The 63,938-nt window shown below is 44.1% G+C and overlaps 2 protein-coding genes and 1 long non-coding RNA gene across 7 annotated transcripts; 1 reads left to right on the top strand and 2 right to left on the bottom strand.

Annotated features, from left to right (window-relative positions):
* Positions 1 to 6,149: 6,149 nt before the first annotated feature.
* Positions 6,150 to 14,409, bottom strand: LOC134143904 (uncharacterized). Of its 3 annotated transcripts, XR_009959228.1 has the most exons (5): positions 14,163 to 14,409; positions 10,161 to 10,213; positions 9,288 to 9,438; positions 6,344 to 7,838; positions 6,150 to 6,254 (listed from the first exon to the last, which is right to left on the bottom strand). It is a non-coding gene; the product is annotated as an uncharacterized LOC134143904 (long non-coding RNA). The 3 variants fall into 3 exon arrangements; XR_009959227.1 differs by lacking the exon at positions 6,344 to 7,838 and having other exon boundaries at positions 14,163 to 14,406; XR_009959226.1 differs by lacking the exons at positions 6,150 to 6,254; positions 6,344 to 7,838 and having other exon boundaries at positions 9,226 to 9,438; positions 14,163 to 14,406.
* A 47-nt stretch (positions 14,410 to 14,456) lies between these two features.
* PLAAT1 (phospholipase A and acyltransferase 1) lies at positions 14,457 to 18,399 on the top strand. 3 transcript variants are annotated; one of them, XM_062582479.1, is made up of 5 exons: positions 14,465 to 14,548; positions 15,122 to 15,200; positions 15,342 to 15,587; positions 16,110 to 16,378; positions 16,783 to 18,399. In XM_062582479.1, exons 3-5 carry the CDS (start codon positions 15,449 to 15,451, stop codon positions 16,882 to 16,884), a joined length of 510 nt encoding a protein of 169 aa, XP_062438463.1. In that variant the 5' UTR covers positions 14,465 to 14,548; positions 15,122 to 15,200; positions 15,342 to 15,448; the 3' UTR covers positions 16,885 to 18,399. The 3 variants fall into 3 exon arrangements, with proteins under 3 accessions (XP_062438462.1, XP_062438463.1, XP_062438464.1); XM_062582478.1 differs by lacking the exon at positions 15,122 to 15,200 and having other exon boundaries at positions 14,457 to 14,548; XM_062582480.1 differs by lacking the exon at positions 15,122 to 15,200 and having other exon boundaries at positions 14,466 to 14,548; positions 15,339 to 15,587.
* A 1,305-nt stretch (positions 18,400 to 19,704) lies between these two features.
* LOC134144263 (probable cation-transporting ATPase 13A5) lies at positions 19,705 to 55,048 on the bottom strand. Its single transcript, XM_062583048.1, has 30 exons — positions 54,986 to 55,048; positions 50,145 to 50,318; positions 48,840 to 48,986; positions 48,546 to 48,616; positions 48,390 to 48,470; positions 47,760 to 47,829; positions 44,406 to 44,540; positions 41,958 to 42,030; positions 41,078 to 41,209; positions 40,322 to 40,492; positions 39,947 to 40,104; positions 39,513 to 39,701; positions 39,215 to 39,276; positions 36,357 to 36,507; positions 34,460 to 34,543; positions 33,287 to 33,443; positions 31,791 to 31,908; positions 31,258 to 31,382; positions 30,958 to 31,121; positions 30,055 to 30,177; positions 29,453 to 29,532; positions 28,391 to 28,433; positions 27,412 to 27,521; positions 26,473 to 26,569; positions 25,450 to 25,522; positions 24,654 to 24,828; positions 23,407 to 23,597; positions 21,789 to 21,877; positions 20,754 to 20,834; positions 19,705 to 19,920 (listed from the first exon to the last, which is right to left on the bottom strand). Exons 1-30 carry the CDS (start codon positions 55,046 to 55,048, stop codon positions 19,705 to 19,707), a joined length of 3,603 nt encoding a protein of 1,200 aa, XP_062439032.1.
* Between the last annotated feature and the right edge of the window lie 8,890 nt (positions 55,049 to 63,938).

Here is a 63,938-nt window from a genome sequence, read left to right on the forward strand (position 1 = left end):
TCCAAATGTATTTAATAACACTGGTTTTATTTTCTTCACACACACAGCATTGCCCTGTTCATCCCACAGCCATTACACAGACTGCACTTCCCCATGCCCATCAACATGCAACAACATTTTTGCCTCTTCCCTTTGTGAGAAGACAGAAGAGTGCACAGAGGGCTGTGAATGTGATGATAATTATGTGCTCAGTAATGGCAAATGTGTACCTCTGAGCAATTGTGGCTGCAGGGATGATGACAACAATTACTACAGTGTAAGTAATTTTTCTGTGGAACGAATCTCTGGCTGCAAAATTTGTGGGAATTTGGCTTCTTGATCATCTAAATGAGAGAGAAAAATCTTCAGGTAATTTTCATCTGGTTAGAAAAAGCTGCAGGCCGTTATTAGCATCTTCAAAAGCTTGGTGCTTTGCATATGAGGCCAAAATTGAGACATACTGGAAACCAGTAATTTGATCAGTGTTATTCAGGTAGTCTCACTATTCTCAAGATAGTCAATAAGACAAATAAATAAACTGAGATTCCCTACCTCACAGGCTCTTGGTGAGACTGTGCTTGGATAAGGCAGTTGTGGAACAGGCAGCAGGACAGGTTGCACCTAGCCAGCCCTCATACCCTTCACTATAGGTCTCCTATTGCACTGTAAAGCTGAGCACCTTGATAACATATCATTAACACAACTTGTGTCCAGGCTGGGGAGACCTGGATAACTCCATACTGTGCCAGAAGATGCCAGTGTGAGAAGAATGGTGTCATCAGATGTCAGAACTATGGCTGTGACTCTCAAGAAACCTGTGTGATCAAAAATGGAAAACACAAGTGCAATCCAACAGGTATGTGCAAGTGGGTCTTCATTTGGTGTTTCCTGAAGGCTGGAGAAGTAAGAAGGATGTGGGTGTTCAGTCTTTCTTCCATGGTGCTTCCAGTCTTTTTCACAGGGGAAGGCAGGCAGATCTGCCAGTGCTTTTGATGGAACATTACTGAACACAAATAGTTCTCAGTTTTCACGGCAGAAAGTTCCAGTACAAGGCACACAGTCTGTAGAGGGAAGTGGAACAATAGTTTGAAAATATATTTACCTCTAGAAAATTGGCAGTTTAGTCTGATTGGTTTGCAAAGAAAAAAGATTTGTACTGTATCCACCACAAATAAAGCTCAGATAAATCTGTGAATCCTCAGTCAATGAACCTTTTCTTTCCATTGTGTGTTGATACGAGAACAGAAAAAAATGAAGACCTAACAGGGCAGAGCAGATCTGAACAGATATTAACTAAATATACCAGACAAAGAACTTTGGTGCTTTTCATCTGATAGCTGCTTTGGCTAAACTGCTATTTTGGGGGGTCTACTATGCTGTGCTATATTTAATCCCATATTCTCCAGATAAATTGGAATATTCAGGAGGTAACTTGTTGCCAGGCGACTCTACAGCTAGATTTTGAAGAACAGTATGACAAAGGTCCTGCTGTACTGGTGACCAGTACAAGGACATAATGCAAATGAAGTTTTGCCCTGCTCCACTTGGGCAAAATATCACAGCAGAGACACGACAGCAGAGAGAGGCTAGTTCCTGGGAAAATGATTGGCTCTGCACTTAATGGTAAAGCAGAATACTTATACAATAGTCACTATATCTGATTGTTAGTTGTGGTGAACTCAATGATAAATTTAGTAACTTGAGAAGCAATCAGTGTGACATCAGTGACCCAGCCAAAATTAGATACTGCTTTCCAAATTCCAATAATTTTGTAGCGATACATTGCTGTGGAATGTGAAACTCACACCTCTGAGAGCCCATTGCAAGTCATGCTGTGTGGTAGAGTGTGCACAGCTTAGTGTCTATAAAGCCAATAAACCCTAATGCCATCTTTCTGTTTGGCTGACTTGCAAAGGAATGAGTTGTTATCAGCAAAGCAATGTGTTTCTCTGGCTCTCCACTCAGAGGTCCATCACTAGGGTGATGCCTGAGGACCCATCTTTTCTTCCAGAAACTTGCATGCTAGCAGCAAACTTTGTTATCCAACATTTATTAAAGTGGTCCATGCATGAGATCTGGCACAAGTGCATTGAGACTGGAGGATAATGACACTCTTCTCCTTTAGGTTTCGGGAAGTGCCGGGTCATGGGAGATCCACACTATATCACCTTTGATGGCCTGGTACACCACTTCCAAGGGAAATACACGTATATTCTGGCTCAGACCATCCCTAACCTACCTGATACTCTGACACAGTTTAGCATCGAGGGCATAAACTATCCTCTTCCTTTAAGTCGACACATTACTTACCTCAAAGAGATTCTCATCAATGTTTACAATCACACGGTGCGATTCAGGCAGAGGAAGCAGCTTCTGGTAAGTCTCTCACTGCAGCACACAGACCAAATGCTCCTCCCTGTCCCCTAGAATAAAACAAGTTTGAATAATATAAGTCTATTTTGAAGCATTTGACTATTAAAACTAACTACGTAATTACAACAGTGCTATGTGGCAACCAAAAATGTGATCTCAATTGTGTTGAGTCCCTCATAAATAGCATGGGTGACTCCTGTCTTGAGATTACCATCTTAATAATCAGAGTGGGAAATGGGGAATAACATGTAAACCTGGGAAAGAAAAAGGAAGGGAATAATGTGAGGACAGGAAAAAATGTAAGAGGGATTTATTGTAAGATGAACTGACTGTGAAGTTTAGAGCTTCTTGTAGCAAAATTCCTGAGACTGTGCCAGAGAAGCCCTCAAAAAAAAATGCAGTTTGGTAACAGAACTTGGATCATCATCTGAAGGGAATCTGGCTTTGAATGAAAGAATGCAGATGCTAGCCTGTATTTTAGCAGGCATTTCTTGGAGCAGGCAGAGCTGTACTTGAGCTCCATATGTGTAAGAAGGGGTGCACACTAACCTTATCATCTTATTTTATGTACTTTAGACAAGTTGCTCTCCTCAGTGCCTTGAAAAGTAGGGAAATAGGGATCAGAAAACCCATTTTACAGGTGTGAAGAACAGATTGCAGAAAACCCAAGGAATTGCAAGAAAAAATAACAGTACCTGGAGTACTAATCTCAAGCATAGTGAGATAGAGATTGATTGATTAAAAATTGGGAACATTTTAAAAAGAATGATGTGAGGTATTTTTAATTTTTGTATTCTCTCAGATTTAGGCACCTATTAAAAATTTATTTGATTTTTTCCTCTATAACAATAAGCAATATATTCTACTTAAAACAAATTAAAAAATTGAGATTTAGTAAGAAAACACCAAATATCTCAAGACTTACAATAAATCCAAATAATTTTTATCAGTGGTAGGGAAAAGGAAAAATAAGAAATATGTTAGGAAAACTGTTTCCATATTCTTCATTAGTACATAATTTTATACATTAACTCGTATACACATTTTATAGCTCAATAATAAGAATCTGCTAAGATGATATGAAAATACTGTGTCCAGATCACTTTCTTTCATACATGACTTTATTACTTCAAGAAAGTGAATACTGAGTTTTTTACCTGGTTAAGTTATCTAATGTGTTAGCATGAAACCAGAGAAGAGGCGTGTTCATTTGTAGCATTGACCTGTACTGAAACCACATTTGAATTTGGCAAATTTTAACTTATTCTCTCCCTATTAGTTGGATGGTGTGAGGGTAATACCCCCTGCTCGTCCTCATGAAGGTATTCGCATATATCAGAGAGCAACAAGAATTTATCTGGAGACAGATTTTGGCTTATACCTGGGCTTTGATGGCAATCAAAATGCAGGTAAGTGATGCTAAGACAATCTGCAGGGATATTTATATACTATCTAAAAAATGTTCTCCTTCCAAAAGGTTTCAACCCAAGAAAAAATTAGGAATCTATCCTGTGAGCCTGTGACTGTTTGTGATATGAAGTTACAAAAAAATGAAACAAAAGGTGTTTCCCAGGGACCAGAGAACTTATAATATTGGCATTTCTTTATCTGAGTCCGCTTGAACTTAGGAGAAATGTGATGTGGATCCAGACTGTTCTAGGGCTGTTCACGTAAAGTAAAGCTTGAATGATAAAAGCGAAAGCAGATCACTTAAAATTGCTGATTAGGATGATGGGGTGAAGTCCAGATCTGCCTGTTTGCCAGCTTAACCTATTTCACAGGGATGAGATCCTGAAGATGTACAACTGTGAGTGCATGCTTCTGTATGCTTCCTCCCACAGAATTGCTTACATTCTCTGTTTCAGATGGTTCCATTCCTTAATGTTTCTCAGCAGGACTCTTGTGTCATGTATATACAACTCATTCCAGGTTACCTCTTCTGATTAGAGCAGAGCTATTCCTGATTTACAACAGAATATAGCCATGATATTTCTGAAAGTATGATGAAAGTGCAGGCCATTTATATACATGACCACATTTCCGAAACCTAAAATTCCACCTGCAGGAAAGAAAGGTCTGTTTTATAAGAACTCTGTTTCTCAGTGAGCAAGTAGATTGTAGCTGAAGGGCAAAAAGTGGGTATATCCACTTGTGATGCATCCAGTTTGCTGCCGGGTACTAAGCTGTAAGCACAGAGAGAGCTCATGAGGAGATGTTCTGTTATATAAATACCCTGCTGGGAGCAATAAACAACTTTTTTCATGATCCATATTGCAGTAGAACACAGAAACAGCCCTGTGAATACATGTATGGACAGTTTTCAGTGTTGTGTTCACCTCTGATGTACAGGGTCCACACCACTTTACCAGCTTTTGTTCTAGATCATGGAAGAGGCTACATGGCACATTTTTCCATCTCTTTTATACACTCATCAGCAAAGATTTCTGTGTAATGGCTTTTTTTCCTTCTGACCTCCCTAGAAATAAAGCTGGCCAACACCTACAAGAACAGAGTGGAAGGCTTGTGTGGCAACTTTGATGGGAGATACAGAAATGACTTCACTACGCCAGATGGTGTTTGGGTGAGGAACGTGAATGTATTCGGTGACAGCTGGAAAGTTCCTCTCAAAAGAACAATCTCTCGTCTCAGGTACTTTATTTTCTATTTAATTTCTATTGTAAGCACAGTCACTGGAAGTCAATGAATTAAGCCATATTTAATAGCCAGGAGTAACTACACTGCCCTCTTTCTGATCTTTTTTCTTGCCTTGATCTGTGTGGAGGAACTTTTCCTGCTCATCTCTAAGGTGAACTATCAGTACTCTTCTGTCTAACCAAGAGAGGCCTGAGCCATCAGTTCACTGTCTCTCTTTGGAGTTACAGCTATTGCAACTACTGTGGCACAGGGGTGGCTTCGGTCTGTGCTAGGCTTATGGATTCTGACAAAGTTAAAGTAAATCATATTGTGCTGAATGGATTTGAGGGAGGGCAAGTTCTGGTTCAGTGTCATCACTTCCTCTGGAAAATGAAAGCACTTTGGAAATCCATCAAGATGAATTCACATTTCCTCCTAGAAGTTGCTTAAGAGTGATTTCCTTACTTTCCTGGCTATATTCTCTTTCCTGCCAGTACAAAGAAAGTCAGGACAATCTTCTCAGCATAAATGAGTGTGGTATTTGTGGTCAGGCCAATTCTGCACTAATTAGTCCATATGGAAATTGAAACAGGTAGGAAACTAAGTTTTCTTCCCTCCTTCTGCCTTCTCAATTTGTTTTGAAAGGCCTTTGGAGGTTGCTTACCCACTCAAATACAACATTTTTGATAAGTAAATGGAATTGTATTAGCTGACAGGACATCATTTCACTGCAAAAACTTGTATAGCAGAACAGTAGAAAGCAGAAACAAGCTCTGGAGACTATGCCCAGAGGAGAATTCTGGCCTTCAGGCATGCAGCCAATTGTTCAGTGAAAATGAGCATACCTCTGAGAAATGGCTGGCCTACTCCAGCTGCATCATTTTGGCTAAGGCTCAAGATTTATTGAAAGGGCTTGATAGAGGAGACATTAGATGAAAGCTGTGTCATACAGAATGTGCGAAGAGATAATTACAACTATCCCTTTTGATTTAAAAACCCCTAAATTTCTGAGATGATTATAGTACTTCATTGATTTGCTTTATCTGTCCCCTTCCATTCATGATAAGCCACGACAAAGAAATAAGCTAACACTTCTACCATAACACAGAAATACTCCTGTGGTCTTATTTAGGGAGTAATACTGTGGATGCTGTTCAGAGAACTGATGGTTTCACAATGACTTTATTTGCAGGCGAGATGTCACTTCTGAAGATGACTCTGAAGAGGAACCAGATCCAGGGCTCTTCCAAGGCTGCGATAAAAATAGGCTGGAACAACAAAACAGCACTTCTAAATGTCAAATTCTGACTGATTCAAATGGTCCTTTTGTAAACTGCCATTCTACCATTTCACCAACTTTCTATTTCACGTAAGTCTCCACTGCAGACAACTGTTCTCCCCATTTCCAAAATCAGCTTGATGCTTTTTTCTGAGAAGAGCTGTGCATCTTCAGTTTCAAGGATATTAAACAGGAATCAAGGATAATAAGTTGGACCCCATTATGTCATTATTGATACTACTCTTATTTGTTTTTTAAAAATTGTGATGATCCATCTTTCCATCTAGTTAGGATTTTAGTTTTCTATTAACTCTGGAAAGTAGCTTTCCCATTTGCTACACAGATAAAGAAACCATCAGTGTTAAACATTATACCTGTAATTTGCAATTTCCAGTGTGCTTAAAGTTCTTATCCATGTTCATTAAGAATTTGGTGCCTTGCACCGTTAAGTTCCTTTTGGCAATTCTAGCATCATAAAATGTAGCCTTTATGCTATAACCACAAAGGCTAAAGCTGTCAGACACTTCTTATATCTTGCATGGAGAAGTGCTAAAAATGGGTTAGTGAAGAGTAAGTGTGTTGGTGTCCACAAGAAAGTTCCCTCTGCTGGGTTTCCGGGCTCCCCTGGCCTTCTGCATACCTAATTCCTGCATACCCCCTTTTGAACCAGATGAAATGTGTTGAGTCACTATCACTTTAAGCCTTCATCAGTCACAAATTTGCCAAGTAGTTCTGAGTTTTCTGTAGTTGAAACTAGTGTTTAAAGATAGCTAATGCCCACTTCCAAGTCTCTCTTAGCTTCAAGAGGAATATGAAGGTATCTTAGGCCAAATTAACTGGACTACTGGTTATGGTATTTATATATCAATTCTTTATGTATACCAACCTTTCTCCTCTCTCTAGAATTTGGTTGGTTAGCCTGTTTTAACTTTCTAATAACTACACAATCCTTCTGCAGTATTGCATACTTGCAGATCCTATTGACCTTGGTTATCAATGTCTCTGAAAATCAGGCTGTTAATATTCAGATGATGAGCAAAGTTAAGAATGTAGCACTAGCAAATGAATGCTGGTCAAACCAGAATTCTGTGCCAATATGCAGGCTATATGGTCTTGGGGAGGGTGCTCAAATACTGAGAAAAGTCTGTAGTCCAGATAGAAGGCTTAGTACTAAGAAGTGCTTTCTAAGCAAGATGTAGCCATGCAGCTTGAAACAAAGAAGAATAACTTACTGTGACAAACAGTCAGGTTCTTGTCTACTGCTCATGTATATAGGAAAATGAAACATGTTAACAGTAGCTGCACAACAAACGACCAGATTTGCCAAGGATTTGAGATTTTTTTTCTTCTTTCTTCTGTCAGCAAGTACAGGAAAATGGAACTAACTCAGAGTAAGGTGAAAAGCAGCTAAAAATAAACTATAACAAATGTATTAGGAATAAATGCTTTCTCATGTTGCACATAGGAGCTGCCTCTTTGATATGTGTATGGAAGAAGATGACAATGCTACATTATGTCGCAGTCTGGAGCAGTATGTGCTGGCTTGTCAGGAGCAAGGAGTCAATATGGAAGGCTGGAGGAAACAGACAATTTGTGGTAAGAAGGAAGAAACAGGAAGAACTAGAATGCATAGTTTCTACCTAGGAAGAGCTCTCAAAATCCAAGTTCTGAGGCTTTCCGCAGAACCACTATATATCAAAGCTTCTCAGGGTTTGAAACCATATTGAATTGCACTTCAGTCACGCTCACGGTTTAGGATGCACATTTGCTCTTCTGGCCCCTCTTCTGAATCTTATGCTGACTTTTTGCATTTAGGCCCCAGCTTAGAAAGTTCCTTAGGAAAGCAGAGCAGTCAGAGGTTCTGTGAGAGATAAAAAAAACTCTTCTCACTTCTAATGGGGCAAAAAAGTTAAAATGTTGGTGCTCTCACAAGTGGCAAATATGAAGGAAAATGTTTAAAACATTTCTTTTCAGTCTCTTTTTAAATCTGCAAAATTTACTATTTTTTAATAAAATTTCAGAATAAAAAAGATTCAGTGCAATTCCCCAAATCTTGTAGGCTTAAAAAATGTAGAAATAAATCTCACCGATAACATCAAACCCTTTTTTCCTAACTATTTTCTCAAGCTGAGATATTCACCAAACTGTACTTGTCACTTATGGTTCGATGACTTTGGATTCCTGGTGAAATGCACTTTCCAGATCCATGAAACAGCTCTGGTGTTTATGGGAACAGCTACCCTGAATATGTGAGAAATTGTCTGAGCTCAGTGAACACCAGGATTGTGAACATAGTACATGCCTAACTTTTGACAGTGCGTTTCCTCACTTTGCAGTGCTTGACTTACAACTTTAGTATTACTGTACATGTGTGCACATCTCCCTGTATTTGCATTCATTATTTTATCTCCTACAGAATACTAATAGCCTTTGGCACTGAAAAGGCAATGTGTAAGTAACACACGGCAGCCTGTTATAACTAAACCTTCCTGGTTCTTACAGCAATACAGTGTCCTGCCAACAGCAACTACAGCTCATGCATGTCTGCATGCCCAGCATCCTGCGCTGACCTGACCAGCCCCTCTGAGTGCGACTCACCCTGTGTTGAAGGCTGTGAATGTCTCCCTGGCCATGTTCTTAGTGGTTTTGACTGCGTGCCTTACAAACAATGTGGCTGCATATACCTTGGCAAATATTATGAGGTACAGTGCCTGAGTGGGCCAGATAGCTTCCATAGTGCCAAACAATATTTTCTCCTGCTAATTATTTTGACAATCTCTCCATTCTCCTCAGTGTGCAACTTTGCATTAGAAACAAAGAGCAATTTGTTTAATGATACTCTTGTCTCTAGAGAAAGGGGAGAGATAGTGGAGCCCTTGGTGTGCCTCTGAATCTTTGCCTGCCAGGGAATTCAAGGCAGGCACTTGGGGGAAGCACATGATTATACTGTGACCTCCATGTTAATTCTTCACCTTTGTTACTCTAAATAACTGCCTAATAGGCTCTTAAATTTACAACAAACCAGTTACAGATAAATTCCATCAGTCACTGTGGTCCATCTTCTCAGTGAATAGTGGTAGGGACAGGGCTGAGTGTCTTCAAAGCTGGCTGTAGCGTGAAGAGAGCTTTAAGAAGGCTGGCCTCTGAGGGACACAAAGTCTCTTCTATTTTAGCTGCAGGATAAAGCAGATTAAATAACTTCATAATCTCACAGATTTCTGTTTGTTTGAACAATAAAGATTTGAGGCAGACAAGGCTTAAGTCAGTTAAAATCATATTGTGGAGAGAGATAGATACTTAATGTGAACAGCTGGGATCTGCCAGAGAAATGGCTCAGGGCATCTTTCCACATTGTCTTGGAGGCAGAATGGGATTCCTCTGCTACCGTCTCTTATCTCAGCAACAATTGGACGTTGTTGGTTGCACATGTGCCTTAAATGACAGTAGTATCTCAACCCCCAAAGTCTTTCTCTTGCCTTCTTTCTTGGGCTTTCCTCAAATTTCAAAATTTCAAAGAGCTGGGTTAGTAGGCTGCTTGCCTTTTTTTCTTTTTTCTTTTTTCTTTTTTTTTTTTTTTTTTTTTGGTACAAGCTATTAAAAGAATGCTTCAGAGGGAATAGCAAGGGGCCTCAGTGCTCCATTCATGTATTTATGGCTGATTTTATTTGATGTTTTTTAACATTTAACTGCTGTCTTCCAGATTGGAGAAACATTTACCACTGATGACTGCTCTCAGACATGCCAGTGCACAGAAAGCTCCACTGTCTCCTGCTCTAACATAGTGTGTGCATCTGATGATATCTGTGGCATTTCAGAGTATACTCGTGGATGCTACAGAAGTGAGTCAACTACTAACCCTATCACTTAGTTTTGGCACTAAGAAGTCTTGACTTACTGCTTTTAGGGCAGCAGAATTCATCACCGTGCCTGGGATAGTCGCGGCAGAATCTAAACAGAAAAAAAAAAAGAACTTCATAAATATACTGAGGATCTAGCTATGATATTTCATCTTAGAAACAGTATTTCTTTGCTCCACTCTTATTGTCAAGTATGAGAAAGAATGGGCCTTACAATATGGAGTGTATCTAGCATAGGTTAGAGTCAGTGTAAGCTAACTAAGAGCAGTTCTCTCAGTGTTGGATTTTCTGAGATTCTGAAGTGTTTGTTCTTCCTTTTTGATAGGTGGACCATGTATGCCAAGTCCTTGTCAGAATGATGGAGTTTGCTCTGAGATTACCAATGATACTTCTCTCAGGTTTTTCTGCGAATGTCCAGAATTATACACAGGACCTAACTGTGAGGTTGAACGGATAGGTAACAAAATTATTTTGGATTTCCCTGGCAACATTATACATACAAAGAGAGGCAGGTGTTAGATCAGATAGGGATGTCATCATATCTTTCAATGGGCACTTTGTGATTTAATCGAAGGCAGGGTGGAGGCAGACCACAGAAACCTTTCCACTGCATGTACTCCCAGACAAGTCCTTGACGCTTTGCCTGAGAGTAAAGATTGCCCCCCTGGTACCATAGACTAAGTGGGCATGTCTGTACTGTTACATCAGTCTGTTCTGGCCAGACCTACCTCAGAAGCCCGTAGTGCCTGCACTTCACTTTGACTGCCTGTCAGCTCATGGTCTGGCTCCAGTCTAAAACAAGCCTCAGGCATGAAACTTTGACAGAGGTTGGGGTCCACTTCAAAAAAAAAAAAAAAAAAAAACCTCTGGAATGCTACATGGATATCCCTGGCTTGAACCATGTGTTTGATTAATTTTTGCCTATCTGCTGCATGATTAGTACAGACAGTAGTGACAAGAACTGGATGCAATGTTTACATTAACAGAAGCAAAAGGATTTAAAGATTGGTTTTGAGAGCTAAAACAACATAATAAACAGCTCCACTGGGACAGGTGTCACAAAGAAGGGCCTGTACTTTTTCTGCATGGTAAGCCATCCCATAGCTACAGGTTGCTCGGAGTCTGCATTCAGCTAGCAAGTAATATGTTTATGCAGTTCTGTCTGCTTATGGTGGGTGAGAGCCTATGACTATATAAGCAGAAGGAAGTGGTCAGAGGTCAGATACTCTAGCTTAGAAAGCCATCTCACCAGAAAAGACAGTATAAACCAAGCAGACAAGCATATCTGCTTGCTGCACAGATTGCAGTTTGACACTTCAAAAAGCTTCTGTTTGCAGTAGTTAGCTTTTATGGACAAGGCTCCTATTTCTTCTTCAGATCAAACACCTTCCGAAGAGAAACAGGACCATACAGTTGCCATTGCTGTGGGAGTTGTGGCAGGTGTTGTTGTTGTGCTCATTCTCATCTCCTCTGCAGTATACATGTGCAGGTAAGGCCTTTGCCAGCTCTGCTACATTCCACAGAGACAAAACATACATACTTTCTGGCACCTCTATACCCCAGGACTCCCACTAGTCACGTTATGTCAGGACCAGAAAGGAATCAGAGAATCAACATAGGCTATTTCTATTGCATAAAGCCTATGCATCACTATCACAAAACTTAGGAATCTCCAGAATTTGACTTCACTCATGCTCACATGGTTTGCTTTTATTTTATTTTTTTGGGGACAGAAGGAAGAGGAAGAACAAGCATTCATTGGAAAGAAGTGACAAAAGAGGGGATTCATCTTTTAACCGGTCCAGAGATGCACTGGATGTCGGCGTATATGAGCAAGATTATGGCTCCATAGCGAACATTGCATTTGATCAAAATGAACCCCAAAATACACGCTTCTAGTTAGCAATTATTTTTTCACATTTATTTGTATTACTTTTTTCTCTTGTATTTTAATAGTATTTCTAATACTTTGAGAAGAAATAATACCAAATAAACCATTGCATTTTCTGAAGACCTTTGAAATCACTCTTCTAACATATCTAGGACCTCATGTTGTAGACCCATCTTGAAGTGAAGGACTGCTAACTTACATTAGAGACTATGTTGTTCTTGCTTCTCTTCCAGGAAGGGATGTCCAGGTGGGGAGAGAAATATACATGAAGACACCTAGCTTCTCTGGTGACTGGCATACTAAAAGGGGTGACATCTATTCTCTTTGGAGTGCTGGGTTGAAAGAGATGACTGTTTGAATGGCAGCTGCCTCCTTGTGATCAGGGAGAACAAAGAGCATCATCCCTGTGCCTGTGGGTGCTAAGCAAAGCATAACATAACAGATAGATACCCCCGAAGAACAAGGTCCTGTTAGCTGATTTCTCATTGATGGGTTAGTTCTCATTGAGGAGGTTAGGTGACTTCCTTGGGGAATCCTGGCAAATTCTGAAGCTGCCATGGTGTCATGAGCACGGTTAGAGATCTGTATCAGCTCAGTCCTAAACCCATGCTAAGGACCCCTAAAAGCAGAATATTAAAAGCTGCTTGTGGCAAGGCCAAATAACATGTAATGTGTGAGACACCCACCCCATGACAGATAATTCTAATGTAGCTTGGGGGAAAGAGAGAGCGCCTAGGCCTTGTGCCAGCCCTAAAGAAATTTCCAGTGCCATGAGCGAAGCCTCTGAGGGATAACAGAAGTTTCGTTATTGTGTGTCTGTTTTCCAGTTCTCTGCAGGTTCCCTTTTGATTATGCCAGAGGTGAGGAACAGTGTGGGTTTCCCATTGTTTCTTCCATAATGCTAGTTATTATTTAGTTGCCCCTTTTCCCTGCTCGTTCCCTTGTACCCATAAACTCATGCATGGTATTAGCCAGAAAAGTATTTGTAACCTCCATGAATGGTTAGCTGGATAAAAGGAATTTTATTCTGGGCCATTCAAGAACATATCAGCTGACCATATATGAACAACACACAGCTATTGAGGAGTAGATGTGAATGAAAAGGGGCTTTCAGCCTCAATTTATAATGAAAATTAATCAATCTGTGAGAGACCTATTCGTGCACAAATGAACTGAAAACCTTATGCTGGAATTTCACAGTATTTATAAAAGTATCTTTCCTGCCTAGTCAGCAGCAGCTTCCTATTGCCCTCATGCACTTGCTAACAGTGCAATTCTGTGAATGTTGTGTGGTGCTGACCATGCTCCCCTTCTGTTGTAGTTAGTGGGAGCAAAGGCCAGTATGTATCCTACAAGTTCACAGCCAAAGCACTTTCATGCAACAGGGCCTGTATGTACCCATGAAAAGCGGATTCCTAGGTTTCCATGGATACACTTTGCTATTTCAGTACCACAAGAATTCCCTTGGTTTTCCATTGTAAAGCCTTGTAAATACTTCAGATCTGAAACAGGAGTTACTACACAAAGCAGAACTGCAATTCAGCGCTTCACTGGATTAACTATTGCATGTCAATAGAAGACAGAAAGAGAACAAATTCATGAAGTGTTAGTGTTGTCTGCCTCCAGCAGTGCCAGGTCAGACAGTGAGGCTACCAAGAGGTGCCACATGTTCTGTACCTTCTTCTGCTGCTCTGATCTTTTCATCTTCCTATAATATATCTGCTCTTTCACTTGACTTTCAAAATGCTGAGCTTAATATACTGCTTAGTTCAACTCACCCAGAGGACAGTTTCACTGACAGTGGCCACCCGCCCACCCTTTTTGGCATGCTGTGCTGGCAATAGCAAAGCAAACAGCCATCTCTGTTCAGGACATCTGTGCACTCCTGCCCCTCTGTTCACAGGGCTCACACTGGGTACAATCAGCTGAGACCACGAGACCCTTTCAGTGTCCTGAAGGAAATCTCTGGCCACCACATGAAAGATATGAAAAATCATCTGAGAAATCTCTTTGCCCTAAAATGGCAATTTGAATTTACACTGAGCTCCACCTCCTTTACATCCCCTTGGCAGCAGAGATGTGAAACAGCAGCTCTGCATTGCCTCTCCCTCTAAAAAGACACCATTTCCAGTAAGAGAGACTCACTTACCATTTGGCCCTGTAGGACAGCTGCCCCTGCTCTGCATATCAGAGCCCACATCTGAAGCTGGCAGGGTGAGGGAAGTGTGCACTAGCTCCTGGCGAGGAGGTGATTGTCCATGTTCTCCGGGGACAGAAGGAGTTTTTCTACTACAGCCATTTTTAGAAACACCCTCCAGAAGGTGAGTCTCCCCCAGCCTTGGAGACCAGCTGCTTTGCTGGCAGGCAGCTCCCAAGGGACAGTGCAAGCACCACCCACCCCAGAGCCTGCCTGGCTCCTCGCTATTTATAGCGGCCAGGAGGAGCCAGGAGCTGGGCCAGCTTCCGCTGCTGGCCTCGCTTGGGGCTGCCCGGGGCAGCAGCCCGGGCACGGCCACAGCAGGACAGGCACTAGGGGTGAGCAGGGCCCTAGGGAGGGATGCAGGGGAGCTGCGGGAGGTCCGGGGTGGGAGGTGGGAGGGTGGGAGCAGGCAGCTGCCAGCAGGATGGAGCCCCATTCGTGGTGCTGGGAGTGTGCTGCAGGGGTGTTGGTGACAGGCTCAGGTTTGCCGACCTCCCAGGGGTGTCCCATTGCCTTGGGACACCAGCCCTACCTGCATGAGAACGAGCGTGGCACCCAGGGCCCTGGCATCCATGATGGAGACTCCCGAGTGCCCCTCTCTCCCCAGCCCTGCATCCCTGGAGCCCTTCCAGTGCTGTGACCCTCCGCTAGAGCTGGCTCAGTGCCAGCACGAGCCGTGGTGTTTTGAGCAGGGCCTCAAAAGGAGCAGAAGCAGGGGTGGGTATAGAGGGGCAAATCAGAGTCTTGCAGGGAGGAGGCAGTAAGAATAACTCAGGCTGCTTGTGCGCTTTGCCGTGGGAGGGAGAGACTGTGCTGTGCTGGAGGAACAGGCAGTGAGAGACAGACACCGGCCTGCAGTGGCAGGAGGTGCTAGTGCACAGAAACACAGCTTCACCCTTTCCCTGCAGAGCTTCGCGGAAGGGGTGGTGACTGCGTTTCCAGAGATATGTCAGCGTGCTGCCAGCAGGCAGGACCAGGAGCGCTGAGGTAGGGGGCCTGCAGCAGCGCAGCAGTTGGCAGCATCCATCGGATAGTGCCTGCTGGCCACGGGACAAGATGTGTCACAGGGTGGGTTGCAGATGGCCAGTGCTGCACCTAATGATCTCTTTTCCTGCGATTTCTAAGCAGATGGCCTCTGCGCACGCCAGACCTCCCCACGGCTCTGTGCCTTGTGCTGAGCCTGCCCAGTGAAAGGGGCATGTCCTGAGCCGTCACCAGCTCCCCCTCCCTCTGAGATGGCAGCTACAGAGAGCTTCAGCGTGACGCACCCTGGGAATCCCCAGCCTGGGGACCTGATCGAGATTTTCCGGCCAGCTTATCAGCACTGGGCCCTCTACCTGGGCGATGGATACATCATCAATGTGACACCTGTAGGTAAGGCTTACAGGAAGGTGGCAGAGTGCCTTGGGGTCATGTAGGAGCCTGTCCTTGCTCCAAGGGCAGATGTTTGAGCAGCTTTGAGTTTCTTGGCAGCATCATATGAGGTCAAAAGCAAGGAAGGAGCAGTGATTGCCTGCTGTGTGACCTTGTGCCCATCCTTAGCCTTGACTGATTCAAAAGCCTGTTCACAGTGGAGCAGAGATGCTCGGTATCTCAAGACCTGTATGAGGAGCTGGGTAGGCTCCAGAGGGTTTTGCAAAGGAGGCACATCCTTTTTCTGGGGAAAGCTTGTGGCTAGGGGAAGATTGCTGCCCTCGGTGCTTTGTGGGTCGTATACAGGTTCCTTTCAGGTTGCCACTGTGCCCTTCACTGCTCCTGGAGACACCAATGTGCACGGGGGAGGGGGGGTGGGCTCCAGGCACTTATCACACGTAGGACTTCCAGGAGACAGGCAGAAACTCCTCTCTGGTGTCTTAGAGGGGCAGGCCTGGCTCATACCAACTCTACCTTCCGCAGATGAAGGGCCTGCGGCTTCATTCGCCAGTGCCAAGTCAGTCTTCAGCAGAAAGGCCCGGGTGAGGATGCAGCTCCTGAAGGATGTGGTGGGAAATGACACCTACCAAATCAACAACAAGTACGACGACACCTACCCTCCTCTTCCTGTGGAGGAGATCATCCGACGTGCCGAGTACCTCATTGACCAGGAAGTGTCCTACGACCTGCTTGGCAACAACTGTGAGCACTTTGTGACGCTGCTCCGCTATGGTGAGGGGATCTCTGAGCAGGTAAGTAATATTGGGTAATTGTATGCATGCTTCTTACAGCTCTTCCTTGCAAAGCATGCACTTAAATTCTCTTTATGAATCCTTGGACTGGGTCACACCCAACAAACCCCTTGGGGACAGCAAAGTCTCAGATACTGAGCCCTAACTGTCATTCCCCCTACCTAGCTGAGACATTGGAACACAGGGTTTGCTATAGTCTGAGCTCCAGTAGTGCCCCTCTTGCTGAATCACCGACAGGAGAGTAAGGGTCTGGGCCTTAGGTCTGTCCCGTTCTGCTTATTGGGTGTGTGTGTCTCTCATATTCGATGCATTGTCCAGCTTATGACTGTCTGGTGATCATTAGCGTGCCTGGAAAAAAAAAACAGCTCAGTGTTTCCAGTCTCTGTTTTGCTCTTCCTTTGCAGGCCAACCGAGCCGTCAGTGCCATTGGGTTTGTAACAGCTGCTGCTGGCGCTGTCACCTTGCTAGGCTTTTTACGAAGCAGATCCAGAGAAAGACAGTATTGACGGACTCCCAGCGGTCAGTGCAAGGTGGCTGGATCCCTGGCTGGGATGGAACCAGGACAGTTCGTGGCTGTAGCTGCAGACAAGACTTACTAACAAATGTGTCACTCTTGATGAGACCAGCACTAGCCTATTTGCCACAGCTGCTTACATTACATTGCCTGTGATGATTTCCACACTAGTCTTGCAGAGATAGCAAGCAAATTCCTCATCCTTAGCCTCTCTCACACACACATGCATACCCCTCTACTGCTTTGCCAAGGACTGGTCCTGTGAGCCTGCGAACAGTCTTTGTATACATGCTGTTTTTATAGACTGCTTCCTGTGAGCTCTTCTTGTTAATAACTTTTTAAAACAAATTTGAAGAAACATTTTTATTCCTTTTGAATACAAAAGTAGCATAAAAATATTGCTAAGGGTTATTATGCGTCCTCCAACCGATGGCCTGTACAAGTGGAAAATCCCAGCTGCCTAGACTTGCATGAGACTGCCTGTGAAATGGTAGACAAGAACTATATTATGTCCTGGCCCTTGCACTTGGGATTCCTAAACTCTCAGCTGCTCTTGAGAGAGAGGGAGGCAGGAAGGAAGGGCAGGTCATAAGAGTTGTCTCTCTCAGTGGTTTAAATTGCTGTTTTGTTTTTGGCGTGATGGTGTCTTGCTCAGTTTTATTCCACCTGCAAAATGTCCCTTTCCCTGGTTCCTGACTCCTTTTGGAAGCAGTAGGTCCACCTGTTGATTGCTCTGAGAAGTTACACACACACACACACACACACACACACACACACACACACACACACACACACACACACAAAAAAAAAAAAAAAAAAAAAAAAAAAAAAAAAAAACAGCTAGCTTTTTATCTGGCAGCTGTTTTGTTTGTTCCAGGTTGGGACCATGGTGCAGCTGAAATTTCCCTCTTCAGACATTAAATGCAGTAAGTAACTTTTGGTATTGGACCTGACCAAGCTTATTCCTTGGTCTCACAAAGTAATGAGGCTTAACATAAGGCTGTAGTGAGTTGCAAGGTCAGCCAGGAGCCTTTGATCCATGTCTGGAGCAGGGGTCATTTTTCTCTGCAGTGTCCAAAATTAAGTTTAAGCAACTTGTTGCTCTAGCACAATTAAGGTCTTCCTCAGACCAGCAGTAAGGTGAGCCCAGTTTCCCTGCAGGGTCGTAGGTGAAGCACCTGTGCAGCATCTATGTGATGTCTCACAAAATCTAGAGAGCCCAACTATTTCTCAGTCACAAAGCTGATGTGTGACTTCTTCTTATAAGAAAACTAGTTAGAAAAGTTGTGGTTTATTATTGTCTGAAGGGAGTATTTGGTTTGCATGTTTGGAACCATGTTATTTGCAGACAGTATATAAGAAATTAAATCCTGTGTTGCTTTTGCCCTATGCCACTGCCTGGACTATAAGAAGAGAGGAGTGTAAAAGAGCTGTTGTAAAAGGTTTGCTATTTTTGTCTGCTTTTAACATGTACATAGCTGGATTAGAAGCTTTTTTTTAAACATCAGTCATTCCAAAGTTTGAAATAACAAGGCAAAGAATTCTGGTCATATTTGGTAGTACCCTCAATTATTGCATTTAAATAGGAGTCTTCTTTTTTAATATGGGGAAACACATTATAACAAATCTGAATATGAAAGGCTTTTTTCAGTTGCTGCAAATGGAATCAAAAATTCTTTCATGGATGGCTAATTAGGTCACTGAAAAATTAAAAATGAAAAAGCTAATCTAGAGGGGCTCAGCTTATTGTACCTGTATAGCAGTTGAGCTCTAGAGCACATTAAAACGCTTGCTTCTTAGCATGACCTATTTAAAGCAAAAAGTTAAGGCTCAGTGCTGCTTTCCACTGAGCGAGTCTTTGAAAGCAGTAGTGCTACGTGATGTCAAACCGAGGGCAGCGTTTAGTTCTCAGGGGTGTCATGCTCAAAGTGTATGAGCCTGAGTCAGCAAAAGTGGCAATATCAGTAGCCAAGATCGGACAGAACTGGTCCCTCCGTAGGCCGGCCTGAAGCGTGCAGGCATGATGGAGAAGCTCATGGCTTATCTGACCGACCCTCCCCTGGCTGGGTCTGTGGCAGAGCGTGAATGGGAGGGCTGTGCATGGTGGGATGGGGGCAGCTCTTCTGACTGGGGAGTTTACAAGCTTGAGTGGGACATATCCTTATGGTAAATACTTTGCTGGCCTTCCCAGACTCCCCTAAGCACCTTTTCTGTATTCAGTGAGTTATATTTGTATAGAAACTGTCAAGACGGGGGGGGGGGGGGAGGGGGGCAGGTAGTACATGTGTGTGCCTGCTCACATCTGTAATTCACTACAGGATGTAAGAAAGCTAGAATTACGTGATACAGCCCTTCAGAGCTGCAGGGTCTCATTTAATGTTGGATTTTGAAATTGTATATTTGCTCTTCCATGGAGTGAAGATTAGGTCACAGATTTTTAACTGCTTTCCATCAGGTTCAGTGGATACATTGACAGAATTCGGTGGAGTGGTGGCCAAAACCTGGAGTGAGATCGTGATGTGACACAGTGGAAACCATCACTTCACTTCAGTCAGTGTTTCTTGGGACTTCATAGGGGATGTTGGCAAGGCCTTAGATCTGCCATGGCCACAGAGTGGAACCACAGTTATTTTACCAGCAACTGAGAGAATGCTGCTCGCCTATGCTCTAGGGCACAACCACAGCAGGCCCAGTTTGCCTTTGAAATGCTTTGTTTGTTCATGCATTTCCAAAATCTGAATCCTGTGCATATCAAGTCATGAAAGTATGAACTGTTCAATACAAGCCAGCCACTGTGCAGTCCCATTTCCAGCTATAGGTTCTCACCCCAATCCCCTTCATTGTGTTCATATATTGGGTTAATGTGAACCTCATTTGTATTTTTTGTTGCAAAGTCTTTTGCATTTAAAGGAGGCCAGTTTGGATCCTTTTGCAACTTCCTCTGCCATTTCCGGTACTGGCTCTTTGACTGGAATCCAAACAAGGTTCTGAGCAGCAGCCAGAGGTGTTTGTTTTGTAAGATAACATCCTGTGGAGTGACACAAAGCAGAGTCAGTGCTGTTGCTCTTCCCAAAGAGGGAGAAGTGTTCGGCAGATGAAAGCTGTCCCCTGTTACATGTGCAAAAATCCCCTGAGCTTCTGCTCTTAAAGGCAATGGGGAGCATAGCATGGGGAGTCTGCATGCTCTCCCATTGAGTAAAATAGTTGTCGAATGTTACGTGGACATCACACTTCCTAGTTCATAGGAAGACTCTGTGTCTCTGCAGCACTAACTTCTCTTTAGCTGAAGGGGAGAACCAGGGACAAGATTTTCCTCCTGGAGCTGTAGGATGACTGTACACTCTTGTTTCCTTGCAAGAAACAAAACCCAGTTTTGGCAGCTGCATGACCTCATCTGGGAGACACAGCCATCCCTGACCCACAAAACATTACTTGTGAGCCTGGTTTTTGTTTTTTGTTTTTTTAATGACTGAAATATTCAACTGCACTAGCCAATGCAGTCTTTAGCCCGGACAATTTTAGGTCAACAGGGAAGGGGCTTTCAAGTTCCTATCAGACATCTGCACATGCAGCTGTCTACTCCACTCTCCCCAGAGCCAGTCCTGCTCTCAGCAACTAAGGAGAGTGGGCTTCCTTACTGGCAATGCTCAGTTTATTTCTCTCCCTGGAGGCTTAAGAGACTTGGTCTAAAGCCTTTGGTGCTGTGTAAAATGGATTTGATTGACACAAAGGGAGTGAAAAATAAAATAAAAGACCTGCGGGTTTATACTTCTGCAGGAGAAGAGTGAGACTGCCAATAAGGGAAGAAAGAAACTGCTCCTGTTTACCCTCAGGGAAAAGAAGGTAAATAAATGTACTCACCTCTGTAAAAAAAGATACACAAAAGGTGACCAAGAGCATCAATAAGACATAAACTCTCCAGATCACAGGAGTGCAAAGAAACTGTTGGAAAAGACATGAACCGCAACTAGGTTTAAATGCCTTGCCAAGATTTGTGTCTGTTCCCAGTGATTCAAGAGGCTGACTAACATTTTTCCAATGGCCAGCATAGAGGAGGCAGTAAGAAGTAACAGAAATTGCAACAGTAATATCTCTTGTTATAGAGATATTGAAAAGTTTGAGGCCAGCTTCTCCATTGCACATAGGTGCTTAACTCACCCTAGCTACTAAAAATACTATTGAAACCAGTGATCAGGTGCCTGGATCAGTGCCTGAATACTTCTGGGGAGCTACAGTTCATGTGCAAAGTGTATCTTGTCCTCTGTGTGCTAACCCTTAACGCCCAGCCTCCACACTAACAAAACCTTGTGTAGGAGCCTGCCTGGGGACAGTCGAGAATAAGCTGCTCAGGCTGTAGTGAGGACCAGCCCTTGCCCTGAGCCCTCTGCAGGTCATTCCCCATGTTTGGGCTGTGCTGGCAGAAGCTGCCGTCTGTGCTCTGCCCCTTACTGAGCTCACAGGAGAGCTTTGGCTTTGGTGCCCCTCCACTAGATCAGGGTGCCAGGAAGGCAGCAGCCCTGCAGCACTGCATGGGCTCACTGTGCTCCAGGAGAGGGGGGCAGCAGCAGCAGGACTCCCTGCGCACTTGATTCTCTAGCCAGCAAGCCTCCCCCGGCATGCCAAAACACAATCGACACTATTGTGCTTTTCTGTTAGAAAGAAAAGGCAGCAAGCTATGAGCGCTTTTCTTCTCCCTTTACAGAAGATGAATACCTCATTGATCAAATCCTTGTCGGATGGATATTAGAGAAGTTGCAAAGGGCTGCTCAGTCAGCACCAAACCAGCAGATTCATCTCAAAGATGACCATAGCTGTAGCTTGTGCTCTGCATGCTCAGGTAAAGGGTCAATGAAACAGGCAGCATGAGAAGGACATGCATGTTTTATTTAAACTTACCTGCATGCCACTATACACAGCATCAATGTCAGCGAAGAAGAGGAAGAGGCAGATTCCAAGCTGGAGGGCCAATAAGACTGAAAACACATCTAGGGAAACAAGAACACTTGTGGCTCTGAGGAGAGGGGTTAGTGACCACAATAGTTCTAACTCTGCATGCATGTTGACAGGAGCTGCAAATGCTCATGTAAAATTGCCAGTCTAAAATCCTACTTTTGCCAAAAAGGACAGTTGAAACCCAGAAAAGCTACTCTCCACCAGCCTGCTGCAAAACTCTCTACTTGCACTAATTTTACTGCGCAAGTTTTTTGACATATTCTCATTCTTATATGACCAAAAGAAACTGCCTCAAAAAGGCATTGCTATAAGTCATAAGTCTTCATTAGAAAAGCACAGTGCAGCATCAGCATCCCTGCCTCTGTGCTGTCTCCATGTGCTCAGCTGTCCACCCAGACCTCTGGCAGCAGAGGCAGCCATACGTGCTGGCTCTTGTTCCTGTAGGCTGCTCCCTCTAAGGCAGGGCCAGGTGCTCCAGGGATTTATGTCAATGAGACAAAGGTGGGCTATGCAAATGCCTTCCATAAGGAGAGTTTAGCCAGCTGATGTCTGTCTTTGCACCCTTCTCCAGAGAAGCTGGAGGCCACAGAGCCCTCACAAGTGGCTCAGAGGTTTGGAGATGCCAAACTCCAGGCAGGTACTGGGCACTGGGCACCTAAAGCTAGTCGGCAGATTGGGTCAGTAGCTCCCAGATTTGGCAGTCTTGTTCACTAGAGGGTAGAAAGGGGACAGGATGGAATGGGTTGCAAAAACAAGCAAATTTGCCTTTGTTTCCTGCTAGTAATTTTCCCCAAGAAGGGATATAACAGAGATGCATGTGCACATTAGTCAGCTAAAAGTGTCCTCTCTCCTGACTCGGCTTGACTGCTTTCAAGGCATTTTATTTCTAGTTGTTGTCCATCTTCTGCAGGTGATCAATGCTTTGTGAAACACATTTGAGACTTGCCTTTTCCCAAAATACCAAATGAAATCAACACTGCTAAGGTTAAGCAAAACCCTGCCCTCTCATCATGAGTAAAAAGCTGCAATTGCAAAGGAGCCATCAGTAACTGAAGGCAAGTAGGGCTAAATCATCTCTGCAAAACAGAAGAAGGAGGATTATCGTGAGAGGATTTGAACAGTAATTTCATCATAGCCTTTTCTCTCTCATCTCTAGGAATGGAGGTCAGGCAAGGCAAGATTGTAACTCTGTGGATTTCCAAGCAAATACATCTCATCTTTGTTTGGTCTCTGTGTTCATGAGAATAGATAGATCTGGCATCAAGTCCAGCACATCAGCATCTGGAAAGCATGTTATTTTCCAAACAAAGTTGCAGTCTCCTTTTTCAGCTGTGCTGCTTATTGTCTCAAGGAAGAAGCTAATGTAAGACATGGTAGCTGAGTTTGTTTTAGAGACAGTGAAATAGGAGCTAACATCTATCAACAAATTTTTTACATGCCAGTCAATGTTGTGGGTACAGATAAAATCATAGCATCACTCTCCTGGCAGCCTCTCTTGCCAGTTTTATTTTGCAGCAGGAATGAAAGTCTACAGAGCATATGTTAATCTAGCTCTACTTACAGTTGGTATAGATGGGCTTCCGGAAGGGCTTTCCTTTGGAAAAGACAAAGGCCACCATGATGCAATTGATGGAAGATAGTGGCCACAGCGTAGTATCTTCGTAACTGAGGACACTGCTGTAGACGCTGCTGGTGGTACTGTTTCCTCCTGGGCTGATGGATGTCAGAGTCTGATTTCCCACAGAGCAATGTCTGTAAGGAAATACCTGGCATTTTCTTCCTGCTCTCTTCAGGAAGAATGAGTTGCAAGCAGTCATTCCCTCTTCTTTCTTACCCAACCTCCTATAATAACCTAATATCATCCACAAAAATCAAAATCTGTATTTAAGTTTGTTTCAAGAAAAGAAAACCATCAGTTAATTTCCTTGTCTATGTTGAAGTCTCTGCTCTCAGGTGAGCAAAAGCAGTCTACAAGAGAGACAGCCTTTGAACATGTGTGCACATGCCCAAGCTGCCTGCACAGCATTTAGGAAGCATATGTCCAATGATACATCAGTGCGGTGGCAGTGCAGTGGCTTTGGCTGGCCCTGAGTACCCATGGGCATTCCCATTGAACTATCTTGCTGAGTTTCCTACCCTGCAAATTCATTCCTGCATGACAACATAAGGTAACCAGTTCCTGTGCATGGCCAGAGATGTTTACATTACAGAGACACAGAAAACAAGACTGCTTCCAAACCTGGAACCATTTTCTAAGCCAAAATAGATTCAAGAAAAATTTGAGGGACTGTTTGTTTTCCCAGAAGAGCTTTATGGTCTGACCCCAAGAGAGGGCAGTGAAGGGAAGCAGAGAGAAAGAAATGTCGTGGCTGATGACACCCCTCTGGTGTCTCTCTGCATCTTGCAGCCCCTCGCCCCGGGAGAGGGCACAAGGCGCTGTAAGCCGGGCAGCATCAGGAGCCCTGCACAGCACCGCCCTAGGGGTGCCAGTGCAGGTGTGCTGCTATGCCACGCATCCCCGGACAGGCAGAGCCCTGCGTGCTTTGGAGGAAAAAGACACCGTTGAGGAACAGAGGCGTTTTAGCTTTTAGATTTCTATCCTGGCATCTGCAGCAACTTATTACTGTCATGGCAACGCTCTGCTGAGTATGTGCTCCACGGGGAAAAGGTAACTGTTGTGTGCTGGTGAGGCAGTGCACACCGCTGCAGGCAGCGGGAAGGGTTGGGGTGCTGCCAATGCACAGCTACAGCGCACAGCTGGCAGTCTGATCTGCAAGCTGGGGATCAGAGACAAGAAGAGGGACTTACCTCTGGCTAGCCAGCTCTGCATACCAGGGCTGTTGCTTCACCAGAAGAAAGCCGCAGGCTTGCATGACTACAGTAAAGCACACGTTGAGGACAACGGAGAGTAGTAAGGGAGGAGAGATGAGCTGGCCAGGAGGGCGATAGGGTGCCAGTTTTGGATAGGCTTCGGTCAAGCTCACTGGAAAGAAACCATAGACATTTCTCATCTGCTAATATCCCTCTGTGTTAGCTAGAGCAGAGCTGCATATAGGTCACCCACATGCTCATTGCAGGTGAGAGCTGCAAAGTCTGGCCCTAATAAATAAGCAAGGAATGGCTTTGATCACCACTATTTTCCATCTGGATTTTCTCCAAATGCCCACATCCCCACAGGAAAATGCATGGAGAAATAGGGAATATCATTGCCACCTGCAGATGGGGATCTCCATGGGAGTCCAAGACCATATTGCCTCTCACATCAAGAACATGCAGGCAAGCCAAGAGACACAGTTGCACTCTCCAAGCCCCACTACCATAGTCTAACTATGGGAGCTAACATAACAGCAAATGCTCCTTTTCCAACAAAGTCGCACACCCAAACACTCTGCTCTGTACGGATTTCCTGTAGCTGTGCCTGCAAAGAATTATGAGCCAAATCCTGCTCTCTGGGCCCTAGGGATTGCTCTAACATCAGTGGTTTTGATGTTACTGACAGCAGAACTTGGTTCCTCATTTCAAATTTTATTGGAAAAATGAAGCTGACTGTTTACACTCTGACTCTTAAACACACACACACAGTTGGTTTCCCCGAGCTACTTACTTGTTAGGCAAACCAGAAGGGTAATGACAACATCTTGTATCAAATACTGGTAATTTCCAAAGATTTGCAGTTGCTGGAAGAAAAACAAAGCATCACATCACAAGAGGTATCAACTTTGATGATACAACCTGTAGCACTAACTGCTATTTCAAAGCATCATCAAGGCCCTGATGGACCACTCAGACCAGGGCAAGTGCTCCTAGCACACAGTAACAGCAACAAGAACCAGAGTCTTGAAATGTCTTTGGGTAACGGGTGCACTGTCAAAGGTGGTAGACTCAGGCTAGTGGCTGGGTAAGCAGGTTGATTTCATATATATATTTTAACAATTCTGATATTACCTGAAATAGTTTAACTATTTTATTGATAAGGAGTCCTGAAAATTTGATTCCCTAATGAGCTGTTTTCAGAAGGAAGCCACCATGTGCTGTCAGTGTGCAGTGACCCACACTTTCCCACCAAGGCTGGGCCATACTTTGACAAGTCACAGCAGCTCAATTTGCCTGATGCCCCTCACCCTCTGAGGGACTGTACACAGAAGATACCCATGGATGTGGTTAGGAGAAGTGGCCCTGAGTAAAAGCCATTTCTTTCACTATTTTTATTTTTGAAGATTTTTCAGAAGACTCCTTATACAGCAGTGACAAATAAAGGTCAACTTTATTCATCTTTATGAGATACTTTTTTCAATTTTTTTTCCCAGCAAGGGAGAAAGCTGCCCCTCCAAAGCATCCATTTTATAGCAAGTTCTGCTCCTGGGCCACCACTACCCAGGGAGTATTGACCCCCCTTTATAATTTCCCTTTCTTCTTTTAGAATAGATGGAGTTGTATCATCAAGCTTTTTTACCGATTCTGGGACTCTCTATAACCAATCTACCTTGTGTTGCTGACTATCCATCTTTTCACATCTGTGTTATTCTTTGAAGCCCTGTATTACACAGCTCCAGCTGTGTTATACTGCTAAAGACAAAATCCAAGAAAAGCACAGTTCACTGACAGGGGATTGGTATTATACACTTACCCAAAACAGCAGAGCAGTACCAAAGAATTGAATCAAGCCATAAAGGGTCAAGTATTTAACCACAGCAAAGGAAGCAACCAAAGCAGCTCGACCTTCCCTGCTCAGAAAGAAAACAAAAACAAAACCAGCTCGCCCTTACAGCTGCAGACTAAGCTCTGCAGTCTTGGTGCTAGAGACGGGATCAGCTCGAAAGAGCAGCAACTTTTGTGTGGGGTCTTTGGAATTCAGTCTCTTTCACGTTGTTCTTACAGACAAACATTTTGCCCTTAAGATACTGTAGAGCTGCTACCTACTCCTTCATCTGCAGTGTTTTGTTTCTTTGCTTTTATGCTGCAGCTACATTTTTAATATCTGGCTTAAGTTGCTGCTATTTTTTTTTTTTTTTTTACCTGGGAACAAGGGACATTTCTATACAAAAATATAAGTCCCTTTTCTATACAAAAATATAAGTCTGTGCATGTATTTAGATTCAATAGACTGCTCCGTGACTGGGTACAGCATGTGGATGTCAACATTTTAAAGAAGTGACAAGTAAATCTATTCTGTGGTCACTGCTACATCTGCCCTTTCATGTGACTCTATTCTTGTGCCTATTCTAAAAAAAATCAGCAACCACGGGCAAAGCTCTCCTAAAAACCACAAAAACACTCACAGCACTTCAATTTAAAGATTCAAAACACCCACCACTAACACCAGCAAAAAAAATTCTGCTTTGTTTTGCATGTTTACTGGGAAATCGGTTTCTCAGCATCCTGGAGGTGAACACGTGCGTGTGATCTCTCCCCCTCTCTCTTTGTGTGTGTATTTACACAGATAACCATGCAAATATAAAAAGGTAAATACAAATTATTTTCGTTGTCACCACGCTGCCTCAGGATCCTGCTCACTCCTGTGCTCTCCCACTAGCAGCCCGGCGCACGGTGCGCCGAGCAAACCGACCTGATCAGCTCCGGCACACACTGTACATTGGGAATTTGTGACGTGAAGGGGGAAGCCACAGACGCCTCCTGCTCTGACAGTGATATTCCTGCATGGGCCATTTTCAAAGCCTGAAATCCACAGGAAAAGGCAGATGGAGAGACATCCTTCCACCCCTCGCACCCTGCGCCCTGCCTTTACCGGTGCTTCTCAAGCTTCGCCTCAGATGTTCTTTGTGGTTGATCTTCCTCTATTCTATAGCCTAACTGATCTCATTTTCCAGATCGTATTCCTCCCCCACGGCTTAAGTATCTCTTTTGTTCATTTAATCCCATTATATCTATTTACAGTCTTTTGAACAGTGCTGTAGGCTGTCCCCCACACTGGAATTTGTGTATACCTCTTCTGTTAAATAAATATTCTGTTGAAATACTTATATTAACATTTCCTCTTTCTTCTTTCTATTCCTGTCAATGCTCTCTTCATACTTCTTCTATTGCTTTCTTATGAGCTCCCAGTAACCCGAGCTCAGAACCTCTTCTTTAGTACTCAGCAGTGAGCTGTGGGCAACTTTTGCAAAACCATTATTATAGCAATATATTATTACATTATTCATATAATAACAGTTAATATAATAGATGATATAATTATTTTTCTAACTAAAGCCATTAGTTTTATATTCTAGTCCCAGATTATGAATCGGAATAACTGTAAATATGAACAAATGTGTAAAAAGAAATATTCCTGCCCCTAATTTCTGGGAAAAAATAAAAGAAAAAACACCCCCAAAGTAATGCTCCTCTATTTTTTTTTTTTTATGGCATTATGAAAAAAAAAACACGTGGATTGTATTTTACCATGACATACCAACTGAACGTACCCACAGGCTGACTCGGAAAATGCTGCTGAAATGTTTTGTTGCACAGTCCCTTGCAACAGTACTGGCTAGACTGAATGAGCTGAACCTTCAAACAGAAGTGGGACATTAACTTGTACATACCCCACAGTCATTAGCTCCATCGCCACACATACCCACGCAGTAACTGACGGGGGAAAAAAGACAGACAAACGCGTAAGCTTTGCATGCAACTACTTGATCACACAGCAGGCTGCTCACTGGCAGAGGACTGGCAGCTACGTTAGATCAGGACTCACGTTACCCATCTACGGGAGATGGATGCGGTGGGAATAAGGAGACTCACACATGGGGAGGGGTTGAGGCAGAGTGCAGAGAGCAAAATTAGGATTAAATTTAGAAAAAGATTATAACAGGAAAGGAAAGGAAACAATGTCATTTTATTCCAGACAGTGTTTTCGCTCTGGTACGAGGTGATACGGGAAGGCAGCAGGGGTGCACGTTTGTTCCTGGGGCTGCAGCTTGACTTCTGGTGGCATTTTGTCCCTAACGTACCTGAAGGCCCAACAAGGCAGGAACTACTAGAATAACAGTGCCGCTCCCAAACCGCCACAAGAGGTCCCTCCGAGAGCCCTGGGGACTTCCTCCCCGGAGGAAGCACCTCACGACCGATCACTTTGCAGTCTGCTTTCGGGAAAGGCGTCACATCTTGTTTGTCCTCAGCCAGTGACACGTGCGGTTAGTGCGATTTATGGTGGGGAAGGAATCGTTCATTCGGAAGGTATCGCACAGAGCATCTTTTGAGTCAAACTCCTTCCTGCTTCAGGCTCTCTTCAGCTTTACTAAAGCTGCAGCCACGGCAGTACCAGCAAGCGTGCAGGAGCTGCTGGTGGGTGGCGGGGGGTATTTGCATGGGCTAGAGCCTGGATCTGTATTTTTGTCTCATCCCTGGATAATGCTGCTTACTGTACAGCAGCAGAGAGAAGCAGTGGCTAAAACTGGTCAACAGGTAAAGCTACTCCTGACGGGCAGGATTCTTGCAGGCAGACTGGGAGGAAGGTGGCCACAAAGGACATGAACGGGGACCGTGCACAGAGGGAGGGAGCTTCAGAGAGCTGGGTTTGGAGCAGTGCTGGCTGATATAATTATACTTCAAACAAAGCATTTTACTGTTTTTCTTAAAAAAAAAAAAAAAAAAAATCTTACTTCAGTTTTTGAAACTCTTCCACAAGGCTGGACTTCTGGGCGGGAGACATCCTGGCAAAGACAGTCCCATTCACTAGTATCTGCAAGAAAGAGTAGCAGCGTGTCTTTTACTAAGCCTAATTTTTTTCCTACCTGAAAATCTGTCCAAACAGCGTGTGTCTCAGTTCCAGCTATTTTATGGACTGAGTGACAAGAGTTGAAGATTTCTGCTCCTAGGTGGGGGTATTTTATGTTTCTGATGCCACTGCTGAGCAGAAGCCACTGCCAGCTATGGTAGCGGTACATGAGGAGGCAGGCTGTTTTTTTTTTTTTTTTTTTTTTTTTTTTTTTAATTAAACTCAAACTGAGAAGGTGACCATGGAGCAGTGCAGCTGCTCACAGCACCACAACTAACCTTGCCATTTGAAATCTCAAAAGAACAGATGCTGCAAGTAAGCTGTTCAGGTTAAATGTGAGATACGTTGGGAAGCAGCCCGAGTTGTCACCATGTGAAGTAACAGTGTTATAGGTACTGATGGTTCAGGCAGGAATGGCCTGAATACAGCTCCCTTTTAAATAAAACAAGGAGAGGAAAGCTGGTGTTTTGTTCCCCCTCAACTTACTTTTGGCAGCAAGCTGTAGAAGTGTTTTATAATGATTTCATAGGTCTTTCCATCCATCGCAAAATGGTAGTTGCAGGTTTCTCCTTCCAAGATCACCTTTTCCTCAGTATGAACACATATCTCCTAGAAATAAGACAGCATTTTTTTCTCAGACTGAAGTCATAACATCTTGAAGCCCTGGTGCCTGGGGTGGTCCTGGGACAGCTCTGTCTCCGGAGTTATCTCCCCTTCCGAGATGATAATCAGCCCTGGCTGGGAACACTCAGAGCTCACGGTGGCAAAGGAACAGCCCAGCCCTGCAGCAAGCCCCCTCGCCCGTCGCTGCTGTACACCCAGATCTGCTGCCTGACCCATGCCGCAGGGCTCGGAAACGCTCGTTTCAACACTTGCAGCCTCCCACTAAGCTACTGGGGAGATTAGCCTGGTGCAACACGCTGGGCCAGTCTCCATGAGCCTGGCAACACCTGATTTTCTAGCTGCATTTCCATGTGTAATTAATACTTGTCAGCCACAACACGTAGTCCTGCTAGTTTAGATACTGAAGTTTGGTCCAGCAAATAGCCAAACAGGCAAGAATTTGTGCTACTTCTGAGCACCCAAAGTGTGAGTGGAGCAGCCACTGCAGCCGAAGAGCACAGGCAGCTATTTGCACTGCTGTTTTACATGTTATCTGGAGCAAAGAGCCACTGTATTAGCTGTTTCTCCTTGGCAGGCAAACGGGTCAAATCACACCACTGTGCACCTTGGAGCAGACATAACCGAGTCCCAGGGTTTTCCCCTGCTCCTCGTAGTTGCTGCAAAATGCCTGGCAAGGAGTCTGAGCAAAGCAGCTGATTTTTACACTTTTAAAACTTTGTTAATTCCAGCTGGCGCTCAAATGCAACTGTCCCTGGCTGTGCTTACGCTGAGCCCAGCTGTGTTTGCCTTGCTGTCGTCTGCGAGCTGCCAGGAAAGGGAAGCTGGAGAGGAGCCCTCCGGCTCGCTCGCCTCGACGAGGATCACTCGGCTGGCCCTGCGAATGAGCCCCGCGCTCCTGGCTACCGTCACAGCCGTCTGAAGGTTGTCCCCTGCAAATGACACCGGCCAGGCAGATCGCTAACATCTGCCGCTGCATCGCAACTGTCCAGGCCGCCGAGGTGGAGGCCACGGAGATGCTGCAAGACTTTTCCCGGGCTGCAGGTGCAGGGCCAGCTGGGGGTTTACCCGTGACCATGACGCTCCGGATGCGGGCAGCAGTGAGCTCTCTCAGCACAGGCTCCGTCTCCTGCTTCAGGCGGTTCTCCATGACCAGGAGGCCCAGGAACGCCAGGTCAGACTCTGCCACCTCTCTTGGAGCAAGGACAGAAGCAGACGTGCTGTTTGCTGGGGACAGATGCTTGCAGGAACAGCCTGGCAGAAGCCCCCAGATTGCGGCACATGCAGAGTTACTTCCTATTGCCGTCCCAGCTCATTGCCTTATTGCAAGGCAATAACCAGCTCTCATTACTGTCTGGCAGCAGCCTCTGAAACTCGCCTCAGTGAGCCTTACACCAGCACTAGTTTATTGGGTAATTAACAGTGTAATCACCATCTGCCAGGAAGAAGGTGTCATGTGGAGCAGCTATTGCCATCGCACCTCCTCTGTAGCGAAAGGAGGGGCAGGATGGGGAAAGGGCTGGGCAGGACGGGCCCTTCGGGGGCTGGCCACGTGGGAAGAAACGGGGCAGGGATGCTAGCAGCTCAGGGACAAGCCTTACCTCTTCAGGTTGCCCACGTCTGCATCCTCTCCCAGGCTCAGCGCTTTATGGGCCAGGGCAATGACTCTGAACCCTTGGCTCGTGTGCATCTCGAGCTCCTTTAAGAAATCAGCCGGGACTGTTTATGAGGAAGAACATTTCATGGTTAAAATACCTCATCCTTGCAGATTTCTTTTTCTAGGGGTAAGTGCCTGTCCGTTAGGACATATTGTAGCCTTACTTGGAAGCACTGTGCCCTCTCATAACACAAGTCAACTGGTTTGTACCAAGGCTCTATGACTGACTGTTCAAGTGATTTATCCATGTATTTCATGCTTTTAAACACATGTTGAGGTGCAGGTAAGTAAGATAAATTACTAGGCAGAGGACTGACCCAATTTCACCATTCTAGTCTGAGTTTTGCTACCTACAAGCCGAGGTTTACTTTTAAGTTCGTGCCTTAATAGGCAAATTCTCCCAAATACTAAATTTTCGATTCCCTGATCATTCCAGTGACTCTAAAAGCAACGAGTTGCTTTTAATTTTGCAGTACTCTGTAACCGCTACATATTGCAATCAAAACCTTACAGTGCAGTACCTAATTATTTATCAAGCTGTAAGCAATATAGAAATAATTAAGACAGGGTCAGAGGAGATATTTAGATACCTGAGAAAGTGGAACATAAAGATATTTTTCTTGCTAACTCTTAACTGTTCGGAGGTTTATATCATTACATCTTAGGTGATGTTAAACTAAATCTTTCCATTGTTCCTCAAAACCATTTTCACCTGTTCTCAGGTCACTGCTATCTGAAATAACAGACCACGGAGCCACAGACCATTTGCACCTTGTTTACTTGGCATCCTGCTGAAGCATTCAAGTAAATGTTACCCAATTTTCAAGTTTGCAGACAAATTTGAGATCAGACCTATGATATTGGTGACATGCAAAAAGAAAAGCTTCTATTTGTCTACAGAAGGAAGATAGAAGTCTTGGCTGGAGTGCTAATGACAATTATCCCTAATAATAGTAATTTACATGTCTACAGCAAGTTTCCCATCACTGAGATGGAGCAGTAGTTCAGTGCTGAATTTACAGGTCAAAAAATAACAGAAAAGTTAAGGAAGTGTATACAACATTACACTTGCTATGACACATGCAATTACCATGATCTTACATCTACACTGAGTGTCTTGACATGTCGGCATCATTTGTGAGCTATAGCTCCAGCTGGTGCGAATCAGCTCAGTGTTATATAGTGGCCAGACCTCAGTCTCTACATCTCACTAGCCTCTGGGCCATGTGCATCTTGAACTTACAAACAAGTAATGCTCTTTATTTATTTATTTATTGATAATTAACTAATGATATTTAACTCTTGCGTGGGTTCAAAGGGTTGTTTGTGGGAAGAGCTGTTGCAGTACTGGTTGGGAGAGTACTGAAAACCAACAGAAACTCTGTTTTGGAACGAGTCCAAAAAAAAACCCCTCAAAGTTACCCTCTCCCAGTTGTGTACCAGTTTCTTTTCTGCAAAAGCTGGTTACTGTCTCCGGTGCTCCCTTCATGTACAGGTCATACTGTTCCTTTCCGATCTTCTGAGCAACAACAGACATTCTCTGCAACCTTGAAGAAAATGGGAATCGATGCAGGATTGCTATTCCTTCCACAGGAGCCTGGAAAGAGGTCAGGAAAATGAGCTGTTATTTGGGTACTTGATTCACTGATTACACAAAGCGAATCCATCTCGAGCTTTTGCTTGCTTGGGTTTTTCTGGCTGAGGTGATTTATTCACTTTTACTGCCTTCTGCCTGTGGGATCAGACCACTGATTGCAGTTTTGGGAACCACAGCCTTGACACATTTGGTTTCCCAGCAATGCTTCCCAGAGGCCTCAGTGCTCTTCTCTATATTTAATGTGTTTTCCAGGCTTTGTCTCGGTGTTTCTCTTAATAAGCATATATTGATTCCTGGAGTTACAAATGTGGAAGCTGACATCTGATGTGTTATAGTGACAATATCAGGGGAGCAGAGCAATCCTAGAAATAAGATAAGTCAGTACCTTATTAGTGCAAGTGGCAGAGTTGGAAATCATGAGCTTTTGGACACCTGAGCCCTTTTTCAAGTCACTTATGTTTTAAAGCCCACCACCAGCAGGAGTCTCTTTTTTTTCCCCAGTAGGTATTTCTTCCCTTAGCACCTTCCCCCCTCTAGTGAGGGATGAACCAGGCTCTGCTGCTGCCCATGGCTGTTACTACAGCCCCTCTTTCTCATCACTGTGCTTTCTTCTGCACTTTCCTTCCAGCTTACCTTGTTCTTGCTAGTCTCCAGTGTCTTAGCAGCATTTTCTCCCTTCTTGTCCTTTATTTTATTATTTTTTTTTGTCAGTTTTATTTAACTCTCTCGAGAGAGCTTTACTGTCCTTTCTCCCTCTCTAAAAGGCTGGCAGAAAGGCCTGGTGCAGCAGCTCTTCCAGTTTAAACAGAATTTGCTTTCTAGGCCCTAAAAGCTTCCAGCTGGCCTAGTTTGGGGGAAGATACAGTACAGCACTGAAGTAGTGGTTGAGAGGCATTTTACAGCTGCTAGTCAAGGTGAATAATACATGTGCTAGAAGTTTACATATGCTGTATGATAAAATAGAATATTCAGAATATTCACACAGAATATTCTTTCTCAAAAAGAATTGAACTCACGGTGCTGGCCTTTGGTCCAGGTCTAACCATGCAGGTGTTGAGATCACTGGCCCCATCTTGAGCTGTACTGCAATCCTCTAATTCCTGTAAAAGAAAAACATCATTGGAGCTATCTCAGGGTGGTGGTGTCCATGAGGAACCCAGCAATGAAGCCGTCAGCTGCTGGGCCATCCTCAGATAACAGAAGCTCTAAGGAAGCCTTACCTGCTGCAAAGAGCAATTTCCGCCCTCAAATTTTCATCAGTTTGTCTTTGTTCTCTGCATATTTCTGACAACAGGTAGGGGGTTTTCTGTTTGCTTGTTAGCTGTGTTTTTTAAGCTTCACACCTGTCTGTTAAAAGCAGGAACAGCAGCACATGGGAGCATGTTTCCTCTGTGCTGTTGGCAGCAAGCTGTAGAAGTGATTCATTATAATCCAGTACAGCTGTCCACCTGCAGCAGGTGACAGCCTCCTTGCAGCCTTGTCCTTAGCAGAAGCCCACATGGTCCTGCATGGTTTACCTTACTCATTTTTATTTATTTATTTATTTATTTATTTTTAAATGTGAAATGTTATGTTTTCTCTGAACTCCAGTTCTACATTGATCTGTCCAGGTATTAAATCAATGACTAAAAGAAAGAGAAATAATTATCCTTATCTAGCCAATTTTATCTTCTATGTTATTGCTTTTGAAAGACTCTCACTGACATGCTGTGCAGAAGCAGGATGGCAATTTTAACTGCGGGCTGCTTAGCCCTCCCGCTCTGTTACTTTACTCATGCCAAGGCTTGCTCACCCTCGCAGTCCCTCCTTCTGCTGCTCTGCAGCTCTGCTGTTTTTCTGTAGAAGTGAGCACCAGGCTGGTGCCTTCCTCCAGGCTGCTGAAGGACCTGCAGTCTGTTTTGCTTATTGATTAATGTCTCTTGAGCAAAACATTAGAGAAGAAAAGATGATGGAGCGTTTAACTGCGATGCCCCAAGACCCCCTCCTGCTTAGGATGCAGCCGGGAGGAGGCAGGGCCGGCTCACCGCATCTCTTACGTGATGGCAAGGAAAGAGAAGAGCAGTCCTGCTGCATCAGGACTTCCATCGGTTCTCTCCTGGGCTGAGCTCGGCACAGCAGCCAAGGGGACCACCGACACGTTGAGGAGGCTTGTGGCTGCCGCAGCCCCGCTGCAGGAGCGCGGGCGTTGCACCGGGCTGCCAGAGCCACGTTCCCATGGGCAAAGACATCCCCTGGGCATGGCCTTAGCACGGTCGCCCGCCCATCGCCCCCTCCTGCGGTGCTGCCTCGCAGCTCACAGGGAGCCGCAACAGTCTGCGAAGAGCAGCTGTTTCCCCCTTGAGCCCCAGGCTCCTGTCACACTCCCTCCACCACCCTGGAGGGACCTCTAGGCTTTTTCCTGCCTCTGCCCAGGTCTCTCCGGGAACTGTTGGTCATACGGCTCCAGCCTTGCTTTCTGTATGGAGACTACACCTTACTATTAGAGGAAGCAGCCCTTAGCTTAAGGGTATGCAAGATCCACTTGTGCGCTCCCTTGGCTGCTTGCTGTCCCTGCACCACGTAGCCACGGTAGGGTCCAAGCCTCTGCTTTCAGCAAGTGGGGACCAGGCTCCTCCTCTGCTTCCTTACTCTGCTGTTTCCAAATCAAATTAAGAGAGCAAATGCAAGTAGTCCCAAGGAAAATAATAGCTAGAATATCAAAAAGCTGCTGGAGTGCTGCCAACCTGCCACACAATTATTAGAAATAAAGCCAGCTCCAGCTGTGCCTGGATTAGGACAGGGCTGTTGCAACGAACACTGAAAAGGAGTTTCCCTAATGGGCAGGTATTTGAGATTGACTGAAGAGTGAGCCTTTCTGTGGGCCGGGTGGGAGGTGTCTGCAGTTTGGCTGTGCACAGGGAGAAGTCACATTACCCAGTGTGTGGCCTCAAACATTTTCAGATCCAGTGGATCTCCTTGTATCTTCTCATCCAAAACAACCAGTGAATGACAGCTTGCCATGGCTCCACACACAGGTCCCCAGGGCAAAGGCATACTGGATGGCAGTTTATGAATTTTCTGAAACCTGGTTAAAAAGCAGAGGGTTGGTGAGACTGCTTGTAAAATGAATGCAGACACATGTCTTCAGCTCGTGGATACAGGTGCTGGTCTGCTGCGTGTGGCACAGCTGAGCCCAATGACAGCAAAAAAAGCACTGTTCCGCCTGTCCTTCCACTAACAGGTTGGATGTATTCAGCAGACCAAAAAGCATCTGAAAATTAATTAGCACAGAGTTCAACTTGATGCTAAACCAGGTTGGCTAGCACAGACACTTTGGAGTCCTGCTTGGCAATTGCTGTTGAATATGAGATAATGCAGAGAGAAGATACAACCTGCAAAGAAGTAACTTGCAGTAGGGCTCTCAAAGATACTCGGCAATATGCCATAGCAAAATATTTTCTGAAGCCCAGGTATGGAAATGGGGTGCACCTGCTCTGCCTTGTGCTCCATGTTGCCCTTTACATCCGTGCTGCGTACCGTGGGTGGGCGAGCGCTGCCCAGCCTGCGCTCAGCGCTCAGCACCCCTGCGAGCCACGTGGGAGAGCCAGAGGGTGCAAGCTTCATTTCCCCTTGGAGAATTCACACCTACAAATCCAAAGAAGCTGGTTGCTTGTCCCTCACCTTGGTTTTAAAATTGAGTAAGTTGATTGACTCCTATTGAGCTACACTGAGGCACTCTGTAAAAGATTTATGCATCAATTTTTTTTTTTTCAGTGGAAAGCCTTGAGGTACACTCGCTCTTCATCTCTGCGGTACAGCTTGAGCATGCGTGAGGCTAGGCTGCATGATGGCTCTAATTTTATCATGAAAGTTATTTCTCAGAATCCTCTCTTCTCGCATAAACACTTTTCCTTCTAAGAAACTGGTAGGCTATATGTCTACCAGACCGGAACATAGGCCGTCACTATTTAGGCTGCCACACTAAGGAGAAATTTAATATACTATATTTACCCTTGATTACTACTAACTACCACATTAGTAGAACAGAAGCAGCGAAACACATCTGAAATTCAGCAGTGTGACATGTAGAATTCTACCAAAAAGAACAATGAATTCCAGCACCTATCATCCCTCTGGGCCATCAGAGTTTATTGTGTTTCCAGCAAATTGTATCTGATCTCAGTCTGGTCATAATTGGCTTATTAATTAACGAACACTTGGAAGATGCTGTGAAAGCGCTAAATACTATACAAAACCAGCAAATATTTATATATTATTAAATGCACAAAAGGATATTTTGCAAGTCGAGTAAAATTCCTTTACTGTAGTTGCCTAGCAGTAATCAGATTAGCTGACAGTTATTCTTACAGTATGTTTAAGAACGTGAGTGTTTAAGAAATAACAACTGTGTAAATACACTAGTGAGATCAATGCAGAAAGCAATAGCTCCTCCTCGCGCTTTGACAAGCCACCAGCACAGGCTCCCAGCACGTGACGTTTGGACACGTCTGCAAAAACATCCTTATGTTTTGACACCTTACAGAATTTTCTATTATCTGAATTTATTCTGATATACATATCCAATTTTGTTCTGCAGCTCACGTGAGCAGATGCTCCTGCAAGAGTAGCTCAGTGGAAGTAATTTTGGCATTGCTGTGACTTCCAGCCTCTTTGGGGGCTCCAAGCTGCCCATTGAACATGTAGCTATCGAGCCTCCCTGAGTCACGAGGTGGGAGCAAGAGACTGTATTATATACCTGTGCTTTGGTCCTAGTAGAAGAATATTTTATTGGGTGTCACTTAACTAATCCTTTCTTGTTAATTTGCATCAGATAGTAATTGTCTTGCAAGGAACTATTGGGAACGTAATTTTTCGTTCTTTCTCGATGAATTTATCCTTTCATTCATTATGGCATAATTATCTCCTTGAGGCTTAAGTATCTGACGCATTAGAAACTACTAATGAAATCTAGGGGTGGATATGGCTTATATGATTTGTCCTGGCCACTGCATAAGATGAATATTTAAGTTTGGCATAACATGCAGACTGCACCACATGTTGATTGTATTACAGTGATTTGATTAAATGGTGTAATTCTGGGTATAGTCTAGTTTATTATTTACACATTGGTTATTACTTGAGAATTTTGGTGTGGTTTGGGCTTGGAATTGAAATGGGCTCCACTGTGGGTGCGAGGGAGTCTAAGGACATTTGAGCTCAGCTGTTCTGTGGGCTCACTGATTTTTTCACAGTATTTACAGAAGATAGCAGAGATTCAGAGGGCTAAGCTGGCAACACTGCTAATTTCAACAGAAGGAGCATTATCCTAACACTTAAGTGATGAAAGGTTTATTGACTAGATTAAAAATATTTATTGAACTATGCTGCAAATGACAATTAAAAAGCTCTGTGCATATTGTCTAAATCCCCTCAGGGTAATTATAAGCACTTGTGCTGCTGCTGCTGACTTCTGGACTGTATGTTTGTCTTGAATTAGCAGTGATGCATTTATTACTGCATCTCCTGCAGCAGCACCCAGATCCCTCTCCTCTGAGAGGGGGAGCTGAGCTGGGAGCTGCTGAGGAAGGATGTGTGCACCGGGAGTGAGAGGCGGTGGTGAGAAAGCCCTATATGGGACCCTCAGCACCTCCGCCTCCCCTGAATGCGCCCATCTTTGGTACGTTTTGCTATTCCTCTCTGTTTTCTATGCAAGTGCCTCTCTGCTAACCACGTATTTGTGCACTGCATTTGCGTGGGACATGAGCTCCTTGCTAAATTAAAACGTTCCTTACCGGCTTCCTTCTGAAGGGATGACACCCCACAGGTCCAGTCCATCTTCTGTCAGTGTGCCAGTCTAAATTTAAATTAACAATAATTATGTAAATAATCATTTGATACTGCCTACCCTCTTCTCCTTGCCATGGCCCCAGAGGTCCTTTGTGGCATTCCTGGGCAGGGTGAACCTCCCACATAGGCACCTCTAGAGAATTTTGTCCCTGGGAGTAAATAAGGGCAGATGGAGTTGGGGGACAGGGGATACCCCCATTCCTAGCAGCCAAAGCACCTTTCAGCGCTGAGAAAGCACCTTACTTTGTCAAAGCACACAAGGTTGACCTGCCCACAGATATTAATCCTCTGTGGGCTGATGCAGAAAATCTTCTTTTTCTTCAGTCTCCTTTGGGCATAAACAATTCCTGTCGTCAAGGCAGCAGGGATAGCTGGAGGCACGGGGATGGTGAGGAGCAGGAGAGCCATAGTCACTACCTCTGCCACCGGCTTCTGCAAACAGCAAGAGCAATGGGCTGCGGCAGGATGGACACAGCCACTCTCCTGCCCCATCCCACTGCAGCCGGGAGACCCTGCCACACTGCCGAGGGACTGTGCACGCCAGGCCCTGCCTCCTGGGATGACAACCGTAACCTGCTTTTTGTGTCCCTCCTTCCCCAGCACTGACTGCAGAAGTGAACAATATCGCGAAGGACCATGAGCTGCCGAGTGCTCAGAGCTGCGTTGCTTGTACTTACTTTGTGGTAGACAAATACACAGACTGTGTAGATCAATCCGAGCATGCCAATTAAAGAGAGGCCTAAAATGAACTTGAAGGCATCTCTGTAGAGTTTGAAGTTCATAGGCTTGGGGTAGAGGATGGATCTCACCAAGTCTCCTTTAGCTGTATTGAACCCTGTGTGAAGACACATGCCGCGTACTGTGAACCCGACCCAACAGCATCGTAGTCCAAATCAGTGCTGTTAGGGGACAGATAGCATTACAGCCATCAGATGGGAACAAATCTTTCTTAGAGACAACACTTATCAATTTAAATTTCAAAGAGTAAAGAGCTCCCATCAGTCCCTTGGGCTGCCACCTCCCCTCTAGAAGTGGAAAAAATGAAAGAAAACCAGTTTGCAGCACGACAGCTCTCACTGGCCCTCTGCCCACTGGCTTCGCCTGTATGACTTCTGTGCCGCAGAAGAGGACGTGTCTCCGATAGTCTTCCATGCTGTGGGTTTTCCAGGGCATCGGACTCTCCACAAGAGGCAAGGGAGTTTTAGTAACTGGAATACTTTCACCTAAGAACAATATTGTGCAACTTCACTTAAGAGGGATTTAAAAGTTTGATTCTGTGTATTAAAAAAGTGACAGCACCCTTTAGGCACTTAAACGTGCCTGATTAGCTTGGATATAGACACACACAGGTGGGTTTATGGTGACAACCATTATAATTTTAGTCTCAAAGTATATCAGCTTTCTGAGATTTTCCTGTTAACAAGTTTGGATCAAATTTTGCCCCAGCCCAAGTAGAGGCTAGATGTTCGTGTGTAACACTGACACCTATGCTTAAACAGAGCTGCTGCAAGATCAGAATCCTAAAACTCAAAAAAGATACACGTGCTGTGTATTTGAACATTTACAATTTCTGCTCCTGAGAGCATAGTAAACCTACTTGTTTTTCATACAGATAAGAAATGTACGTTACATGATGGTAGTGATCAATAACCCAAGACAACTGTAAATTTTTCAAGTCATAGTTTTCCTACTCCTGCCATGGCCTCATCTAACAAATAGTAAACAAATCACTATCAGAACAGACAGAGGCCTCTCCCTGGTGGACAACCTGCTGGGAGGTGGTAGCATTTCCTACTCCAAGGTTGTACCTGTGAGCATGCCTTCATTCACAATGCAGCTCCCATCGATCAGTACCGCATCACATGGAAGAGAAAGCTTTTTTTCATCCAAAATAAACATGTCTCCTGGGACTAAGTAACGAGACTCTAGCTTTTTGCAACCTGTAGTACAACATAAAATGAACTTCACTTGTTCACAAGTTCTGAGCAATAAGAAAAGTTTCAAGGCATGCATAACATCACCTAAGTTTTGCACTGGATGATACAAGGCCAGTGTTCCTTAGGAAAACTGACTGAAAAGCAGAAGTACTTGGGCCCTGTCTAAACATCAGCCTCCAAGTCATTGTCTTGAGTTTTGTTTAGTGTCTATAAAATACTCAGAACGAAAAAAAAAAAAAAAAAAAAAACTATCTAAGGTCCTTACCTCACCCATAACCCAAGTAGCTGCACATCTCAAAATCCTGGGAGGCAGGAAAATGCTATACTCTATTTTATAGACAAAAAAACTTGGATACAGGCAGAAAAACCCCACACCTCAGTGGGTGCCATATTTCTGGACTCCTTGAAAATCCACAAGCAACTTGACAAGATCGCAGAAGTAGTCTGTGAGAGTGCAGGAAAGCAGGTCTCTGAAGGCTAGACTTGTTATCCAGCTACTTGTTTCTGAAATTTCATTTCCAAATCCCTTCTCGATTCTTAACCCAAACTGCTAGGTTTCCCTGCATCACTGTGGAGAGCAGCACAGCTGCTCCCACACGTCTCGCTGCCCTGCTCTACCCACCTCCTCCTGCCCCCCCGCCCCGTTCCTGCTGTGATCAGCGCTCTGTATGCTCCTTCTATGGGAATCAGCACTCATTTCAACACGTTAATTATACAGGTTAGCAATTACAAAGAGACACAGATGACTCACCTTCATTCTTCGTGCAGACTGTAACCTCGACTTTGTTATGTGCCTCAACAAGGTCATGCAGTTTGGCAGATTGCTGTTGGAAAGCAGTTGGAGTGTTGAAACACCAATACTCAGATTCAGCACTATGTTACCGTTTCGTGATCATGCTAACGACACAGAAACTGAACCTGATTAAATTATCAAGGGCAGGTTTCACATCCCTTATCGAAAGTAAGGACATGAGCTCCTAGAGTTATTCTAGAACAAGCTGCTGTGACAACATGGATCTAATTTTTTATTCTCTTCCGTTTGACGCCCCTATTCCTCTCTCCACTTTGAAGGTGCTGTTTCTGGCTTGTTCCAGAGCAGCTAGAGCTTGTCTCCTTAGTTGCAATGTCAGTATTTGCAGTCCCTCAGTGGTGGATTTCTTTATGTCTGTCAGTTCTATCCAGGGATTATGAATAGAACCACAAAACTGTAGAGACTGTCATTTAAAAATCGTCACTGCAAGAAGAAAAGCAAATTCTAATTTAGCTGGGTGTCAGTACTTCGCCAGTTTTTGCAATCCAATTCAGACAATTACCTATCCTGAGATAATGATGAAGTCAACTGCCATTGCGTGGACACAGAATGTGTCATCTTGATTTAGAAACCGCAATTGCAAAAAACCTCATCCCCAAGTGCGGATTTCCTCATTAGCATTGGTCTTGTAAGGGTGTTAAACCAGTTTGAAGAATATCCTGAGGCTCCAAACGTTATAATTCTTCATGTCAAAATTACCAGTCTCACAATAAAACCAGCCTTGCCAAAGAAAGTTGAACGGACCATATCTGCTCCTGGTGCTCTGCAATACTGGGAGGTGGCACCAGCACTTTGTTTACAAAGGTGCTCTTAGAGGATTTGAGCGCCGGTTCAACGTGGGAGCGCTATGCAGCGTACAGATTTCAGCCACAGATACAAAAACGTGGTATCCGGCCAACACACCTGTGCTGGCAGTAGCCCTAGGCGCACACAAAACGCCCTGCCGAGACCAGTGCGAGGGCTGGGTAAGCCGCAGCACTGAAAGCGCTGGCGAGGTGGGGGTGCGCAGGAACGCCTGGCCAGCGCTGCACACCCTCCCTGCGTCGCCCCGGCCCTCCGAGCCCGCGCAGGGCGAGGGGCTGCACGCCGGAGCCGCGGCGGGGGAAAGCAGGGTTAGTCCAAAGCAGCCCCCCACAAGGCAATTTATTACCTCTTCCAGTAGCGTTTAATAGAGCTATAGCCTGGGAGCGTTTCTAAGGGCTGATTCTTGCCGTTCCTCAATAATTCAGTGCAGGAAAGGTTAATTCAGAGGCAATGCAAGCTGTGCCTGGTTTTGGAGCAGCCCATGAGGGCTTGGGTGAGCTTTAAGCACGACCTTTAGCTCTGTGCACCCCATAGCAGCCTTCCTTGCACCCCACTGTATGGCACATCGCACTCAGCCCATGGGAACTGTATTTTTCAGTGTTGTCCTCTAACTCATATGTTTTTCCTGAAAATTAGCAGAACAGTTACCAGGACACAAGAATCTCCAATCCATTTTCCCCAATTTCCTAAGTAGATTATAAACTTTTAAAAGTGAAAAAGGGAATGAAAAATGCTGTTAAGTCTTGGCAATGCAGAGAAGTGTCTGAAATACAGGCCTGGAGAGACTAAGATGTTGCCTACCAAGATGCTGTTCCTATCAGTTTCTTTCCCCTTTGTCTGTACTTTCATTCTCCTTGTTTCCCTCCTTTTTTCCTTACTGTATCTTTTTTCTTGTGGGTTCTGTTTGTCTGTCTGTTTGTTTTTTAACCTTCCTTGCATATTTAAAGAGGGCAGAGACTAAAGGGAGGGTTTCAAAGGGAGAGCTCTGCATTTCCAACAGGAAGCACCATGAATCTCAGGTCACCTATTCACTTATCCCAGCTGAATGAAGATACTCAGTGGCAGACAAATATTGTGAAAGACTGAACTTCATATATTTTCCTTTGCCATGGAGACAGAGGATGTCAGGCCTATCACAGATGAGTGCTTTAGTTCAAAGAATGAATGAGCTGAGACATTTGACAAATGTTTCTAAGGAACTCTATGACAAAAGTGATGAAAGAATTTGAGAATTAAAAGAAATGCTTCTTTTTTTTCATTAATACCTGCTATTCAACAAATCTTAAGAAAAAAATATGGTGGAATGCAGACTCATGGATAGATTCCACTTCCACAAAGCCTTATGAATTTACATATCAAACATCAATCCTCTTTCCGAATTCACGGGAAGTTTGAGACCACTAGGTCTGAACTTTTTACTTTTTGTAGGAATAAATCTGTAGTTATAGCACAGAATATGTAGTAAAAAATAAATAATTATCCAGAAAAACAGAGCATGGAAATAGCTACTCATTCCCTTTGCAATAAATGAAACTGTTGCCAGAATGCAGCACGGGAAGCCGACAGGCTGAGCGGCAGACTCACCTGCCTGAGGTCGTACACGGTTAAGCCAATAGAAATGATCGACAGGATTATGATAGCCACAGAATATTCAATATAACCTTGGCTCAGCCACAGAGTGAGGGTGAAGGCTTGGAACACATAAAAGGGGTTTAAAATCTGCAAACACAAATGAAATACTTGTCAGGAGATGGCCATAACACGTCAGGAGCAAACAAGTGTGAAAAGAGGCAAGAACATTTCATTATAATGTTTACAAGTCTTAAACACTAAAGGATTGTGTTGCTATCACAGGCCAAATTTCTCCACAGTGGTTTCAGAGCATTAACAGACTGTCTCCTAACTTACCAGTTTACACTCCATTCAAGTTGTTTGCAATTAAGAGCTGTTGCTAGCCAGTTACTATGCAGCAGCAACTATGCTGGCCAGCTTAAACTCATTTCCCACTGCAGCCATCTCACAAAGACGATCTTACCATTTTGGATTTTCTGATCTTCACACAAGAGTCACTATCCAACGTGAAAGAAAGAAAGGACTGATTTGCTGTAAATGTTTTTAATACTTTGCAATTTTAGAAAGCATCACTGTGGATATGACTTCTATGAAAAATAAAAATGATGATGAAGAAACTAACTGAGGTTTGTGAAGCCATTAGATAATCAGTTTTAGACTATAGCCATTGTGAAGGCTTGATTCCTCACATTTGCACACTTTTGGCTACTGTACGTGATGTCAGCCTTACTGGTACTAATAATCATAGACTTGAATGCATTATATCAAAATCAGTAACTAGCTCTACTGAAGTCTATACCTGAGAATATAATTTTGGTTATTGTGGTATCAAACTCGAAAAATAATGGCAGTAGATGAATTTTTTCTGAGCATTGACCACTACTTGTCCATCCAAACAAATGAGACTTGCCTGTAGAATTAATATAACCCAAATAGCCAGTGAAAGAGCTATTGGCATAAGATTAGAACTGAGATGAAATACTCCTCTGACAAATTTCATCCCTCAATGAAAATTTAATGCATTTTGACATTCACCAGGACAAAGAGACAGACACTAAATCAGGATGCCAGTCCTCAGCCACTGAAGCAGTATCTGGACAGAAATATCATAGCCTTATGAGGCCTACTCTGCCTCCAGGCATGACCATTAAAATTTCAAACATGAAGCCTCAAACCTGAATGGAAGTGCAAAGTTCATATTAAAAAACCATTTTAAAGTGCTAGACTGGAGTTTTCTTCAAGACCATCTCCAGGGGACAGTGAAAAGCTGGAAAAACCAAGTCAAATGAATTTCAGGAAGCCTGGAGATTTTCATGTGTTTTGTAGGGTATTTCAAACCAATTCCACTTATGCTTCTGACTGCACTGACGCATGATACATACTAGATTTGATTCCCATCGTTCATAACTCTCACTACTTTAAAGACATTTGTATAGTATCCATAGTCCTTTAATGTGTACACATATAATGCACTGCTTGCAAAAACTCTGCTTATAAGCTAGTAAAATATATATCCAGCATCTCTAGATATCAATTCATCAAGTAACCGTCCACATATGCATCTCTCCTCTTATCCACAAGATGCGTTTGTTTTGTTCTCTGTAGAAGATGACTAATGTTACAGTGGGTCTTCTCTGCTTACACAGACAACAAAATTGACTTGTCTCTATGTCATATGAAAAAAGGAAGTTACTAGACAAATAAAGCATTTTAAAAATATTAATTTTGTGTATACTTACTTCTATTCTAAAGCACATACACATAACAGCAACTGTGTAGCACTGTGTAGGGAGACCAAGAGTTTAGGATACAGAATCAGAGGTCCCACTTCTTGTTCAGAAGGCAAAAGCAGTTTAAGATGATAAAATGTTTACCTAGTGCAGTACTTGGGTAAAAAAAAGTTACTTTCATTCTTAAATTGTGTCTCCATGTGTGGCTCTTAGTATGTGTCTCTATGGTTGCATTTCTCCTTCTGTGACTGGAGTGCTCTGATGGACATTTGTCCAAGCAAACAGTGTACTTTTTGGATCACTGAAGCGTTTTCCTCCATATCACATTGTTTTACTGTTGGACTGTCTCCATTCAAAATACTGCATTTGCCTCCAGAGATATGAGTTCATAGTCTGAAGTCGCACAGCTGCACCGTTGGTGTGTGTCTATCTGCAGTCAGATCAAGACTCCTTGCTTATCTTGGCATAAACCGAGTGAAATGTAAATGTCACTGTTGAAGTTGAAGGGAGGCGTTTCTGCCCCTCTACTCAGCCCTGGGGAGGCCTCATCTCAAGTACTGTGTCCAGTTCTGGGCTCCCCAGGACAAGAGAGACACGGAGCTACTGGAGAGAGTCCAGCGTAGGGCTACGAGAATGATCAGAGGGCTGGAGCATCTGCCCTGTGAGGAACGGCTGCGAGAGCTGGGCCTCTTCAGCCTGGGGAGGAGACGACTGAGGGGGGATCTTATCAATGTGTACAAGTACCCGAAGGGAGGGTGTCAAGGGGATGGGGACAAACTCTTTTCAGGTGTCCCATGTGACAGGACAAGAGGCAATGGGCAGAAATTGAAGCACAGGCAGTTCCGGATGACCGTGAGGGGGAATTTCTTCCCTGTGAGAGTGACCTAGCCCTGGAACAGGCTGCCCAGAGAGGCTGTGGAGTTTTCTTCTCTGGAAACATTCAAGGCCTGCCTGGATGCAGGCCTGTCCAACATGCTGTAGGTGACTCTGCTTGAACAGGGAGGGTTGGACTAGATGATCTCCAGAGGTCCCTTCCAACCTTATTGATACTATGATTCTAAGTTACTTCCAATTTATACTGCTGTTGAGGCCAGAAGTAAGCCCCTCAGCAGCATTTCTGATGCTTTGTGCTACGTTTGCTACATTGCTACATTAGTTATACCAATGAAATTTCACAGAAGACAATTATCAAGAGTCAACATGAAAGGAGGACATAGACCATAGCTATGGTCTACCCTAGCAGTTGCTCTCCAGCTGCATGTTACTGCTCAGTCACAGTGCAAGATCACCCAGCTTATGACAGATGTTCAGTTAGGAACATGGGGTAATATAGGGGAGAGCGAGGGCATTCGTCCTCCAAACTACAGCTCTCTGAGTAGGGAGACATTCATAAGGAGAAGTTTAGGTGTTGTAAGTATACAGCATGTATTCTGCTAGCTACACATTCTTCCCAACAATCTTTTGCCAGGAAACATGTTGAAAATATTACCATCATTTATAGCCATAAAGATGACTCATCAACTTTTCTCCATGGCTTATGCCTGTGAGGCATCAGTTGCCCCATCCTAGAGCACCAAAGTGAAGTCTTGGAAACACATTACATCTGCATCACCAAAAGGCAGTCAAACTTACCAACCTCTTTAAAAAGTAATTTCCAAATGGGGCGAATTTCAACTTCGATGGTATTAGGCCCACACACCAGCTGCCTGTAAGAAGATAAAGAAGAGTCCACAGTGCTATAGATTTGTCTTGTAGGATAAGACTTCATGCAGAAAACCACACACAAACTTTAATCCTTATACCTAAAAAAGTAACTCCTGGAGGCACAGGTGGCTGAGCAGGACAAATGTCTGAGGCTGAACAATTAAAAAAGATTCTACTTAGAAGACAAAATTTGCTTAATTTTTTGATGAAAATGTCTTTGGGTTTCTGCTAAATGCTGTTACAACCTTTTCTGAGGACTTTTAAGGAGATCCTGGCAAAAGAAGTCAGACAGCATTTGCTGTGCTCTAAATCCCAGCCAGAGCTGGTAGCATTTTCTCCAGACTTACCCTAGCATTACTCAGAACAAAACAAGATCAGTAAGGTGAGAGGATAATTTTCCATATTTTTGAAAATTGCCCATGTCATTTACACTACTTTACCATTAAGGTAAGTAGCAGGAAGCTCACATTGATTTAAAACTTACTGTCTTAAGTTCATAGTAAGTTCATGTTTACTTAAATCTGAAAAACACTCATCAGGAAGGAAATCATGTAGACTGTACCTCATTTTCTGTTCTTCCCTTGTCAGGCCAGCTCCAAACTTGTGATGTATATTGTGACATGTGTTACTGTCCTCTAACAATCTAGGATGACAAGAGAAGTTCAGGCAAGGGACTTCCCACCCACAAAGGGTTCTGTAACAAGCTGTTCACACTCACCCAACTTTCTTGAACTCTTTCACAGAAAAGTCCCAAATATAACGGATTTTCTGCACCTGGATACATCTCATCTGGAAGACCAAATAGCAAAAATTCCCTTTTCCATTAAGGGAAAACTATCTCATTGTATTACAGACACTCTTTTCCATGATCTAGGGAGAAACTTCAGCTCATGTGAATGTGATTTGAAGGAAGATGCTGGCAGAGCATCTTCGGGAGCTTGCAGGTGCCTAGGCTCTTATACTTCACTCACCATCTCCTTGCTTCTTCTCCTCCATGTTACAGATTACTTACCTTCAACTGTGGCTTCATTATGGCTCTGTTTATAACAGAATCTTTATCAGCTACAAGAAGACTATCTGTTTTACTGCCCTCGGGTAGCAGCGATGTGGACAAATCAATCCAGGTCACCTTTTTCCTGGAGTACCTTTGAAACTCATCCTAGAGAAATAGAGCAGAGTTCAGTGACAAGTCCTAAACATTGCCTGTGATAACATTTCCTGATTCTGAGAAGTCTTTATGACATTCCCAGAGAACTGCAAAACTGTGGATTTGTTGCAACTATAGAAAATGTAGGCCCATAGTAACAGGCATTTTGTTGTCCATGTTTTAGTTGCAATGAGGAAAACACTTCGAAGTGAATTTCCCAGTCATCTCCATTTGCCTTGATTCATGCTGCGGAGCAATTTTAGAGTACAAGAAACTAAACCAGAAGATGTATTTCAATAGCTCCTGGGTATTCAGCCTACAAGACCAGAACAGAGCTAACTGGAAGTGAAAACCCTCTGAAACAGTTTTGTGTGGACATCCGGTCCTCAGCACCAACTAATTTGCTTTACAGACTCACTTCTATCTTGTTATACCTGTTACATACCCACAGGCAAAGGCAACTCAGATTTACTGCTACAGATGTACTTATCAGAATGAATTGTCCTTTAACCAATACAGCTTGATGTAACTAGTTACAAGAAACAATAGGTTACTCATTAAGTGGTTTAAGTGCATTTACATTAGGGATCTCATTGTGGTATTGAGTGTTAAGTGTATGTTAAGTATTTGCTCTGGTAGAATTGTGTTGGGTTTTAGTTTACAGTGATGGTGTCCTGGAATATAATTAATGTCTAAAATTCAGTTTTCTAATGTCCAGTTCTCTAAAATCCATCCCCTCAGCATTTCCCAACAGGTTTAAAGCAGAAACACTAACAGCTGCAACTTCTGAAGATGATCCCTCCTCCAAAGCTATTCGACTATCCCTTGTACGTAAGGAAAAGGAACAGGCAGTTATTGTATAGAAGATGCTATTGAGAGAGAACAACTGCTGGATCCTGCAGCTGGACAGCCAGAAATGAAGGAAGACTACCTGGTATTCAGCCTTCAGACAAAGTACCCAGGTTATTGTTATGATAACCAAAATCTTATACGCAGTGCTTTGAACTCTGCAAATGAAATCAGTTGCTCCTGTAAAGCCTTACCACTCCACTTCCAAATACGAAAAATGCTACTAATCTGCTACATCATGCTGGCAAAGAAAGACAGGTTGCCCCATTCATGGAAACAATAGGTTCTGCTGATAAGAATAAGCTGTAAGAGTCCACCTACTGTTGTCCTAAGCAGCACAGTATCTGCTTCTTCCAAGCTGCAGGGGATGCAGTTTGCCCACACGTCCCATTCTGGCTTCCAGTAAAACAGCAGTAGCAGAGCCCCGCAGGACAAGAAACACCCAGCAATGCACAAGGCCTTCCGGTAGCCTTGCGCTTTGTAGCCAAATATCTCCTGCAGAGCAAGGAGAAAGCATTTTTATTAATAAGCTTGACATTGGCATTTGTTCATCAGGGTAGGAAGTACACGCTTATTGAAAAGAAAAGCTGTTGACTGAGGCCCTCTAAAGCCCCAAGGTCATTTTCAGAAATGAAAGAACTTGCTGACTGCTATAATATAATTAAGGGTACAGCAGAGCTACTGAAACGAAGTTGCTGCCAGTTGGCTGCCAGGTGAAAGGAGCATTTTCATATCAGCTCTCTCCTTGGATTTCTGAAGAATTAACTTGATTCTGCAGCTTTTACCATCAAGATTGCAGCTGGCCTGTTACAGTAATGTGTCACTTGACTACTGCTGTACCACCACGTCATCCTATTTGTCTGCAACCAAGGAGGGTGTCACTGTGTGAACTTGGTGCCAATTGCCAAAATCCAACTTGCAGAAAAGGAATGGAATCTCCCTCTAGAAAGGTATAGCTCTCAAGCGGCTCCTCTTCTCCTGTGTCTGGTACTTACGTGTTATTTTCCACCATAAATACCATATCTTGAAAACATCTTAAGGGCTCTTTCAGCTCACTATATTCTGAACCTCCACCTTAGTTCTCAGGTGATATGTCACCTTTGCTATTTGTCTTTCCACTTTGACAGCCCAATACTCTTGAGTACTCATAGTGGTGCTCCATTGCCCATAAAGGAGATTTGTAAGTCCCTATGTCCTGCTTTGTTTTCCCCTCCCTCCTCTCACTTAAAACAAGTTTTGAATTCTTTTATGCTTTGGTTTGGTTAGTTGCTTGTGGGGCTAACAATAACTTTATTGCCTATAATGCAACTAGTCCTTCCCTATGCTTGGGAGTCTGGATGTACCACTCGCTGCTGATGGTGCTGCAGCACATGCCTGTGCAAGAAGGTACAGAGCAACACGATATCATCACCACAGTAAAATACCTAACCCAGACCACAGATGATAATTACTGATCCACCCACAGGTTAGCAGACACATGATGCACTTGCCCTTGAGAAGTTTTTGAGCAAGTCTATAGATGTGGGTAGAGTTAATTATTGAAAGGAAATGTTCTTATTTTTCTATTCTTAGCTATATTGAAGACTGAAAGCTTTCCAGAAAAGCTTGCCAATTAAAGTGCACAATAAAATGGGGGCAATGCAACCTGTTATCGAAACAGCTTCTGCATTTGGGAGGTGAAAAGGTCATTTGAAATTGTAAAAAAAATTTCAAAATCTGCATCTGAATTGGAATGTCTGCTCAGGTTACACAGGTTCAACTTCAGGCATAATTTTAAAATGATTTAAAGACAGCAATGTAAGCACCTATCTAGGTTTAAGAACACAATTAACTTGATTTGTCTGAACTCAGATCATGATCAACAAACTAAGCTGAAATCAATGCAGGTCATGTAAAATGTAGATAATCATGGAGCCCTTAGTACCAAGCTGATAAAATTCATTTCAAACAATCTCAGTAGCTTTTAAATATGCAACTCTTTTGTATACAAAGTATTATTTCTTTAAAGGTCACATAAATTTAAATTAATAACTACAAATGTTGTTTTAAAGCTTGGAGGACAAACCAGTATCCACAACTTAGAAAATCCATAACAATTTTCATTTGTTTGACTTAATAATGAGATTTCTTTAAAAATACACTCAAAATGCAGTCCTGGAAAGCAGGAAGTCTGTTGTAGCTGTGGCTGGAATAGCAGGAGGTGCATGAGACCACAGCTCGTTCACAGCTGTGGAGAGGATCTAGAAAGGCCTAGAGGGGATAAAGTCTGAAGTCAAAGGTGGAGCCAAGGCTTTGGAAGAGCTGCTTCATTAAAGCTGGTTGAACATAGGGCTGGGAGACAGCACTGAGATCATTCAAAGATTTCTAGCATGAACTAAACACATGCTCCTGCCTAGATGCTCTAGCACATGACTGTATGTTAAGCATGTAACTGAGAAATCAGAACATGCCTCAAACACATGATGGAAGATAACCATCAAGGTACACAATACAATGTCCAAAGGAGCTGATTTTAAAGGGACAATACGGTGACATGTATTTCTTTGCATTCAGGCTGCTGGAGAAGTGTTTCCTTCCCACAGGCTGTATGATCCCCAGCACAGCTGGGTCACACGTGGTCCTCACCAGTCTGCCCAGGGCAACCTGCATCTCAAGGCTGAGCTTGAACTCAGTCTTGTCATTAAAGGAATGAGCCTGAGTCCCTGAGAGGCAGGAGAGGCAACCTCGGTCGTTGCAGTCAGTAGCGATATGCAAATGCCTAAGCGGCCAGCTCTGGAAGGTGCACAAGCCAGCCAGTGTCCCTTGAGACCTGGTAGGGGCTAGTCAGTAGTTTTGGCCTCAAGTCCAGAACGAGTGGAAAGGAACATCCAGCCTTAGCACTGCAGGCATTAGCAACAGGGAGTCATGAAAAGTATCTTGTAGACAAGTCTTTGATGGAAAAATAGCTCCCCAGTCACCTAGGACCCCTCAGAAGCAAGTGCTGAGTGATCCTAACAGAGAGGCCCCAAAAGAACCTTTAGAAGAAAATATAGACTTAGAGCCAGGTGAAACCCAGCCAGATGCCTTCAGCTGATGGACTACCACAAACAATATAATGAAACCTGGTGAAACCAGCTGGGCTATGTTCGGATTCCAACGGCAGCTTCATCATTCCCAAATTAGTGCTACTGCACTTGCTTAGCATCTCAAAGGGCATTATCGGCCCCATGTCCTACCCCTTATCAGCTGGATCATCCAGCACAGGCAATGTACAAAAGAAGTCTGTGAGAGAGTACAGGCTATCCCCAGAACCTGCAGGTTTAACAGTCATGCATTACAAGAGAGCACTGAAGGCAGGAACTAAGAGAACTAACAGTTCATTGCTGCTCTGCCCTACCAAGCCAGGACCTGTTTTAAGAAATATTTTCCAGAAGTACAGTACCTGGAAATGAGACTGCTCTAGCTCTAGCAAACAGGACGCTATGAAGTAGTCTTATGAAAAGCAGTGCCCAGCCCAAGTTAGATGCCTTACATAAGGCAGGCTGCCTCAGCAGCTTCAAGGGCAGAGCCAGGGCTCTTCTCTGCCAGCAAAAATGCAGCCATTAGCCAGCCAGGGCAAGAGAGATGTCTCCTGGATTTGAGTACAGCTCAGCTGAGGAGCCCAGGCACTCAACTAAAAAACTGCTTGTGGCAACAGCCTTATTTCATCCATCCATCCATCCAGGTGTTCTGTTCTCCTTACAAAGTCAGCGCACTCACTGCTTCTTATGCTAGTAGGAATATACATGACAGCCACCAACACATGCCAGCTAATGACCTTCCACTGAAAGACACTGTTTGTAGCAACCAATGCAACGTAGACAGAAAATCACTAGCTGAGTCCTTACCTGTCTTCCAGGACAAGATCTTAATCTTGTGCTGAATCTAGGCTGCTATAACTGCCCCAAGCTCCCTAACTAAAGCAAGCTCAGGGGCGTCCCATATCAGCAGCAAAACTCAGCAAAGATCTACTGAAAAAAACCAAGCAAGCTGAAGCATTGCTCTTATTAGTACCCCCACGAGGACTCCTGCTGTAGAGACACAGGTGTGTGCTGCAAGACAGGTTCTCTATCACCTGTGCAAACCCAGAGCACCTGTGTCTCCACAGAGGACGTACTTTCTCAGTTTCTGGGTCTGGGCAAATAATGACATTGTGGAGATGCTGGGAAGCAACAGCTAGCTGTAATCTGCATGCAGAAGACAGAAGACTCTGGCTTTGGGGAGAGCATGCTGCTGTGCTTCCAATGCATGCATCACATACACATGTCTAGCAAATACAGATACTGCATACCTGTGCAGAGACATCTACTTCTGTGCATTGGCAATATGTGGATTCCAGTTGTTCTCTGCACAGACTATTGAGGAGAAAGTCTTCCTCCCACCCTCACTAGAATCACTATAATCACAACGTGTTAGCAGGTAGAGGAGGTTTCCATTTCACTATGTTTGCAGGGCACTCCTTCAGCACAGCCATTTCAAGCTGCTGCACAAACATGACCACCACAATCAAAGACAGAAGGTATATTCGATATAGCATTAATTAAGTCTTCTAAGAGCAAGTTTTGCTCTGTAAGTGCTTCTATAAAAAGTTGAAGAACAAGTGATTCCTGCCATAAGAGTAGCAGTAGACTTTGCTCTTCTGCCCAATCTTTCTAGACCTGTCAAGCATCAGACAAGACCCTAACATGTCAGGAGGAATGATTTAATCACTGCTCTGGAGAATTATCCTGGATGAAACTCCTTTTTAAGCATCTTTTCTGTGATGTGCTTTCTGATGATACGATGACCCGGTAAGGGAAAGGATATTTTTGTATTAGAGAGACACAATTAGATTGGAATAGACAGTGGAAAAGACAGTGGGAAAGCAACACTCCTCCTTGACCTGATGAGCAAGGAGATCTCTTCCATGTTTCATGCCTTTGGACTGAACTGGTACTTTCCTCACTTAGTCTTTACTTGGCAAAGACTAGTCTCTAAGTCAGCAAAGACTGATCCAGGCTTTTGCCTTCACCAATACTATGCCAAAGAGATTGTCCCTGATGAGGAGCAAAGACAAAGAGGAATCAGAGGCATATCAGAAATGAGCCTATGGGAAAAAGGATGTGCAAGAAAATCCAAACTCAGCAAAGTCCCTCACTCCTTACCAGCTCATTTTCTTCATCCTTGTTGAGAAGCATATAATGATCCTTCCAAAACTTTTTGTCCATCAGCCTGCGTTGTTTTCAGCTCTGGATGTTCTTGCTGGTTGGGAGCGAGCAACATCAAGTGCTGTTATTGACTTGGAATCAATGAAGTGTTAAGTTTAGCTCTCACCATGGTTCTCCCTGCTGCCTTTGAACGTCTCACAGCACATACGTTTCCTACCAGGCTCACAGGAGAGGGAGGAAAATCCACCTTCACATGTAAAGCTCTTAAGTATCTGGCTTACGTAACATCTCTGTTTCTCTGCCTCCTGTCATTGATATGCTTGCCAGAGTGGAAAAAGCTGTGAGCAGAGTACCAGAGGCAAAGGGAGGGAGGGCCCCTGGGAACCCACTCCAGTGCCGGACAGGCAGAGGGCTGTGGGCAGAGCTCAAAAGGAAATCAAGACGTATGAGAGCGGAAAGGGTGGGAGAGTGCCAAAGACTGCGGAGAGCTTATCCCAGAGCAGCCATGTTAGTTTGGGGGTTATTTCCAATATACCAGAGAAAGGCACCTAGCCTGGGGACAAGATTTGGTTTCAGACCAGTAAAGGTGCATGATGGAGCAGTGATTTTTAGATGTAGATCACCCTCCCCACTGCTTGTGGCTTTGTCTCAAACCAGCATGTTGGTTCAAGCTGTTCAAATTACAAGGAAAGAGCAAAGGGGCTGGGTGACTAATCTGGAGAAACCCAGCTGATCAACAGGACATCTGAACTACACCAGAAGTGAACTGCTGCAGGGCAGAGAGAAAGAGAGTGGCTCCTACCATCACTCCTTCCAGCAGGGGCAGGAGCTACAGGCAGGCTTTGAAGCCCTTTTGTGTCTCTCCTATTCTCTTGTACCCCAGTTCGCAGTGTTGTCAGAGATGTTTTTCAGGCATTAGCCTGAAATTGTTCTGTCTTCCCCCCCACCATTCTCCTTCTGTTACAGAGTCTGAGAACAACCATTTATCCTGGCAGGGAAAACATGCTGTGCTTTTACCATGATAAAAAGTGCATATTTGTGCAAATAGAAACAACAACCCTGACTTTGCTCAGACTGTTAAAAACCCTGCTTGGCTCAACCAGGGGAAAGAAAGTCGCTACCACTGATGGGATCAGGGGATTTAAAATCCATAGAGAGATATAGTCCTTGTGCACAGATGTTTTTCTCCACTGATGGCAAATCAGGAATTCTTCCAAATTCTCCTTTTTCTAGGTAGGAGAGAGAATAGTGTCCAGGGACTGCAATGATTGATGTCTAAATTCCTCTGTGTCTCTCAAAATCTGCAGATTTGTCCTGGAAAGTACTCAAGCAACTGAGAGAAGCACCTTTCCGGAAACAGACAACTATGGAAATGAAACCATTTTTTTCATGCTTCTTGCCTTTGAAACAGGCTAAGAAAAGGCCCCAGGATAACCCAAGAGCAATTGTCACTATGCTGCATCCTAAGAGTCTGCCTGGGGGAGGCTTTGCATTTTCCAACCAGATCCATCTTTGTGGGGTTCTGCCAGCTGCAGCCACATCCATCAAGACCTCATGAATCAGCAAAGATGGACCAAACACTGGAAAAGCCAAAAAATCAGTGGTGGTGGTGGGGGGAAATATATATATTTTTAGCAAGAAACCTTGTACTAGAAAATCCATTGTAATTCTTAACTGTCTAGAGACTGAAGTGAGACATATTTCAGCATAAATAAATAGTCTCCTTTCATTTCTATCTGTTATCCAAGAAGGCATCAGCAAGCTTGTACACCACATTGTTCACGTATGGGAAAATGCGGAAGAACGTAGAGGAGATAGGTGATGGAAGCTAGCCAGACAGTTTAATTGGAAAAGGAGCATTAACAGGGCATGTTGACCCATAGTCACGAAGCAGAGCCTATCCCAGTGTGGCACTACACCTGGGCTTTCAATCAAGATTAGTGGTGAGCTCAGCATGCTTATTGAGCGTGTGTATAGTACATAAAAGTGTAAAAAGTACATCGTTCTTCACCATGGACTGATGCTCCGCAGTGCCAGAGACTCTCCCATGTTGTTGTTGTCTTGATTAGCAAATCTCTGGGGAACCCCGCTCAGACACAGAAGTAATAAACGCTCATCGTCGACCACAGCGTGCCTTGCATTTGTGTATCTGTCCCTGCCGGGAGTCCAGGAGTTGCCCCCGCCTTACCCTTACAGTTCATATTCTGCACATCAGCCATTGTCATGCTGCTTCTAGGATGTGATACGCTCCCTTGTCATCCCACTCCCTTGTTTAAGAAATGCACATTTCTTAGGTTCTGGGTAGCAGTGGCTTTTCTGCCCTTTCTATAGCGTCCTCCAAGGACATTCCTGTGCCAAAAAGCTCATACACAAAGGGATAAAGTGCAACCCATGGTGAGAAGAATGATCACCTGATATTAGCCAACAGCCTCTGTAATCTTCCAGTGACTCAAGTAAGGTATTATTTTCATGGTAGTTTTACTGGTTCTCTGTACTTGTATTTTGATTATGTTAGGTAAACATGACACAGCAGTGTCAGTCAGGACTTATATTTATTCAGTCACACCTGTACTTTTTCTTGCTTATTTCCTGCTGGTTTTGCATTTCTTCTGATGTTCCCATCATTCTACTCTTCTCTGTCTCCTTCACTAGGTTCCAATCTGGTTTACACTTACAAGTGGTATGTGTCTAACACTTAAGTTATTCAAAACATTTAACCGAGTAGAAATGCTGAACATAGGCCGTTGAAAGGCAACATCATGCTTTGATTTTGAACCCTTTGCTCCATTGTCCTATCCTTACCAGTCACCTTCTTACTCTAAATACTCTTATTCTAGGTCTGCCCAGGCGTGCCCAGCTGTCACAGAGAGTGGATTATCAGAGTGCAGTCCTAGTAGAAGTCCAAGACTAACACCTCTAGAGCTTGTAAATAGACCACAGCCTTAATAACTGCATTATTCATCTTATCCACAAGTGATGGAGCCAAGTGAACAAAACTGACAGATAACTTAAAAGTCATCCAGGTTCGTCCTGGTCTCTTGAGAACTGTGGCTGAAACATGCTGTTAGTAAACACAGTGAATTTCCTTATAACAGCAAAAGAAGTCAAATGTTCAATGGGTATCTGCAGGCACCATGCATAGTTCGGGTAAAAGAGGTTTTGTAGTGTACCACTATAACACTCCACATGTCCGGAGCCACCCTGCTGGAGGGGACAGTGGGTTAGTTCAGACAGGATGCCACCCTTTGGGGGCCAGGCCCAGTACTGGGCTAGCTCATCCATGGAGAGCTCAGGTGGAGAGTGCTGCTCTGCGTGGTGGAGATGGGACACTTTAGCTGTACACTCACTCGCTGGATGAGATGGAGAATTGCTGTAAAACACACCCATTTTCAGTAAAGCAAACAAAACACAGCACTTGCATGCAGATGGTCTGAAAGAGTAAAAAATGATCCAATATAGCTCTCTGGAGCAGCTCCATCTCCTGACAGTGGGTTTGTTACACCAAGCTGGGCTCAGACCATACAGCAGGCTGCCAACTTAGTTACCTTATTGGCTTACTGCACTGTCGACTTGCAAAGCTATGTGCAGGAGAGAGACTGCGGTGTAGTGCAGGGAAGGTAGCTGGAGTCTATTGGATCTCTGCCTTGACTTTTCGGGCACTGAAGATGTACAGCACAGTCAGGTATTTCAGACAGCAAGGGGAGTAAGGGCAAGGTGAGAGCCCTGGAGAACTTGATCAGAGCTCTGCCTTCGCCATCGTTCCCCTGAGATGCTAGGCAAGATTGCTGATTGAAATTTTGCGTATGAATCACTCGTAGCCTTCCTAACTGACATGTTGAACCTGGAAGCTGTGCCTCTAGCTTTCCTGGAGGGCAGAAGAGAAGAAGACCCATCCTGAGGGCAATCCAAACCACTCCAGTTTAACTCCAGCCTTGAATAGGTCCTGGAGACAGAAAACACCAGTCCATCTTCACCTGCTTAGTCAAGCACAGGGCATCTTGGCAGATCCTGAGCCGGACAAATCTAAAGGGCAACAAGCTCCCTGCCCACAGCCACAGCACATGATGAAAGGAGGCAAGGGGGAAAGACAGGAGAGAGACATGCTGGAGCAGCCTGTCTTTTTTATCCTCCCACATTTCACAACTTGAATTCTCTTCCTTATTTGTGTATAGCAAGACCGACCTTACTGTTCTTCAGTTTATTTTTTTCTTGTTTGTGCACTTAATAAAGCTCTACTTTCATTTAAGCACCAGGTGCCCATTCAGCCACAAGGAAATGTGAAGCTGTAGCCATGCCAAAAGGTTCTGTTGAAGTATGAAGAAACCAGTAGGTAATCTACGGAGTGTAGTAAAATAGCACCCTTTGTCCCCAAAGAAGCAAAAATAGATTTATAATTAAATTGATATTTATTTCAACAAATAAATCAGTCTATGTTCTATGTAAACTATACAGTTAATTAGGCACAAACTATTCCACACAAATAAGCAATCTTATCTCCCTAGGAGTTTAAAGGGTAGGTAAAACAAGCATTTAATGTCCCTTGCCTGTAACAATACAACATGTTCTTGAGTATTCACTGTCCACATTACAGGATACATGCTGGTAATCAGCCACTCATTCCAGCTGCCTTCCAGGGCATAGAGGGTGCGTATGTGACATTCCTCATTTCTGCTGGGTTTGGGCTGCTCCTGGGGACTTCTCCATTTCTGCTGGGGATCTTGTCAGTGGCCGGGGCCCATTCCCTGTGGCACAAGTTTTCAGATGCAGGGCAGAGGGTAGACATCATCAGCCTATGGCATTTGCAATACTGTCATCCCCAAACCTTGCAAGTAGTACTGTTGTGCCTTCAGCCCTTTAAAAACTCTTTCTGTCACAAGGACATGGCCACCAAACCTAACACAGAAAACTCCACATGTCCCCATGTTGTTCCCTGAAACATACGCTTACCTGACTCCACTAACAGGCAGGTCACTGGGACAGAGAAGGACAGGTCTGGTTAATGGATGCCTGTTCTGCTCAGAGCCTTGGACTTAAGCTCTAGGCTGTCAAGGCCACGTTTCTCATTCTACCAGCTTGGTCAAAAAGATGGACTGGTCCTGTCTGGCTTGTGCTCTGAAAGGCTCCGAAGGTTTAATGGTAGCAACAACACAGCATCCTGAGATGGAGGTCAAGGCCCTTGTGTATGTTGGCATATGGTGTTGCAATGTGCACTGTGTAACGGCAATCACAAGGAGGAACTGAGTGGCAGGGCTGGAGAGTCAGACCAAGGAATTGAAGGCCAATAGTAGTGCCCATGGGTGCAGTTCCTGTGACCTTTTGCAGAGCTTTGCTGTTTTACAGTGACAAGAAACCCTCTCTAGCATGTGAGTGGCAACTGAATGCTACTGGAAGTTCTAGCAAAACTTTGTTCATCTGAGGAATGGCTGAGGGAGCATAGCTGGTTTACATGGGTAGAGCTACTGAATCAGATTTACCTGACTTTGGGTGGGGTTGGGTGGGATGCGGAGAGGTGTAATGAGACATCAGGTAAACATGTGTATCCTGCTCTCTAAGCAGCTTCCCAGATATGAAAGCACCCTTTCTATCTGGCACCTCCCATGTCATCTGCAGGTTCAGAAAGGGCTTGTTATGATCTCCGAGTGTCTTCTTTCTCTCTCCAGCATCATTTCTCCTTTAAGTAGGATGCTCCTTTACCTGGAGCTATCTATCAGGTGGCTAGGCACAAATGCACAGTGAAGGGGACACTTGTATCCTAACCATGTCTGCTAGTGAGCCAGGAAGAGGTTTAGTAGTTAGATTCAAACAAGATATAAATCAACGGCAATTTGTCTCTATGGTTGTTTCTCAATTCCCTATGACTTCTTGTATCTACAGTGAGCTGGAACAGCCACTCAAAGGCATTCACAAAATACTAATTAATTTAACAAGCCTGCCACAACAACACCTCCTTTGGTCACTGGTCACAAAATATAGTGGATGGGGTGTTCCCAAGCAGGGACGAGTCTTTCTCTTTAAGAAACACTTAATATTTGGTTACTTTCTTAGGAAACGATTCTTGTCCTTATGGTCAATAGCCAATCAGGAAGCAAACTCACATAGTTGAGTTTGGTTGACAATGTGTTTGAGCGTTGCCATTTTGCATGTGCATTCGGCAATTAGCCCATGTTTTGGAGGTGTAGATGCCACTTCAGGTTACTTGGGTGCCCTGAATCATTGTATGGTACAGTATGTCCATGCTAGCTTTGGGACTGCATGCCATCTGGTTGCAAGCTAGACAAGGGCTAGAGCGGGGGTAAGCACTGTTTTGTGGGGTATCAGGTGCAGAATGCACCAGGGCTGTTTTTCCAACATGCAGACTTACCTTAAAGGACACAAAAAAGAGTAGTGAGTCTCTAAATCCTGTTCATTTGCTGGCATCAGACACCTGCATTATATGAAAACTGAGTTCTTCTTTTCTTTTTCTTGACTTGTGCAGTCTAGGCACAAAGTCCTTTTGCATTGCTTTCCTCGTGCTTTTTCTCCTCAGACTCCTCTGTAATTCTCATGAAGAGCTGTGTTGTTCATCAAGTTCCTCAGACAAAAGGTGCTACTTGAGTGGAAAGCTAGTGCTTTCTGAAAAAGGTTGGGGCTTGTTAATATTATAGCACACCTACACCTATAATTGGTGAGGGTCTGTGTGTTTTAGAGTGAGCTTTGTTCCTCCTTTGGTTGTGTGTGTTGCCAACAAACTGAGTTCTAGAGTTCTGATGAACAGACAAAAATTGTGATGACTGTATCAAGACAAACAAGCAATCAGTAAAAGAGAAGGACAAAAATAAAACTGATTTTCTTCTTTCATTAGCTAGGGCAATTGTATTTCAAAAGGAAAATTAAATTTTGAAACTATCCATAAGACTGGCCACACATTTCAGTGGATTGGCTGTGCTCCAGAGACTCTGCCTTTTTGGTTTAGAGGAAGTAAACTAACCAGAGTAGACAGTGTCTGCCAGCAAAGATCACTGAGGGTCTATTTAACCAGCATCCACTGCCAGTCACAAAAGGAGAAAGTGAGCCTTGGGTCTCAGTCCTCTAGGGAATTTTTTCATCTCTGTTTGGATAGTTTGTACTGCGGGCAGGGACTGCTGAGGCCACATCCAGGCTTGTCAGCCTGTCCCTGCCTTTATGCAGACTCAGAGTTTTCAAAACTCTCCTATAACACCCCTACAAAAAATCTTGTTTCATTCAGTGACCAAGTTTGATCACTGTTCCTCTACTGTTCTGTTAGTGTTGCAAGCAGGGAGTGTCAAGCAGCATGTTCAGTCAGACCGAACTGCATAGCCACACTGCACCTGCCTCTCTTGAACATACAGACAAGTGAGGTTGAACAAGAAGGGCACAGCAGCTCTCTGTGTGGGTAAGCAGACTATACCAATAGGCAGTAGCTTGTTACTGTTCATGCCATCCTGATATCTAAAGATACAGGACCTCTCAAATAAGAGAGACTCTAAATCCAAAATGCAGAAGAGAATCCTAAGCACACTTGAAGCTTCTAGTTTAACTTAGAGCTATTCCTCTTCCTGATGGTAAATACTTTCCCACTACAAGATTGAGGGAACCAACCTGGCATGGAGATGCGGACTGGATCCCTCACAGGCTTTTCATCAGAAGTGGGGGACCAGAACACATGTGCATTGATGTGTGCACACGAGCTGGTCTGCAGCAAGGGTGTATATGTTACATCCTCCTTCTCCTAATGGCCACAGACCTGTGCTGAGTAAGCAGCTCAGTGGAACTGGAGACACTCACAAAGCTCTGCTGATTAAACAGTGGTTGACATCAGAGAGGGGAGATGAGAATAACTCATTTGTTAAAGGTACCCCAGTATGATAGGAGACATTGGACTTAGGTAGGCAGCTGGAACAAAAGATTGGTATCTTATATAGTGGCAGAGGTTAAATACCACCTACCATCTTAATTCTATTTTCTTGCAGGTAAAGCTGTATTTCAGCAGTAGGCAAGTACTCTTTTATCTTGTTGATCCTACCAGTGCCACAGGTTTGCCAAGAGTTGACTTTGCTACACTATTGTCAATTGTGATAGAGATTGTCAAGTTGACAACGCTATCGCAGCTGCCAGTTTATCACATACAGCGATGTATTTATTATGTGCAGAAGTTCAGAAATAGGACAGTGGGTGTAGTTTCCATGGAAATTGTTATTGTATCTTGAACAGAAGATGGCAGAAGTAGCTCCACTAGGCTGCTCTTGTGGTGTCTTCTGAAGCTGCAAGGACTGCATAGAGCAAGAGCTAAAATCTCTAGCCTTCCCCTACTAATAGGTTTTGTTACAAACTGGAAACTAGCCCTGAACAAATGTGAACCTTTTCTGATTTGCACTGAGCTGTGTGGCCTTGCAGAAGTTTTAATGTGAGTGTGAGACTGAAATGCCCAGGGTCACCAGAGCTTTATTGAGTGCAACAGAAGACAAGAATTCACAGCAGACCCGGAGACACATAACCCTCAGGCTAGCTGGCTTTCACTGCATGAAGAAAAATTGTGAAATACTAAGAATCATTGTTTCGTTGGTGTGTTCTTTCCTGGAGAGAGGAGACCTTGAAAGCAGAACCAGACATTCTTGAACAAGGAGTTTTTGTCATGCATGGAAACTGTTTGTTTCCATTTGCTAACCCAGAGGCTTTTCCAGGTCAGTAGTAGTAGAACATCATAGTCATATTGTAAGAGATTCCTACTTATAGTAGTGCGTTACAGACATTAACAGAATTATGCTGAGACTCAGCTATGTTTGTGGTTCACAGCTTTTTAATTCAGGCTTTAGCCCCTTGAGAGTAGTAAGCCCTAGAATATCCATTTCTAACCACTGATAAACTGGGGACCGATGGGAGGCAGCACCCCAGCTATGCAACACCCACTTTAGTCCAGTCCAGCAAATTCCACACCACAAGGGTTAGCATG

This window comes from Rhea pennata, chromosome 9 (genome assembly GCF_028389875.1).
Source record: "Rhea pennata isolate bPtePen1 chromosome 9, bPtePen1.pri, whole genome shotgun sequence".
In the NCBI taxonomy this organism is placed as follows: domain Eukaryota; kingdom Metazoa; phylum Chordata; class Aves; order Rheiformes; family Rheidae; genus Rhea; species Rhea pennata.

Coding starts and splice junctions, on each gene's coding strand:
- PLAAT1 (XM_062582478.1), top strand. CDS start 15,449: ATGGCAGCTACAGAGAGCTTCAGCGTGACGCACCCTGGGAATCCCCAG. Junction 15,588..16,109: donor CATCAATGTGACACCTGTAG/GTAAGGCTTACA, acceptor TACCTTCCGCAG/ATGAAGGGCCTGCGGCTTCA. Junction 16,379..16,782: donor GTGAGGGGATCTCTGAGCAG/GTAAGTAATATT, acceptor CTTCCTTTGCAG/GCCAACCGAGCCGTCAGTGC.
- LOC134144263 (XM_062583048.1), bottom strand. CDS start 55,048: ATGGACAAAAAGTTTTGGAAGGATCATTATATGCTTCTCAACAAGGAT. Junction 50,319..54,985: donor AGGATGAAGAAAATGAGCTG/GTAAGGAGTGAG, acceptor CTTGCTCTGCAG/GAGATATTTGGCTACAAAGC. Junction 19,921..20,753: donor GTGTATCTTTTTTTACAGAG/GTGAGTACATTT, acceptor GTCACTCCACAG/GATGTTATCTTACAAAACAA.